General features: G+C 39.1%; 4 protein-coding genes across 8 annotated transcripts; 1 reads left to right on the forward strand and 3 right to left on the reverse strand.

Annotated features, from left to right (window-relative positions):
• The first annotated feature begins 2368 nt into the window (after positions 1-2368).
• Positions 2369-32285, forward strand: LOC104610484 (ATP-dependent 6-phosphofructokinase 6). Of its 2 annotated transcripts, XM_010277115.3 has the most exons (15): positions 2370-2629; positions 2707-2866; positions 3627-3673; positions 3749-3853; positions 4000-4062; positions 4145-4282; positions 4821-4979; positions 5065-5118; positions 5221-5289; positions 6282-6411; positions 14759-14799; positions 26790-27014; positions 28230-28278; positions 30902-31056; positions 31793-32285. In XM_010277115.3, exons 1-15 carry the CDS (start codon positions 2600-2602, stop codon positions 31955-31957), a joined length of 1590 nt encoding a protein of 529 aa, XP_010275417.1. In that variant the 5' UTR covers positions 2370-2599; the 3' UTR covers positions 31958-32285. The 2 variants fall into 2 exon arrangements, with proteins under 2 accessions (XP_010275416.1, XP_010275417.1); XM_010277114.3 differs by having other exon boundaries at positions 2369-2866; positions 3814-3853.
• Positions 32286-32737: 452 nt separating this feature from the next.
• Positions 32738-35405, reverse strand: AHG11 (Pentatricopeptide repeat (PPR-like) superfamily protein). The gene has a single exon (XM_010277116.3). The coding sequence runs from the start codon at positions 34693-34695 to the stop codon at positions 32866-32868; it is 1830 nt and encodes a 609-aa protein (XP_010275418.1). The 5' UTR covers positions 34696-35405; the 3' UTR covers positions 32738-32865.
• A 1768-nt stretch (positions 35406-37173) lies between these two features.
• On the reverse strand, positions 37174-42251 carry LOC104610486 (ranBP2-type zinc finger protein At1g67325-like). Of its 4 annotated transcripts, XM_088895857.1 has the most exons (9): positions 42105-42197; positions 41708-41753; positions 41286-41480; positions 41054-41166; positions 39788-40001; positions 39622-39668; positions 39456-39519; positions 38549-38661; positions 37174-37723 (listed from the first exon to the last, which is right to left on the reverse strand). In XM_088895857.1, exons 3-9 carry the CDS (start codon positions 41302-41304, stop codon positions 37589-37591), a joined length of 705 nt encoding a protein of 234 aa, XP_088751983.1. In that variant the 5' UTR covers positions 41305-41480; positions 41708-41753; positions 42105-42197; the 3' UTR covers positions 37174-37588. The 4 variants fall into 4 exon arrangements, with proteins under 4 accessions (XP_088751983.1, XP_010275420.1, XP_010275419.1 ...); XM_010277118.3 differs by lacking the exon at positions 41286-41480 and having other exon boundaries at positions 42105-42251; XM_010277117.3 differs by lacking the exon at positions 41286-41480 and having other exon boundaries at positions 37422-37701; positions 42105-42251.
• Positions 42252-44156: 1905 nt separating this feature from the next.
• Positions 44157-50416, reverse strand: LOC104610487 (eukaryotic translation initiation factor 3 subunit F-like). Its single transcript, XM_010277120.3, has 6 exons — positions 50019-50416; positions 49287-49366; positions 46589-46818; positions 44926-45047; positions 44730-44843; positions 44157-44535 (listed from the first exon to the last, which is right to left on the reverse strand). Exons 1-6 carry the CDS (start codon positions 50238-50240, stop codon positions 44446-44448), a joined length of 858 nt encoding a protein of 285 aa, XP_010275422.1. The 5' UTR covers positions 50241-50416; the 3' UTR covers positions 44157-44445.
• Between the last annotated feature and the right edge of the window lie 21525 nt (positions 50417-71941).

A 71941-nucleotide genomic window follows, 5' to 3' on the forward strand; every position in this document is an offset into this window, starting at 1 on the left:
GAATGGTTCAATCTAAGGTAAAGGATAGTATTGATTTAGACTAGATTGTATATATGTTCAATTGGGTGAATATGATTGGGAGTGTTGGTGAAAAGAATTAACCTACATGAAGATTATAAGCTTTACTGTTTTTTTGCAATGTCCTTGGACTAAAATACTTAGTGAACATTATTTGGAAATTCCTTTCTCTAGCTGCCGGAGTTTGTTCACATTAGAACTTTTGTGAGTTGTGAACATTGAGGAAACTAAGCTTTGTTCAGATGAACTTGTTGCAACTATGCTTGTGAATTTGGAGGAGGATTACATGGCTTATGTATGCATGACTGCCAATTCCTTCATTAGATTGATGTGATGTTTGGGTGGTTCTTCCTTTAAGTTATTAAGTTATACCTAAACTAGTTGATTCTATTTTATTTATACATTTTCTGATACTTTAATATAGTTCTTTGATATGCTCCATTTGGTTAATAATCCAAAAAAGAAAAAAGCATAGGGTTGAGAAATTTAATTTACAAGTGAACTTGTGGTGGAAAGTACAGCAAGAAATTTTATTTAAATCAATGGTCCAGATTGAAAGAAATTTGAAGATATTAAGGACCATCACCCAATGTTGGTCCCAGCCATCTAAATTATCAACTTCTGAATTGCCATTTACTGTTTTTAGACTAGTAATGGTCTATTAACATTGCATGGCCTACAACTTTGGTAAGTGTTTTATTGATAAAATTATATAAATATTATTATAATTAATTTTTGTTACTCACACACTGAAGATATTCTTTTTGTTCTATTTATTATTAAAAACAAGAACACCATTTTATTATTATTTTTATTTGAAACATTAATTACTTTTGTCAAGTGATAAATATATATTTTTTTGTGATTACATTGAGAATTTGAATATATTAATGCAAATGGTTTATTTTTCATGAATTAATTTTACCTTTATAGATCAAGAAAATCAAAATTTCTCAATTGATAACAACAATTTTATATAAAAATTGTTGCTGAAATCGTGTTGTAACAATGGTTTTTCATGATAAATTGTTGCAATAGATAACTTTTAACAACGGTTCTAAATAAAAACCATTGCTATAGATGGTTTTTAGCAACGATCATATATAAAAGGTGTTGCTGGAAGTGTGTTATAGAAACGCTTTATATGATAAATTGTTTGCTATAAATAGCTTTTAGCAACGGTTATCATATAACTATGGCCAGAAGAGTGTTGTAGCAATAGTTTTCATGGTAAACCATTGCTACAAGTATTATTTAGTAATGGCTTTCACGATGCACCGTTGCTATGGATATTATTTAACAGCAGTTTTATAAAATAACCATAACAATTTATTTATGAATTTTGTTGTTTGCACTTTTTTAGCTAGTCTTGTCGGTTGATATAGTTGTTTTAGCAACGGTCAGTCTAGTGTTCGTTGTAAGAGACTAAAGTTGTAGCAACAATCAGTCTAGTGTCCATTGCAAGAGATTAAGGTTATAGTAACAATTATGTCCGTTGCTAAAAGAAATCTGTTGCTATAGGGTGCTAGAAATCAATTTTTTTTTTTTTATAGTGAATCATCCACAAATTGAAGGATAGGAATGATATGCCCATCTCTTGAGGCTTTGAGGCTAAGACAATTATTTCCACTACCACTATCAAAACACACCAACCTTGTGAGGGCCTCACTCCACAAAGCAAAGAGGTATGGAGAGAGAGGGGGTCCCCTAGGTGAATTCCTCCAAATGGGGTAAATGGTTGAGTTGGAGTGCTATTAACAAGAATTTGATACAAAACAATGGTGAAACATTTCATACGGAGATGGATCCACCACTCTTTTTAAGACCAAATCTTTTAAGGACATTCTCTCTATGAAGATATTATTAATGATACACCTCCTTAGGACAAATGAACTGTGATATGATATAACCATCTCTATGCTATCATTTTTTGAGATCAATCCCAGAAGGTCTTGACCATTTTGTCAACATAGTCACATATAATATTCTAGTATTTTTTAAAGAATTAAAAAAATTTTAATCTTTAAAGTCAATCAATCGATTTGGGCTCTTTGAATTTTTCACCACACAAAAAGCTTATAAAGTGCTTGCCTGGGCCCCATCTCTGAAAGCCAGACGCCGTCAAGGATGCTTCGAATCAAGATTTGCTCCTTACACAGCGCATCTCACATCAACCTCACAGCCCCATTCCAAAGTCTATCGTGTTGAAATCGATCGATGATTTATTTAAAAAAAAAAAAAATTGATCAAATTGGATTGGGTTGGCCGGTTCAGATTGGATCAGATTCGAATTGTGAGGCGCCCCCGTGTGAGGAGCTCACATTAATCCTGATTTGCTCCTTACTCTCTCACAGAACAAATGGCCGAATTCAGTTCATAATTCACATACGATCGCAGTACTCCCCTGCGACCCCAATGAACACGCCAGCGATGGAAATTAATTAAAAAACAGTTTTTCCATCGCTTGGTTCCACCAATCTCGTTTGCGACTTTGCCACCATCACCATCTCATCTCCTCTTGAACTGATCAGCTCTTTTCTCTGGTTTACGGCCTCAATTCTTGTTTTCCTCCGTTTCTTATATGGAGCTTTCTGTTTCCCTATCTCTATCCGTTCCGTCTCATTCCCGTTCTCTTCCCTCGTTATTTTTCTGTAGGCGGAAGAAACATAATGCTCTTTTGATTTTCAGGAATCCGAATTCCACTTCCCGCAACTGCAATTCCTCAACAAAGCTGTTCAATTGGCTTCAAAAGAATGTTATCACAGCGTTAAATTCAATTCAGACTGGCGATGGCGGTTTCGTGCTCGAAGATGTTCCTCACTTAACAGACTTCCTCCCCGATTTGCCTGTATGTTCACGCACATACACACAGACTCTTCTTCTTTCCCTCTCATTTTCTGTTGCATTTCTTTGTTGCTGATTTTTCCTTGAACGTAATTAAGAAGTTATCCATCTTTTGATTAATTTTATATTTTGGTTTTGGATATGGAAATCATTTACCTTGTAAATTTGGTTTTTCAGATTCCAAGCTCTTGTAAGTTCCAGTAAGTGGTTTCTATGGCCTTTTTTTGGCGATTATTTTGACTAATTTAGCACTAATAATGAACTAACGCAGTAACTAACATCTTTTGTTTGCTAGTAACGGAGTGCAAGCTATGATTTACGAAACTGCAACTCTAGAGTTTATTCTATAAACAGTCTGCTATAAGGTGTTAATTCAATAAATAAGACAAGTTTATTCTATTAAGCCAAATGACAACATTCCCTTAAATAGAAAATACTCAATAATTATGTTTGGTATTGTCCTATTTTAGAGATTCAGCACGATTTTTACTTGTTTAAATGTTAACAAATCCTAACATTCTAGCTTTGTCCTTATTTATTTTTGTATTATAAAAGTAATATTTGATGCATGCACCCTAATTGTTGGAAATTACAATGCCAATTTTGTTGAGCAATGCTTTCCCTTTACCTTTTCAGTCTACTATGGTGTTCAATTTTTCGGGACGTGCTACCCTCGTCTTGTGTAGCACATTTCTGGTTTTACCCAAAAAGAAAAAAAACTTTTGGTAGTTAATGTTTCATTCTTCTTTTCTTCTTTCCTCCAGGCATACCCAAATCCTTTGCAAAAGAGTACAGCTTATGCAATTGTCAAGTAAGTCTATATTGTTCTTTGTGAACCTTGATTATAAGTTTTGGTTATGCCCATGCATGTATTTTGTTGCCTCAGATTCCTCATAGCCTGAGAACTGAATTGCTTGGATATAAGAGATGTAAATTTGTCTGTTTCACCAGGCAAAACTTCGTCAGCACAGAAGATGTTGTAGCAAAAAAAGTAGGTAACTTTGGTTTTACTTTACCAGAATCCAGTTGTGCTTGATGTCTCTGTTTTCTCAGTATGGGTTATCAGATTTTTTTTGTATCTTTTTTTTTTTTTTGGTTGTTGTTACTATTATTATTATTTTTTTTTCTGGTATTCAGATTGTTGTTCAGAAGAACAGTCCTAGAGGGGTACACTTTCGGCGTGCTGGACCTCAAGAAAAGGTATACTTTTATCAGAGAACTACTGTTCTTAAATAGATTGTAACTTTTACCTACTTTGTTTATAGATCTTTCTGGTGTTTAGGTTTACTTTGAGTCAGATGAAGTACGTGCATGCATAGTGACATGTGGTGGCTTATGCCCTGGAATTAATACTGTTATTCGAGAGATAGTATGTGGCTTGAATTATATGTATGGTGTTGAAGACATCCTCGGCATTGAGGTAAGATTAGTGAGCAATGTGCTTCTTAGGATTCTTCAATTGTAGATTAAAGGTTATGTAAATCCTGTAAACTTCCAATTTGAGAGTATCTTGCACTGCTAATAGTAGTCTTTAAAAATGTTATTAATCCTGATTAATGTTTGTTGAAAGTCTTGAAGAGTTGAGATCTTATACTATTGCACGATAATATTGTATGTTCTTTTATGCTTAAATGCTTAGGTTCTTAACGAATCCCTGTATGCCATGGATAAGCACTTTTTTTACAGCTACATCTTTACATTGGGACAAGAAGTTGCCAATGAATTTTCATTAACTGTTATTTCATATGGCATTTTTCTAATCTAGTTAGTCAACTAATATCTATAAATCTTTGTTTAATATTGTTGAAATATTTCCAGGAAGGATAATACATCAGGAATGATACCAATTCTGGATGGCATCTTACTGAATATTTTTTATATAGTATGACATTTTCATAGTCTAGTTAGTGAACTAAAATATGTTAATCCTAATTTGATATGTCTGAGATATTTTGCAGGGAGGATATAAAGGATTTTACTCTAAAAATACAACTACTTTGACTCCAAAAGTTGTCAATGACATCCATAAACGTGGTGGTACCTTTCTTCGCACATCAAGGGGAGGTCATGATACTAAGAAAATAGTTGATAGCATTCAGGACCGGGGCATTAATCAGGTGAATCCTTTTTTCTCTTTTCCAGGCTGCTTAAATCTTTGACCGTTTATGTTAACATTTTGGTCCTTTTCTTTCTGGTTTCTAGGTATACATAATTGGAGGTGATGGCACTCAGAAAGGAGCAGCTGCTATTTTTAAGGTAAATGCTTCCTAGCTTTTTTGCTGCTCCACTTGACCACCAATCAAAAAACAGTATTCCTTACAAAATGCTGCATTGATATGATTTTTTTTTTATGTCAAGGAAGTTGAAAAACGTGGTCTCAAAGTAGCAGTTGCTGGAATCCCCAAGACAATTGATAATGATATTGCAGTAAGTTTGACATTCATGTTCTGTGTTTTATTGTGATGGTTCTTATCGGTGAACTCGAAAATTGAGTTATGTAAAAGATTAATATGAGAAAATAACCTTCTTACTTAATTCATTCCAAAAGTGATCAATGACCATGTGTTTGGGTCAGTCTTAGGTAATAATCTTATTCAATTAGACACAGTGCCTATCTTGTTGAGAACATCTTCAGCCTATTTGACTCAATCTGGAAAGAAGCTTTCAATAGCCATTACTTCTTTAAGATATGGATGTTAACACCTTGCTTGGATGGAAAGAAGGAATACTCATCTGTTCTGTTGTCTTTTGTTAGAAAAATCCAAAAAATGGGTTTTATTTTTTTCCTTCCTTTTTGGTGTTACGTTGAAACATTTATCATTCTTCAAGAACAGCTGTTCCACTTCCTATTTATTGTAATTGGATGCTTCATTTTGTTTGAATTTTAAACCAAAGCCCTTTCTTCTGACCATTCTTCCAGACTTGTAGTGTCAGCCCACAGTCTGTCCCATTCAAGCCCTATTCAACTAGCCTAATTTTCAGCTATTAAGATATCTCAAGTTTATTATGTTTCAATTTCTACTTCTGCGTTCTAAAACCCAGAAAGACGCCAAGTTTTGATCGGGCTGCCTGCTACTTTTACTGTTTTTTAGTTATTTCATTTTGTTACAAACTTACAAATGGAGTTTGAGGAATTATTCTCAAAATTTGACAAAACATTTGTAACTTGTTATTTGTCTGGTTAACTGGGGTGTATGTACATTCACTAGTCCCTTAGAAACCCTTATCACATATAATTCATCCCAAGACTCGAGTTATATTATTTTTAGATGTTTTGTCTCTGTACCCAGTCATAATCAAAAGGGCTGGTGGCAACCTGATAGCTCTTCCTTCCCCCTCTCTTTGAGTGGAAATTCTGCTAATTGTTACTGAGCTACAGGGCCTTTCTTATCTGTTTTAATCTTCTTATTGGGTTTCAGGTGATAGACAAATCTTTTGGTTTTGACACTGCTGTTGAAGAAGCTCAGAGGGCTATTAATGCTGCACATGTGGAGGTTGAAAGTGTGGAGAATGGTGTTGGCATTGTGAAGCTTATGGGACGATATAGTGGTAGGGTATTCAACTGATCATTTGTCCTTATTGTCTCCACACAATGTAAGTTATGTAACTCAAGTTATGGCTTTACAATATTTAACTAGTAATTAAGCACATGCGTTGCACGTGAGAAATTTTTCTTCATATTAATTACTTGAATTTTAGATATATCATAGTTAAGATAGAAATTGAAAATTAACAAAAGTAATGATCTGATTAAAAATAAACTTAAATGCTTGTAGCAAATAACAATTAATAATAATAATATTATTATTAAATTTTGTATTCCATTTCTATCATAAATAAAAATAACTTTTATTTTAACAATTATTTTTATTTAATATGATGAATACATAACATTAGAAATGTTCTCAAATGTTTTCTACAAAATTCTATACATTTTCATTTTTTGTGTTCTATGCTTTTTTAAATAATTATTATTCAATTATGACATTATGGTTTCTTTGAAAAGTTGGATCGTTGACCCACCATCTAGATAAGAAAATAGTTTCGCTTTCGAATTAGTTTTAAATTAGGGAAAGTTATAGTCATAGTGGGTTGTACATTTAAAATTAGGCTACAGGTTGGTCTTGAAATCGACAAAACTTTGGCAACCGGCTCTACATTCAAATTATAAAAAACCCCCGCCATGTCATTGGAGGCTTATGTGGTTGTTGCCTACATGGGACTCTTAATCCATGTTGGACACTACAAAAATCTTATACTGAAATTGCCCTTTAATGCTAGGTGATTGGAAAATAAAAAAAAAAGGTTTTTAGTTTCTCTTTTGCTCTCTCTTACTCTCCCCCTCCCACTCTCTCACTCTCACAATCGTCTCTCTCTGCTCAACGACTGCATGATTTGAAAATAAATAAAAACGGTTTTTGGTTCCGGTATTTACGTTCTCTATATCAATTTCCTCTCATTCTCTCTCTACCTATCGTTCTCCCTCAATCTCTTTCATTCTCTTTCTCGGTCGATCTCTCCTTCTCCCTTAATTTTTGTTGTTCTCCCTCAGTTTCTCTCCCGCTCCCTCTCTCATTCTTTTTTTATTTTCTTACACACTTATATGGTATTAATTAGACCATATAAAAGAACATGAAACCAACTTGGTATGGTTCAAAAATCATTACACCAATTTGATGAAAATTCACAAGAAACTCTTGGCTAAGAAATTTACACCAACTTGATAGAAATTTATAACTTGATTGTACAAGTAATTGGTCCCTTTAGTTTTTTTATACTATCTGATTAATATTGTGTAAGTTTGTAAGAAAAATAAAAAAGAACGAGAGAGGGAGTGGGAGAACGATAGGGATTGAGGGAGAAGGATATATTGACTAGGAGGGAGAAGAATGAGAGAGATTGAGGGAGAATGAGAGAGAGAGAGAGAGAGAGGAGAGGGAGTGGGAGAACGATAGAGATTGAGGGATAAGGAGATATTGACTGAGAGGGAGAAGAATGAGAGAGAGAGAGAGAGAGAGAGAGAGAGATTTTGATTTGGCTACAGACCAAAGCTGAGAGAGTGGGAGAGACAGAGGGAACGGGAGATTGAGATATGACTGTGGGAGTGAGAGAGAAGGGAGGGAGATCGAGAGATAAAGGGAGAGGGAGAGAAACTAAAAACCTATTTTCGATATAGGCTTTTTGTTGGTAACAACCAGATAAGCCTTTGATGACATGGCAGGGGTTTTTATAATTTGAAATGTAGAGCCAGTTGTTTGAGTTTTTTTGGTTTTTAAACCAATTTGCAACCTAATTTTAAATGTACAATCGGCTTTAACTACAATTTTTCCTTTAAATTATATATTTCATTTACATTATATAAATAATTTTTACTTTTCACACTTAATTTTTGTTTGTCTATGATATCATTTGACCCAAACCACTAACCCACCACCCAAAAAGAAAAATAGTTTGATTTCTAGGTTGACATTAAATTTCGTATTACATTTCCATTATTGATAAAATTATTTCTTATCTATAATACTTATTTTTGTTCAATATAATGAATGCATAATACTAGAGATGCACCCAATATTTTATTTTTATAAATATATAACATTAGATATGAAAGCTAAACTACTATAGCCGAAGTAGCAGAAAAGAGAAGAAGAAGAAGAAGAAGAAGAAGAGATGCTGGAATGTCAAACTCAACTACTCAGTCGACAGTACTATTATTTATATTATGATGTAGTACAATGATACAGGAAGTTACTAGAATGCCCCGATTAGTGATGGGACACCCAGACAACTTAAAACATTAAACAGGATTAGGCCCATTAACATAGGCCAAGTACAGGACAACTTAAACTTAAGTATAGGCTAATAAGAACTCTTATCAGCCGAATACTCATACATACAAAGACTTCAATCCAACACTCCCCCTCAAGCTAAGCATGGATATCAATCATGTTTAGCTTGCCAAGCATGTCCCTAAACTTTGCTGCTGCCAACCCTTTAGTCAGTACATCTGCAATTTGCATCTCAGATGGAGTATAAGGCACACAGAGTTCACCCGAGACAATTCTTTCTCTAACAAAGTGCCGATCAATCTCCATATGTTTTGTCCTGTCATGCTGCACGGGATTGTTAGCAATGTTGATGGCAGCTTTATTGTCACAATACAGCCTGAGAGGACCTTCAGCCTTAATGCCAAGTTCATTAAGAAGAGTTTTGAGCCATAAGAGTTCAGCAACCCCGTGGACCATAGCTCGATATTCTGCTTCTGCACTTGATCTAGCCACTACATTCTACTTCTTACTGCGCCATGTGACCAGGTTTCCTCCCACAAATGTATAGTAACCCGAGGTTGACTTCCTATCTCCAACAGACCCAGCCCAATCTGCATCAGTGTAGGCTTCAATTTCAATTATATTGTTTTTCCTGAAGAGAATTCCCTTCCCTGGGCAAGTCTTCAAGTACCTGAGAATCCTTTCAACTACTTTCATATGAGGGATCTTTGGAGAGTGCATAAATTGACTGACAACATGCACAGTATAAGCAATATCTGGCCGAGTGAGGGATAAGTATATCAGCTTCCCTACCAATTTTTGGTATCTCTCTCTATCACAGTAGTCCTCCCCTATTGATTCCTGTAGGCCATGATTCTGTTCCATTGGAGTATTTGCTGGCTTGCACCCCATCATGCCTGTTTCCTCTAGGAGGTCAAGAACATACTTCCGCTGACATATGTAGATTCCCTCTCTTGACCTGGCAACTTCAATCCCAAGAAAATATCTCAAATGACCCAAGTCTTTGATCTCAAATTCAAAAGCTAGAAACTCCTTCAGTCTTTTCATCTCTTCCAAGTCATTCCCGGTAATTACCATATCATCCACATAAACAATGAGTGCAGTAAGTTTGCTATCCTGTCTCCTTGTGAACAAGGTATGGTCTGCACTACTCTGAGTGTACCTCACTTTCTTCATGGCCCCACAGAGCCTCTCAAACCATGCACGGGGAGATTGCTTCAACCCATATAATGCTTTCCTCAGTTTGCACACCTTTCTACCAAAGTCATAGCCTGGTGGAGGTTCCATAAATACCTCTTCATGAAGGTCACCATTTAAGAAGGCATTCTTCACATCCAGCTGATGAAGTTCCCATGAAAAATTTGTTGCTAGTGACAATAGAACCCGAATTGTATTGAGCTTTGCTACTGAGGCAAAGGTTTCTTTGTAGTCAATCCCTTCTTTCTGAGTAAACCCCTTTGCCACAAGTCTGGCCTTGTACCTTTCAATGGACCTGTCCTCCCTGTGCTTTACAGTAAACACCCACTTGCACCCAACAGTGGTCTTCCCCTCTGGCAGATCCACTAATTCCCAAGTTCTTGCTTTCATTAGGGCTTTCATCTCTTCATTCATAGCTTCTTTCCACCTTGGATCAGACACAGCCTCTGAGTACCTAGAAGGAACACGCATAGAGGAGAGAGCAGACACAAAGGAGTGATAGGTAGGAGATAAATGTGAGTAAGAAACAAAATCAACAATGAGGTGCCGGGTGGTGCAAGAGCGGATAGGCTTACGGAGAGCAATAGGAAGATCCAAATCAGAAGTATGAGAGTTGGAATTACCTTGGATTGTAGAGACAGATTGATCCGAGTCCAACTGGTTGTTGTCATGAGGTTTAGGGCTCCTTTTTCTTCTGTTGTAAGTATCTCTTTTTGTTGCCTATTGGAGCCTTCAGGAACATCTGCAGCATCAGGAGAGGTAACCGGCATAGTGGGAGCCTCACTAGGTTGACCTGGAATGTCACAACAAGGAGTAGGAGGAGAGGATGGAAGACCCGAGGCAGATAGGGGAACAAAAAAGAAGGGAGAATGAGAATCCTCTTCCATCCCACTAGTCTCCCCCTGAAGAGGATTCTGAAAAGACTGAAAATAGGGTTGAGACTCAAAGAAGACCACATCTCTGGTGACATACTTTCTCTTGGAGACAGGGTCATAACACTTGTAACCCTTTTGTGTAGGAGAGTACCCCAAGATTATTCCCTTTGTAGCCTTAGGATCCAGCTTGGTCTTCTTTGGATCCTTCACATGTATGAAACATATACAGCCAAAGACCCGAGGAGGAAGGGGAAAGTCTGGAAGAGTGGGGCACAAAACAGAGAAAGGGGTTTTCATACCCAACACCTTAGATGGCATCCGGTTTATCAGATATGATGCAGAAAGTACAGCTTGAGACCAGTATTGCTTGGGGACTTTGTGTTGGAATAGTAAGGCTCGAGCTATCTCCAATAGATGTCTATTCTTGCGCTCAGTAACCCCATTCTACTGAGGAGTATAAGCACAGGATGACTGATGTAGTATGCCAGCATCTTCCATAAATAATTTCAAGGATTTTTCGAAGTATTCAATAACATTGTCTGACCTGAATTGCTTAATCTTCTTATTAAACTGTGTTTCAATCATCTTGCAAAATGCCATGGTTATCCGTGGTACTTCATCCCGTCCTTTTAATAGGTAGATCCATGTACAACGAGAGTGGTGGTCAATAAAACTGATAAAGTACCGGAAGCCATCAAAGGAAACAATGGGTGAAGGGCCCCGGACATCAGAATGAACCAAATCAAAAGGAGCACAAATTTCATTGCTGGAAATTGGATACACAGTTCTACATTGTTTTGACATTTGACATACTTCATAGGTTAGACTCTGACTTGGAATGCCCTTAAACAATTTGGGAAACAACATTTCTAATGAGGAGAAAGACACATGATCTAGCCTAGCATGCCAAAGATGCAGCTTAGCTATTGACTCCACACTTTCCGGACTACTAGCAGCAGATGCTTGTAAGGCTGAGCCGATGTTTGCATCAAGGTAGTAGAGGCTTCCATACTCATGACCGCACCCAATCGTTCTCCTTGTCAATCTGTCCTGGAAAACACAATGAGTAGGAAAAAAGGTTATACTACAGTTCAAATTTTTGGTAAGTTTTGAAACAGACAAAAGATTTGAGGTAAGACTGGGAACATATAAAACTGATTTAAGAGAGAGGTTCTTGCTTAGGTCAACCATTCCCTTTCCAGAGATAGTGGAGAAAGACCCATCAGCAACTCTCATCTTATCCTAACCAGACAACAAATGATATGAAGAGAATAGGGAAGACATATGTGTCATATGGTCAGTAGCATCGGAATCAATAACCCAAGAAGTAGAGTCAATAGAGCCAGTGGCACTGAAGGCAGAGGCTGTACCTGATCTGGCAAGAGATGTAGAAGCAAAAGAGTTATTTCTTAGATGGGCTAATGCCCTGCTAAGGACCTCAACCTCACTAGCAGTGAAGCCCAAAGTACCAGTTCCAGAGGAATCAGCAACCTGTCCCATAGGAGAAGAAGACACTGTTGGTGTATTTTGTGAGTTGTCATCATTGTTGCTGGTGACAAAATTCCCACTTGCCGCAGGCCTGTTATCTCTAGAAGAAACATCTCTGGGTATTGAAGACATCTTGACTGCAGCCACTGTGTAGGTGACACTGATTAAGACTAGCCGAAGCAGTTCAGAAGGTTCTGAACCAGTTCTGGAGCAGATCTGATTAGCCGAAATGATCACAACAGGTTCTGACAGCACTCAACACAGTTTCAGACTTGTCGAGACTGTCACAGTTCTGAAACAGTTCAGTTACAACAGCAAGCAAGGAGTTCTGGGCTGGTAACCGACCTGAAGCTAAGGATTCTCAACTATTGTGCTATGCAGACTTCACTTGAACTTCGAGTACTGCAACTGTAAAGAGAGTGCCCTTCCTTGCGGCCAATACTAGGACTGCTGACATCAGTCCTCAACTAGGGTTCACAGTGCTGAACAATCTGGAGCTGGCAGCTCTCTAGGTAATCTCACAGCAGTGGTGAGGGGTTTCAGACTGATAACCACCCTGAACTTGGAGCTGTTTGCCACATTGCTATGCTGGTAGAAGTGTTCACAGTGCTGGTAGAACACTAGATAGACTTCACTTGGGCTGAACCAAAAAACTGCAACAGTTCGGGTACAGTAGCGAGTGAACAGTTCAAGGCTGCAACAGTAGCAAGTGAACAGTGACTCTGTAGAAGAAGCTAAGTCTGTGCGAGTCTTGCTGGAGCACCGAAGCTGCAACTGTAGAAGAAGCTAAGCCCCTTTCGGCTAGTGCTAGGACTGCTGAAATCAGTCCTCAACTAGGTCTGTCCTACACAGACCTCTCTTAGTAGCCAAATAGCTACTATTTGTTGGAAATAACCTAGTAGGACATCTACTTCTGGGTCTTACTTCCCTTGAGTCTTACAACCAAGAGAAACCCTAGGTTCGAACTTGCTTTACTCTCTTACACCCCTAGGTCTTCACTGCAGCAACCTAGAAAAGGAAGAGAGAAGATGAAAAGATAGCAAGAGAAGAGAGTGTGTGTCGGCTGAAACCAGGAAGAAGCTAATGCTCTGATACCATGAAAGCTAAACTACTGTAGCCGAAGTAGCAGAAAAGGGAAGAAGAAGAAGAAGAGATGCTGGAATGTCGAACTCAACTGCTCAGTCGACAGTACTATTATTTATATTATGATGTAGTACAATGATACATGAAGTTACTAGAATGCCCTTGATTAGTGATGGGACACCCAGACAACTTAAAACATTAAACAGGATTAGGCCCATTAACATAGCCCCAGTACAGGACAACTTAAACTTAAGTATAGGCTAATAAGAACTCTTATCAGTCGAATACTCATACATACAAAGACTTCAATCCAACAAGATATGTGCCCAAATTTTTCTCTATCTTTTTTGTTGTTTCTGTAATTCCTTGAATTTTCTATTTTCAAAATTTTATTATTTGACTATGACATCATTTCATTTTTAGGTAGATTTTAAATTTGGCATTCCATTTTCATCATTAATAAAAACACTTCTTACATTTTATACTTATTTATTTTAATTTTTATTATTTAATTATGGTATTATTTATTAATCCATTTGACCTCAAATGGCCGAATTGCTTGTCCACCACCGGGAGGGAAGAAAATGGTTTTGTTTTCAAATTACTTTTCAAAATATTTATTTTTATACTATTAAAATTTATATTGTGGATTTCATTACAAGAATTTAATGATGAGAAAAATATATCTTAAATAAAGGATTTAATGAGAGAGAATAGGAAAATATTTTTATTTCCAATTAAATTTTACATTCCATTTCCATCATTAATAAAAACATTTCTTATTTATCATATTTATTATTATTTAATATGTATGTTAAAAATGTTCTCAATTTTTTAATTTCTATTTTTTTCATTTTATTATTTAATCGTGACAACATGGATTGACCCAAAAATGGTTTAATTTCTTACCACCACCTAGATGAAAACACTATTTTTTCTAGGCAGATTTTAAAAGTATAAGCTTTTATGTTATTGGAATTATTAACTTATTAAGTATGGAATTAATTAATAAAACTTAATGATGAGAACTTGGGAAGAAATAAAATGACTTAAATGTATGATTCAATGAACATGAATGCAGGTTAATAACTTAAATTTGGATTTAATGAGAGGGAATTGAATGCATTGAATATCTTAAAATTACCTCTTTTTAACTCATTTAATATCAATAACCAATTACCCTATTTGCCCTCATTTTTATCAATAAATTTAAATATAGAGGGGTAAATTTTGTCCTCAAAAAAATTCCAGAAATATTCTTGAGGCCAGTTGTGCTTTTTAAAGTAGTATAGATTTCTTCTGAGTTTCTTTACTTGTTTTATTATTCATTTATTTATTTATTTATTTCTTCACATAGTGTAACTAAAGTGATGGATTTACAATATTTAACATTTTTTATTTCTTCTGAATTTCTGTAACTTGTTTTATTATCCATTTATTTAACTATTTATTTGCATCTTGCAGGCTTCATTGCTATGTTTGCTACTTTGGCAAGTCGGGATGTGGTAAGACCTTATCAAGCCCACAGAGCAAAACTTCTGCATTCGATGTCTAATATGATAGTTTATCACTTTAAATACAAAGGGGATCTTTACTAGGGATGAGGATGAGGATGGACCTTACCAAGCAGAGGCCTGGTCCAAGGCCCATATTCGGACTTTGGACTTGAGCTTGGTCTGAGCCCTACTCCAGCTAATAGTTCAGGCCTCATGCTCGGCTTGGGCCAGCATGAATTTGTAATGAAGTTTTAGAAAATCATTGAATTTTCATTTTTTTTCTTTGGTATTAATGTTCAAGAGGCTTTTAGAGAGTTCTAGAAAACCATTGAATTTTCAATTTTTTTTCTCTGGTATCTTCATTCAAGAGGATTTTAGAGCCTTTTAGAATTTAGACATATACTAGCTAAGAGGCTCAAACTCCTTAAAGATCTGCTGCAAAATGCTCAGCACCCCAACAAAAGATGCTGAAAGAGTCTCCTCTACTGTCCAAAAGCTTAAAGCCTTTCAAGATACTGAGTCCTTCAAATTATTTCAACTTTTGCGGTTCTGAGATGTCTTGACCTAGTTATATGGAACTGTAATTGGAAGTTGGAACATTGGTCCTACAGGAGATTAACTATGCCAAGTAACAATTCCAGTGCCTGAAGTAGATAATATGCATTCTCTGAAGTGGATCTAAATGACTGTAACAATAATGTACTGCCCCTCCTATTTTGCCTTGCTAAGTTGCTATCTCATTGTTGTGCATAGAAGACCATCTATAACATTAACATCTGTAAGAATAAGCAACCTATTGCAAGTTGAAGGGGCTAGAAGGGCTAGGTGCAGACCAAAAAAAGACATGGCTTGAATTAGTAAGTATTAGAATTCAATCTGCCTTTGAATTCCGTTAGAATGGTAACAGTAGAAATAAGAGAAAGAGGAGAAGAGAAAGAAGAATAAGAAGAAGAGAAGAGAATAGAGAGGGAGAAAGGTCTAGTTCGAACAAGAGAGAAAATCAGTCTCTCTCCATTCGGCCAGATTTATTTTATATTTCTATTAATTAAGAAATGACACCTTTGGCCCTACTTAAGTGGGGGACACAAATGCTAACATAACATTATACATCAACAACTTAAGCATAAGCATAAAGACAAAAATACCCCTACATAGTCAACATTAACACTCCCCCTCAAGCTGGTGAGTATATATCATATAGTCCCAGCTTGTTACATATGTAGTCCACTCTTCCCCAACTCAACCCTTTTGTAAATAAGTCTGCCCATTGGTTTTCTGTGTTAACATATGCAGTATCTATCATCCACTCAGCACCTTCTCTCTCACAAAGTGACAGTCAACCTCTATATGCTTGGTTTTCTTATGAAACATCGGATTAGAAGAGATAGGGACTGCAGCCTGATTGTCACAGTAGAGCTTCATTGGAGTGTCAACAATGTATCCCATCTCCTGTAGAAGGTTCCTCAGCTACACTAATTCACAAGTAGTATGTGCCATAGCTCTATATTCTACCTTTGCACTGCTTCTTGCCACAACTGTTTGTTTCTTACTTTTTCATGTCACCAGATTACCCCCAAGAAAAGTACAATAGCCTATAGTGGATCTCCTATCAGATATTGAACCAACCCAATCAGCATCAGTATATCCCTCTATTTCAAGTTTTCCTCCACTTCTATATCAAACCACGACTAGGAGCTCCCTTTAAATACCTCACAATCCTTAGAACTACATCCCAATGTGGAACCCGAGGTTTTTGCATGAACTGGCTTACCACACTAACCGTAAATGAAATGTTTGGCCGAGTAATGGTTAGGTAGTTCAGTTTACCTACTAGCTGCCGGTACCTACCAGGGTCTTCAAAATCTTCACCCATATCACTGTTCAAATTAGTATTTGCTTCCATAGGTGTTTCAACTAGTTTAGCACCTAACAATCCTGTTTCTTTCAACAAATCAAGAACATGTTTCCCTTGACACAAGTTAATACCATGCTTAGACCTTGCTACTTCTATTCCCAAGAAATACTTTAGTTTACCAAGGTCCTTTGTCTGAAAGTGTTCTTGTAGAAAGGTTTTCAACCTATCAATTCCCACTTTATCATTCCCGGTAATAACAATATCATCTACATATACCACCAATAGGATCTTTCCAGCCCAAGAGTCATGGCTGAAGACTAAATGGTCAACCTGGCACTGTTTCATACCAAACTTCTTTACCACCTCACTGAACCTACCAAACCATGCTCAAGGAGACTGTTTAAGTCCATAAATGGCCTTCTTTAGTCGGCACACCTTACCATCCCCCCTCCCCCCCTCCGAGCAACAAACCCCAGTGGTTGTGTGCAAGAGTGGCTATGTTCTATTGAGATGTGGTCTGGACAAACCTCTCATACTCATCACGGGGACACTCATCATCACCTTCCCGGGAACATCTGTGGATGTAGGGAGCATCTGATCAGCTGAATGGCTCTCCTGTCTGAAGTTGCTATCACTGGTCATGGCATGATTGGCCAAAGTTGAAGGTGGACTATGCAAATCATAGCAATAATTAATGGTGTTGAGCAAGAGCAAGTGAAGAGAGGAGAGGAGAAGAGAGAAGAGAGGTGAGTCGAGTGACTGAAAGCCCTCCAGAACTTAGGGGGCGAAAGAATGATTTTATTATTTATACTAGTACAGTCGAACAATATAACCAGAGGAGAAATTACAACAGTACCCTTATGGTACTAAACCTGAATACATACACAACTGTCAACACTCCCCCTCAAGTTGGAGCATAGATATCAATCATGCCCAACTTGTCACAAAGATCATGATGTCTGGAAAGGTTTAAACCCTTTGTAAAGATGTCTGCAAGCTGGCTCTCAGAAGTGACATAGGGGGTACACACTTCGCCTGTGATAACTTTCTCTCTGATAAAATGCTTGTAAACTTCGATGTGCTTTGTTCTATCATGTAGCACCGGATTGGCAGCAATGCTTATAGTTGCTTTGTTATCACAAAATAGAGTTATAGGTTTGGTCACTGGGAAACCCAACTCCCCCAACAAATTCTTTATCCACATACCTTCAGCAACCCCGTGGGCCATAGCACGATATTCAGCTTCAGCATTGGATCTAGCCACCACATTTTGCTTTTTACTCCTCCATGTAACAAGGTTCCCTCCTATAAAGGTGCAGTAGCCACTGGTAGACTTTTTGTCACTTTGGGATCCAGCCCAATCTGCATCTGTATAAACTTCAACTTTCAAATGTCCGTGCTTTTGAAATAACAAACCAGTACCTGGATACTTCTTTAGATATCGGAGGATTCTCTCTGCTGCTTCAAGATGAGAAGACCTAGGAGCATGCATGAACTGACTGAGGACACCAACAGCATATGCAATGTCTGGGCGAGTCATAGAAAGGTATAACAATCTCCCTACAAGCCTCTGAAACCGTTTCACATCCTTGAGCGATTCACCACAATTGTCACCTAATTTATGGTTGGGGTCAATGGGAGAGTCAACTGGCTTCACTCCCATTTTTCCAGTGTCCTGAAGTAAATCTAGGACATATTTCCTTTGGGAAATGAAGATACCCTTCTTTGATCGGGCAACTTCAATTCTAAGGAAGTATCTGGCAGGTCCTAGATCCTTCACTTCAAACTGAGTGGCAAGAAAAAGTTTCAATTTCTGAATTTCATCCTCCCAATCACCAGTAACAATTATGTCATCCACATATACAATTAGAGCAGCAATTTTACCTTCTCCTTTTTTCACAAACAGTGTGTGATCTGATTGACATTGCCTGTATCCTTTTTGCTGAACTGCCACATGGAATCTGCTGAACCAAGCTCTTGGTGATTGTTTCAGCCCGTATAAGGACTTCTTCAACTTGCACACTTTCTGTTCATTGCCTTGGGCTAGAAAACCAGGAGGTTGAATCATGTACACTTCCTCTTCAAGGTCACCATTCAAGAATGCATTCTTGATGTCCAACTGGTGTAAAACCCAATCCAGATTAGCCGCAAGAGAGAAAAGTACTCTAATGGAATTCATCTTGGCAACGGGGGCAAAAGTTTCTGCATAATCAACTCCATACACTTGAGTAAATCCCTTTGCCACTAAGCGAACTTTATACCTTTCCACTGTTCCATCAGCCTTATGCTGGACTGTGAACACCCATTTACATCCAACTGGAACCTTTCCCTTAGGAAGATCAACAAGTTCCCATGTGCCATTTTTGTAAAGAGCATTAATTTCTTCCCTCATGGCATTTGTCCATTCAGGAACTGAAAGAGCTTCTGCCACATTCTTAGGGATAGGGACACTGTCAATAAAGGTAAGGAAGGCACGGAATGCGGATGAAATGTTCTCATAGGAGACAAAGTTGGAAATGGGATGTTTAGTGGTGCACAATCTAACACCCTTCTTGTGAGCAATAGGACGGTCAAGATCATTAGCAGTAGAGGAATCATTTTCAATAGATTCAAGGACATCATTGGGAGCCAAAATACCTGAGTGAGTATGATCCTCCCCCGAGGAGTCTGGTGGCACTGGAGGTACAACTTCCGGATTCTCTATAGCTCTCGAATTTGGTTGGCCGTTGCGACGACGAGAAAAAACACGAAAAGGTGGAGGGTCAGGGAGAGAGGGAAGCTGAACCAGTTTTTCCTCATGCCTACACTCCCCTTGAGGAGAAACAGGATAGAAAGGCTCATCTTCAAAGAAAGAAACATCCATGGAGACATTGAATTTACGAGAAACAGGATCAAAACAACGGTATCCCTTTTGAGTGAAGGAGTAACCAAGAAATATGCAAGGGATAGCATGAGAATCCAATTTCCCACGGGTGGGAGACAGATTTTGGACAAAACACCGGCAACCAAAGACACGAGGAGGAATAGAAAGAAGGGGAGCCTTAGGAAAGAGAAGTTGATGTGGGGCTTTGTACTCTAACCGACGAGAGGGCATACGGTTTATAAGGTAAGTGGAACAAAGAACTACTTCAAGCCAAAACTGTTTGGGAACATTCATATGAAGTAGTAAACCTCGAGCCACTTCAAGGAGATGTCGGTTCTTCCGTTCGGCCACATCATTTTGTTGTGGTGTGCGGGCACAAGAGCTACGGTGAAGGGAACCATGCGAACCAAAAAATTCCGTGAGGTCACTATGAAAAAGTTCTTTTGCATTGTCTGATTGGAAAATTTGGATTTCAGTTTGAAATTGTGTGAAGACCATCCGCTGGAAATCTTGAATGATTTTTGGTACTTCTTCCCTGGTTCGCATCGGGTATACCCAAGTATATCTAGAATAATCATCAATGAGGGTAATGAAATACTTGTAGCCACTCTCAGATGGTAAAGTAGCAGGGCCCCACACATCAGAATGAACAATGTGAAACAGAGATTTAGATTTACTATTTCTTTGAAGAAAATGAGTTCTACAATGCTTACTCAACTGATACGTTTGACAAGAAAAATCAGAAACAGACATTGACTTAAACAGTTCTGGGAATACAACTTTCAAAGACTCAAAAGACAAATGACCAAGATGACAATGCCATAAATAGACTTTTTTCTTACAGGACTGACTCATAGACTCTGTAACATGAAGACCAGCCTTATTCTCCAGCATGTAAAGTCCATTAGCCATACGACCCCTACCAATCGTCCTCCCCGAGGCCAGATCCTGAATCACACAATGAGAAGGGAAAAAAGTCACTGAGCAATTCAAGGAATTAGTAACACTAATAATAGAGAACAAATTAATGGGAAAATTTGGAACATGAAGAACATCAGAAAGGGTAAGGCCAAGAGGAAGAGAGAGAGTTCCTTGACCAGCTATGGAAGAGTATGATCCATCGGCTAGTCTCACCTTGTCTCTTCTAGAAAGAGGGTGATAGGTTTGAAAGTAAGAGGACGTACCAGTCATATGTTTTGATGCTCCAGAATCAATGATTCATGGAGAGTCAGGGGTGTGAGAAGCAACATGGAAAGCAACGGCAGGGTTACCTGATGTAGATGCAAATGAGGTTGAGGGAGGAGCATCCATCTGACGAATTGCTCTACCATAGAGCTCTAAATGGTCACGGAAGGAATTCATAATGTCCTCCCTCAGGTCAGGTCCAGTGAGATGTGTCTGAATCACAGTAGAAATGGGGGGCTGATTCTCCCGAGTAGCCATGTTGGCCATGTGATGTTTCTTTGTACTTTGTTGTCCGTACTTCTTATTCACCTCTGAACCTTGCTTCTTAGTCAGATCTTGAGCCCATTTTGGTTTCCCATGAAGATCCCAACAGGTATCTTTGGTGTGTCGGGGTTTCTGGCAATGAGTGCACCACAATTTTTCCTTATCTTCTGTTTTTTTCTGGAGATCTCCTTTCCGGGAAGAAGATCCCACACCAGTAGATACACCCCCTTTTGCAACTAACACAACAGCATCCCCACCAGGGCTGTTCATCAAATTTCTCCTGCTTTCTTCAGATTGTACAAGAGCATAGACTTCCTGAACAGAAGGGAGATCCTTAGAGCTGAGAATCTGAACCCTGATAGATTCATACATAGGATTCAGACCATGTAAAACTGCAAACACCCTTTGCTGGGAGACAAGCTGTTTGTACTTCTTAGCATCCTCATCACAAATCCACACTCTGGTAGTGATCCAACTCCTTCCAGACAGATGTTAAGTCAAGAGTAATAGACCGATAAACACCTCTCCCCCTGTCTACAAGTAGAAGATGCTGCCTGCAGTTGATAAATTTTGGCATAGTGTCGCAATTCTGAATATGTAGACTTTGCTTGTTCCCAGATTTCATTCGAAGTTTCAGTCCACATGAAATTCTTCCTGATTTGAGGTTGCATGGAAACCAAGAGCCAGGACATAACAATATTGTTCTCCTGATTCCATCTATCATATTCAGCACTCCCAGAGGATGGTTCTTTTATCCTCCCATTAATATAGCCTATCTTCCCCCTTGCAGTGATGTATAATTTGATCCCTCTTGACCACTCCAAGTAGTTTAAACCATCAAGAGGGACAACAGCCATAGGAAAGGATAGGTCACCCCCATCCATTCCATTCAGCATTGAGGAAACTCCAGATGTGGCTGAATCTTCACTGCCCATGATATCTGAATAAAAAGTTGAAACAACAACCAAAAAAGTACAGCCGTACACGACTATTTCAGAGATAGGTCCTTTTGACCACTGGTTTCACTGAGAACAAAAGAAAGAGCACTGCTGTTGCAGTACAAGAACAGGTCCTTCTGACCTACAGTTTCACTGAGAACAAACAACAAACTGAACACTGCTGTTGCAGTACTGAAACAGGTCCTTCTGACCTACGGTTTCACTGAAACAAGTCTGCACACTGCTGTTGCAGTACAAGAACAAGTCTGAATGACCTACTTAGTAGGGCTGATAGCTAACCAGTCAAGGAGATCAATAGGGTAGCCGAACAGTCAATTAATAAGATTAATATTGAGCAGACAATTAGTCGGCTAAAACAGACCATCAACAGTCCACAATACCAACAAAAAAAAAGTTTGAATACAGTTATTGTGTTAAGGAATACAGTCACTTAACAGTAGGGCAGCCGAACAGTCATCAAACAGTTCAGCAAACAATAGGCATCCGAACAGACAAGGATGATAGTACCTCTTTTAGTTTTAGATGATAGTCTCCCTTATGGTAAACCAGAACTCCTTGACTGTAAACCAGAGCTCCTTCTACGAATCCTCAAATAATAGGCAGCTGAACAGAAGATGAGCAATATTTCTTTTAGTTTCAGATGATAGTCTTTCTGAAGACAGAACACCCTCTACGAACTGCAAGCAATAGTCTCTCTATAGTCGAGTAGATGGATGCAACAGTAGTTCGATTGGAGACAAAAAACTCTGATGCAACAGTAGTTTCTGGGCTGGAATACAAAAAGACTCTGTAACTTCTGGATCAAACTGATTTCACCAGATTAGGAGTTCGATTGGAGACAGCACTGGATGCAACAGTAGTTATCTTGACACCACCCTTCAGGCCTGGATGACTTGCTCTGATACCATGTTGAGCAAGAGCAAGTGAAGAGAGGAGAGGAGAAGAGAGAAGAGAGGTGAGTCGAGTGACTGAAAGCCCTCCAGAACTTAGGGGGCGAAAGAATGATTTTATTATTTACTAGTACAGTCGAACAATATAAACAGAGGAGTAATTACAACAGTACCCTTATGGTACTAAACCTGAATACATACACAACTGTCAACAAATGGTATGTCCATCCATACCATAGCGTGTACATCTTCTCGGACCTGAACTACATCCTCTACCGCGGTCCCCCTGAATCTCGACCACCAATATGACCACCACCACGGTTATACATAGGTTCATCACCACCACTATGACCATATACCGGTCCACTACTACCACTACGACCAGATTGAGCTCCCCAAGCTCCACTTCTAACACCACGGCCCCTTGGTACCTACAAAGGCCGATCTATCAGAAACACTAGAGTTCTCGGTAGATCCAATAGAAATCCTCCTAAGTTGAGCAAACACCTCTTCTAAGGAAGGGAGAGTTGATACTTCTAGTATCTGTGCCCGCAGTGGTTCATATTCAGACTTCAGCCCCACCAAAAATCAGGTCACATCTAGTTGTTCTCTCTGCTGTTGCTGAATTTTAACATCAGAGGTGAGGGGGTGATACACATTCAACTCATTACGAATGTTTCTCATACTAGCATAGTATTCCTCAAGACTCTGATTACCCTGTTGCAAATTAAAATATTCCTAATACAGCTGATATACTCTAGTTGTGTTGTCTTGACCTGAATACAACTTCTTAACATGGTCTCACACTTATCAAGAAACATGAAATTCATACTAATCTTGGGTTCCATACTATTCCATAACCATGTGATAATCTGTGCATCTTCTTGTTCCCAGTCATCATACTCATGAGAGTCTGTAGAGGGTTTTGCCTCCCTTATGTGTTTCACTTTCTTCTTTGCCTTAAGAAAGACTTCTACAGATTTTCCCAAGGTACATAATTTTCTCCATTCAACTTAATAGAGGTCATCTGAACATTCAGGTAGTCAGTAGGGACCATCACACTAGTTTTACTGTCACTGTTGTCTCCCATTGCTGAATTCTGTTATTGCTGAATTCTGCAAACTGCACACTAAACCACACTGTTCTCAGCACCTGTTATTGCTGAATATTGCACTCTCTACACCACACGACTACCTGAAAATTCACCACACTATTCGAGGATCACTCCCCCTTCAAATCACACTGAAATTTGCATAAACCCTAACACACTACAACCTGAATTCCCACCATACGATCTGAAACATACTCGTCATTTGATTCACAATAAAAACTGCATAAAAACCTCTTACCTAATCACTAGAAAATCAGACTATACTCAACACCCACTGCATCACTCGAATCAACCCTCTTCTCTTCACCAATTAGGGGAGGGCTTCCTACAAACCACAGAAACCAGCCACGAACTGCACGAATGGAGGCATAGAAACCTCCAAGGGAAGAGGGCGATCACTCCTTTTCAGCCCCTTCCCTTATCTCCAACTGATGGCAAAGAATACAAGAGAAAACCCTAGACTGGGTGTGTGAAGAACAGAATTCTGGGCAGATTCGATTTGCTCAGTTTGGCTCTGATACCATATTAGAATCCAATATGCCTTTGAATTCTGTTAGAATGGTAACAGTAGAAATAAGAGAAAGAGGAGAAGAGAAAGAAGAAGAAGAAGAGAAGAGAATAGAGAGGGAGAAAGGTCTGGTTCGAACAAGAGAGAAAATCAGTCTCTCTCCATTCGCCAGATCTATTTTATATTTCTATTAATTAAGAAAGGACACCTTTGCCCCTATTTAAGTGAGGGACACAAGTGCTAACATAACTTTACACATCAGTAACTTAAACATAAGCATAAAGACAAAAATACCCCTACACAGTCGACATTAACAGTAAGAAATGATTTAAGTGCTCATAAATTAACAATGGATATGACACCAAATAAAGCGGCTCATGTGATTGCCCAAAATGTTGAAGTAGTTGGGTCCCATTGGAGGAATTGTCCAAGACATGTATGCTGGAGCAAGGCTTTCAATCTTTTGTGCTCAATCATATCAGAAGAGGGGACAACAAAGCAGCTCATGTGGTTGCCTTGAAGTTGAAGGATTATGCGTCTGCAAGTGTTTTTACCTCTGCTTCTGTGTTGCCAGTTTGGCTTGAAGAGGCCCTGGTGGATGATTGCCCTAATTTTGTATTCTCCTGGATTTTTTATTGAAATTTAAGCAGTTACAAAAAAAAAAAAAAAAGGATATGGCACTAAATAGGATGGAATGGTGAAACAGGATTCATGTAGCTGGTCCCATATAGTTGGGATAAGGCTTAGATATGATGATGATGATCATTATTTGAATAAATGGGCTGGCAGATCTTCTAGCTAAACAAGGAGTACATAGGAGTCAGCTCTTTTGGGCTCAATTGTAAGCTTTATGATGTAGTTTGGAGGCTGCACCTCGTGCCTCTTTGTGGGGAATTGTATGATGAATACTTAGTTCTTTATTTAATAAAATTTTCATTATCATTACCTATCAAAAAAAAGATGATCATTATTTGAATAAATCAGATGGTTACAAAATTCATGAGTTATCTCATAAATGGTGCCCTTCAGATATTGGTCCAGAAACACTTGCATGGACACCTCGTCTACCCACTTCCATTTCAGAGGCCACCATTGGGATCTATTTTTTGTCTTGGATTTCCTAATACAAAAAAAGTGGTATCTATGAAATGCTAGGCTATTTATGAAAGTAGGATAAACAACCTAAACTGTGTCTAATATTCAAGTCAAGGTGATTTTCTTATTTATTTATTTATTTTGGAGGCTTAAGGGTGTTGTAGATAATGGGCATAAGAGCACATTGGTCTCTTTCATTAATTGGCCACTATAATGAATTTACCATTACTAGAACACCCTTCCTGATTATCTGTCATTACAAAGATCTAAGATCTTACTCTAGAAGTGATGATGTTGGGTGTATATTTAATGGAATGGCTGGACTTTTGGTGATTTGATTCAGAAGAACTGTGGAAAGCTTTACTGCCAGGTTACTAGACAGGTTTGGAACTTCTTCCTGAATCCTGTTGGGTTGAGAGGAAAAGAAGAACTTCTTCCTTTCTTCGTAAACTCTGAAAGCGAATCTTTGAGAACAAGAGCAGAATTGCCCAAGACTTGATTGCTCATATCTTCTTTTACTGCAACTTGCGGAATGTGACTGCTGAAATCTTTAAAGAAACTTCCTTAAATGACTTATAGAGGAATGTAGCCAATTTTCTCCACTCTTCTCCTTGCACTTTGACAGTCCTGTTGGTTTTCTCCACTTGAGAGGGATTTGATGCTAAACTTTGATGGTTGTGCTTTAGGCTCAGTTTGGGAAGAGTGCAAATGCAAATATATTCAGTGCAAAACCTTGTATGCGGTATTTCTAATCCTTGTATTTGTACTGTACATATTTATATTTGCACTATTCCAAAACTGAGCTTTAGGAAACCCAGGGATGACTGACACTGGTGGTGTGATCAGGGAGATGGATGGTAACATCCTCTGGGCCTTCAGTGGTCCAATAGGGATAGCAAATTCTACAAAGGCTGAAGTCCTGGCCGATTGTGTGGCTGAGGCCAGAGATCTTTTGGTTGGTATGGACACACTCATATGGATTCCAAGAGAGCGGAATTCACTTGCAAAAAACCTTGCAAAATCGGGGAGCATTAGAGATTCTCTTTATAGTGACTCTACTCTTCCTGTGTAACTGAGTGTGTTTTCCTTTTCTTTTTTCTGTACATCTCCTCGTGTACCTTTTCTGAATTAATGAATATAGCTATCTTTTCTCAAAAAAGAAAGGCTGTACTTTTGGTTTCTATAATATTATTGGCTATTTACTTTTTTGTTGGGATGCCATAAACAATGATAGTATATTTGACATATTCTTCTGCACTCCTGTAACAGGACTGCTGCTTGATTCCTGAGTCTCCATTTTATCTTGAAGGTCAGGATGGGCTTTTTGAATTTATAGAGAAGAGGCTTAAAGAAAATGGGCATATCGTCATTGTGCTGGCAGAGGGTGCTGGACAGGAGCATGTTGCTCGGATCATGCATGCTGTTGGTGAAAAAGATGCATCAGGGAATAGATTGCTTCTAGATGTTGGGTTATGGCTATCTCAAGAAATCAAGGTTTGGTACATTAATCTACCTTGTGTTAACATCTGATAAAGAATAGCCATCTGAAAAGAATTCGTTATCCCTTAAGTATGACAGAAAAGGATATCTCCCATTATTTGGTATAATTGTAAAATCCCGGGTTGACAAACATGATAACGTGGATTCGAGTCTGAGGATGGCCACTTTATGTGAAAAAAATGCCAAAGATTAGGACCTTACCTAGCCTACCCCTCCCTCCCAAGACCCCAGATAGCTGGGACCAACATTGGGTAATGACCTTTTTAATCTTTTATCTCCCATGATTATGGAAAACTTGATTATTCTTAGTCCATATTGCTTTTCTTCAATGTCATGGTAACTTTGGTCAATTTGCATAACTGAACATTTCAATGATCGGCAATCAGCATGTAGACAACATGATAAGCTTCATATTACTGGTCCAATAAGATGGAAATCATCTTCAAAAACCCAGTGAGAGTAATACTGACAAGAAAAACAGAGACACTGGAGAGCATTTTTCTTGAGGGTATTTCCATCAACTTTTGAAGTCAGTAATGTTTTAGTCTTTCTGTCAGATAGCATGAAACTTTCTTATCTCATACTTCGATTTTTTTTTTCTTCTTCTGTTTTTACTTTTCCGTTTGATAACAAGTGATGAGTAATAAAAAAAGTATTTCATCACTTATTAGACATAAGAATGTATAAGAGAGGGTCTTTAGACCCCAAAAAGTCTTCACTCTTCCACCTTCTACACCCAAAACATTGTTCCAATTAGATACCAAAATCCCTCTTATGAAGGGATGGACCTAACTAATCTCTGCTGTCTTTGTGGGTTTTTTCAAGTAAATGGAAAATCCTTCGGAGCTTTCTGTCATTTTCCATAGCTTGGTCTTTCTTGAAACAAAGGAATAGCTGGGGTTTTGAAGCTAAGGCCTTGCCTGTTGAGCAAGATTGAGTGGACCCTCATGAGATGGTCAAGGGTGTTAAAAGAAACTTGTGGTGATCTTTTTGTGAGGGTGTCTCACCATCCTTTCAGCAATACAATACCATTTGTGTCTTTGAGAGTCATTGCATAATATGAGTGGACTATAATATTTTCAATCTCCTATCATCTTATTATAAATATTGCACTTCCTGCATCTGCATGAAGTAGTGAATAATTTTGTTTAAACTTACTCCTGTTTTATAGTTTCACATGTATACAAGACCTTACTTTTGTTTTGCCAGGATCATTTCACAAAGGAACGGAAAATGGCAATAAATCTCAAGTACATAGGTAATTCTTAAGATAATAATACGTCTTACTTATTCTCTATGACATAGCCTTCTTATGGGAAATTCATATTCTAAACTTTTACTACTTGTACATGTTATATCTTTCAATATCCTTTTCTCCCCCCCCCCCCCTCCCCCCCCTTCATACAGTAACAAGAACTCTTTCTACTAGTCTCCTTATTTTGGAAGGATCTTTGTATTTCACTCGTGATAACACTATAATTTCCTTTGAAAGTAGAAAATTTTCCTTAGTGTCTTGAAATTTCCTATCAAAATCAACAGATTTCTGTGCAACTGTCACCACAAGTTGTCTTTTTTTTTTTATTTTCTGAAAGAAATCATGAAATACTTGTCTTCAGATGATCTGAATGTCATTGTGCATAAAATGAAAATACTCTTATGTATTAAATTTTTGCTAAATTCCTGATAAGACTTTGGGACTCTATTTTATATGAATCCTTTACTCTTTTGTCCTGTTGTAAATCCATTATGAAGATTCTTTTTGGTTAAGAAATGCCTTGTCTTTTTTCTGTTCATAAATGTTTTCCTTCTAGACTTTTTATCAGTAACTGTCTTTTTTCAATAATTAAAAGAAGAAAAACCTTACTTTCCAATCAACTTGGAAGAGTAGGATATCAAATACCAAACATCCAGTGGCTGACAATGCCCACACAATGGAGTACACAACAGTTATAAGTGTCCACCAGGCTCTGGCATTGCCCATTCTAACTCACTGTTGTTGACTCTCATCCTTTCTAGATCATCTATTAAACTGTTTTCATATCCAGGAATACAGCTGAACAAGCAGTCCAGGTCAGAAGCTAAAGCCAATGCTTTCTCTAAGCAGATAACTAAGATAGCAAGGTACCTGAGCTTTTGATTGCATGCAACCTACTGACAGTCTCCCTCAACACAAATCCCACTCCATCCAATGATCTTTGCAAGTTGCATTCCTTGAACCAGTGCCAAAAATTCAGCCTTCAAAGACAACCAACATAGCTGAGCCTTAAAAATCATCAAGATGTGTCATGGCACCTTGCAACTTCCCTTTCCAGACTTTCTCACCTGTTCATGCGAAATTTGATCATATTTAAAATTAGAAATCATCATTTTGAACCTGGAAGAACAAAATGTTAAATTCATCTTTTGACGGGATATGTGTGATAGGTTCTCAAGAGGCCCGAGCTGCAGAGTAGAAAGTTGGAGTGCTTTGGTCTTGAGTGTCGGGGTTCAATGGTGGTTCTAAACTCTGGAAAGTTGACAATGAGCCCAATGCTGTTCAGTTGGTTGTCATTAGAGTAATCTTAATGCTATTTTTCCCTCAGGAAGAATGGTAAGCTCATATTGAACATTAAATGTTCATCTTGAACCTTTTAATCAATCATACTTAATACTTGAAGCCTGCTAACTACATTGGCTAGGTATAGTCTGAAGTGTGCAGATCTGATCACTAGGCCCCAAAAGGTTGCTACCATAGATCTAGGTTGTAATCCAGCCCCCTGGGTCATCCCTATAGAAGTTTCTGGCTTTAGGGGTGCAAATGGATCAGGTTTAATCCGATTTGAATTTGAATCTGATTCGCTTAAGTTGGATTTGGATATTCGTTTAGCCATAATTGGATTTGAAAATATTATCCACTTAATAATCAAATCTAATTCGGATATTGCTTGATCTGATCTGTTAAGATTGAATCTGATTCAATTATATGTATGCATATGCAAAATATTATTTTTTTTAGTATTAAAATTCTTTAGAATTAAGTAGGAATTAGGGTTAGATATATTTTTTCCTGTTAATAATATATCATTTGTTTTATTTAAAAGTATAGCTTTATACTAATTTTATATAAATTTACTAATATTTTAATCAAATCAGATATCCAAATATGTAAAAGGGTCCAATTTGAATGTGTGCTTTACATATCCGTTGGATATTGGGTTGGATTCGGATCTCTTGGATTCTTCTACACCCCAATCTGAATTTGATCTAATCCATTTGCAGCATTATCATGGTTGAATGAATGTTAATACAATTGAAAATAATGCTTTGAAGATGGGACTCGGAAAATGCAGTAGATGGTTGAGAGGACTATGTAGCAGATTGCCAAAAAGAAAATGATACAATTCAGTTGTTTCAGCAGTGTTTAATTTTTTTGATCTTGCTGTTTTCATAGTTTTCATGCTCATAAGGAGGTCAAAACTCTTGCTGATGGCTTTGCCAACTTATTAGACTGGAGAGGTCCCACCTTTTATAGCTTTTCTTCCTTTTTCCTTGTAAACGGTGAAGTATGCTTTTCTTCTTTTTTAGGTGTGATGTTGCACTTAGTAATGCCAATTTGTTTACCAACATTGGTTAGGCAACTCAATTAGACTTTGACTTTCTATGTCTTCAGCCGTTAGCTTCATTTTCTTGCTTTTACCTTTTCTATGTAATTTTCCTTTCTTAGGAGTGATGTACATTTCTGATATTGTTCTATTAGTAGATATTGATTATGCAGCTCTAAATATAAACAGTAATTAAACATTGTACTTCTATTTCTTTAGCTGTTGGCGTCATTTTCATATTTTTTATGTAATATATTTTTAGTATGCTGGTTGTACAAATAGCTAAACTTAGTTTTGCAGATCCAACATACATGATCCGAGCCATTCCAAGTAATGCATCAGACAATATCTATTGTACACTTCTTGCACATAGTGCTGTTCATGGAGCCATGGCAGGGTACACAGGCTTCACAGTTGGACCTGTAAACAGCAGACATGCTTATATTCCAATTGCTGTAAGAACCTATTTCCTTCTCAATGAATAATTACTATTTTATGTCCACAAATATCTTTAATTAAGCATGTAATTTTAATTTGCTAAACTAGATTTAGAATTTCAGCTTGTATAGTTTAGGCAAAATGGTTTTTGAATGTTCCTCATGTATTTTTTTTTCAACTAGCAAGTTCTGTTTTGCCATTATTTTCCCTTCTGGCAATATTGTAGCCTGAAATTTGGCAATTTCAGAAGCAATGCTTGGTGATGCTTTTTTTTAAAGGTGAGGATAATTATATTATAGAAAAGAAAATTGGGGGGGGGGATGATTCCTACCTAAATTATACCATTACAAAATTCAGAGAATTTGAGGCCCTTGTATTTCTCCAAAATAGAAGCCCATTAAACCAACAATGCTTGGTGATGTTATTAAGAGAACATGTATTGTTGAAACCGCTTGCCTTTCCAAGCATTGGATGACTTGATTAATTTAATAACATGCATGTTCTTGTTAGATGATGTATATAGGCAATGAGATTCAAAAAAGGTTAAGGGAAAAAAACATTGGGACTAGAGTCTACAAAAAACCATGTTACACCCCTCTGCCAATAGAGACAATGAGACATTCAATGTAGGGCCCAATAAACTCAGGCCTGTCAAGATATTAAGAAAAAAAAAGAAAAAAAAAAAAAGAAAAGGAAAGGAAAGAGAATAAAAGAAAAATAGCCTAATGTTCATGGTGTAATGTGGTTTTGCAGCGTGTGACAGAGACGCAGAACACTGTCAAGCTGACGGACAGGATGTGGGCTAGACTTCTTGCCTCGACAAATCAACCAAGCTTCTTAAACTACAATAAAGTGATGCAAGAAAAGGCCGAAAAAGAAACCACTAATTTGATTGACAGCACAAGGACTTCTGTGTAATTTATACGAAGCTGTGGTTGGAATTGCCAAATTCAAATTGGATCAACAGCTAAACGCCATCTCCCATTGTTTTGACAGCTTCACGAAATCTTTATTTTATTCTTCTCCAGAAAGTGATACAAAGTTGGTTCTTGTTAAGTAGAGATTTAGTGATTAGGTCTTTTCAGTCTCAACTTCAATATGCTGACTACATTTTCAGTTTGTTTAATGTAATCAGAAATAGTAGGACAAGGCTTTTTCAAGTATTGAGTACTCAGAAGAAGCTTGGCTGAGTTGAACCAACACTTCATCAGTAAATGTTTGTGCAGTAAGATTTCTTAGTAGTTCATGTACTTTGCTCCACCATTTGTGGGTAGCATAATGAGATGAACCCAAGGTTGGCAAGTATCCCTCCCTTTTATTTAAACATCAAGCAAGCACAAGCTGCTAACTGCAGTAGCGTGGCAAAAGAATCTCCCTTGCCTATTCAGTTATTCAGACGGTGTCTCCACATGAGGTTAGATGCTACAAAAATACTGGAGCGTCACAAGACAAAAATGCATCCATTTGACTGCCCATCAATGGTGAATATAGCCATTTGAATCCACATAACAAGTAAAAATAATCGGATTTCTGAATGACCCAACTGATGCTTACAGAATACTTCTGGAAGAAAGAGAAACCTTGTGGTTGAAAATCTTAAACAAAAATCAGGTTTTCTAAAGCATTACCAACCCTTCCTTTCTGTAAGCAGGCAACAACTTGCCAATTTCCCATATGATCATCATATGTTCATGTAGAAGACATCCTTCAAAAAAATAAAAAATAAATAAAAAAAAACAATTCTTTGAATTTCGTTTTTGTATTCAATTAAAGGATTCTGTTGATAAGTTAGTAAATATGAGGCAGGGGTTCACTACAATCCAGTATTAGTCAAAGCAAAATGTTATTAAGTCAGTCGCCTTACAATTAGCTTCCCCACTCATATGCGCCCATAACTGTCCCAACATCCATTCTATCACCTCCCAATGTGGGTGCACTACATCCCCTGCCACAAACTCCCATACCTTACAATCAATCTCAATTACGCTACAACCTGCCTCTTTCTTGGCCCTATTCCTCTTCATCAATGCTTTCACCTCTTCCACATCCTTCCACCTTTTTGCCCCAGCATAAAGGTTCCTCAACATAACATAGTTCCCATCATTCCAAGGCTCCATTTCCAACGTCTTCCATTTTATTCTCTCAGCCCTTGTAACATCCCCACGGCATCCACAAGCAAAAAGAAAAGAACTCAAGATTATCCCATTTACCTCATAAGGCATTTTCTGAATCAATTGCTCAGCTTCTTCTAAGAACCCTGCCCTCCCCAAGAGATCAATCATACACCCATAGTGCTCTATTCTAGGGGTAAGCCCATATCCCTTCATCATGTTGAACCAATTCCTCCCTTCCTCCACCAAACCACCATGATTACAAGCAGACAAGACCCCCAGCATAGTTACCTCATTCGGCTTAATTCCTTCGCTTCGCATCTCAGAGAAAACCTCTAATGCTTCGTTGGCACATCCATTGACAGCTAACCCATTGATCATAGCATTCCAAGAAGCTGTTTCCCTTTCCTCCATCTCGTCAAAAACTTGTTTTGCTTTTAGAATTTCACCACATTTAGCATACATATCCACCAATGCTGTGCAGATATTGACCTCCCTGTCAAGTTTCATTCTCCTGACATATTGATGAACCCAACCGCCCAAATCCAGAGCGCCCACATCTGCAATGGCTGGGAGAATGCTCACAATAGTCACTTTGTCTGGTCGAAAGGAGTATGATTGCATCTTCCTAAACAGCTCCAATGCTTCATTTGGTCGCTTATTCTGGCAATACCCACCAATCATGGCATTCCAAGAGACAAGACTTTGCTCAGGCATTGTATCAAAGAGTAATCTTGCAGTAGCAAGATCACCATTCTTGCAGTACCCGGAAATCAAAGTGGTCCAAGATACAATATTCCTTTCTGGCATCTCTTCAAACAATTCCCGTGCAGAGTCCATGTTCCCCGATTTGACATATGCATTAACCATTGCGTTAAATGCCGCAGGGTCCTTCTCAGGCATCCTACAGAACAATTCCCTTGCAGTAACGACGTCCCCGCATCTTGCATATCCAACAACCAAAGCTGTCCAAGATACCTGATTTTTGAGAGGCATTTCATCAAACAACTTTCTGGCCAATATCATCTCTCCAAACTTTGCGTACATATCTACAATTGCAGTCGATATAAACAAGTTAAAGCAGTAACCCATCTTGATCACCTCACTATGGAATTGCTGCCCTTCTTTAACGGCCAAATTGGATCCACAGGACTTCACCAAGGCTGGGAACGTGTAGTTATCAGGTGTGAATAGCGTCTCATTCCTGAGGCGTTTGTAGAGAGTCATGGCCTCCCTAAACTGCTGCTTATCGACGTGAGCTTTGATCATGGAATTACATAGGAATACGTCGTCCCTATGATGCCGATGATCGAATACACATCGAGCATGACGGATTCCAGCAAGTGGGTCAGAAGTTCCAACAACAGCAACAGAAGCACAGGCAATGATGAACTTAGTGAGCAGATTAACGTTGGTTTCAAGGGCGTTTCTCAGCATGAAACCATGAATTTGGAGGATAGAGTTTTTGGTGTTGGGCCGCTGCAGGAGAGAAAGGCATCTTCTCTCTCTCGGGCTCCAAAGCGGTTTTGCCTCCTCTTCAGTCATGGCTATGATTTCGATCTTGAACGGTTTGATCCGATGATACCACAAGAAGGAGAACGGAAGAAGAGTAGAAAGGAGGAGCGCTTTCTCTCCTTAAACTTCATTTTCTGAAGAGGAGGGGTCTTGGTCTTGGTTGCAGGGTCGCTTTATCAAACATGCTTCTTAGGCTCTTAGCCAGTACTCAGTGGTCAGTAGGGGGCCGTTCGGGGTCGGAGCTTCTGAACTCTCGAACTTTGAAGGGCGGTTATGGCAGTTAAATAGCTTCCAGAAATGAAATGGGGTGCAAAAAGAATACCAGAGGTCGACTATTTCATATGGCTTTATCCCGTTTTACAGGTGATAAAGCATGCTAATAAATTCAATCATGAAAACCATGAATGTTGTTCATTTTCCAAACGAAGGGCTGCAACTGACACTGAATCGAAGTGAAGGTTTCTCATACAATAATTGAGGGCAAAATGCCATACAGAGCAAGTCAATATGTCATAATGTTGATTGATGGCATTGATGAAACCTCTGAGGGCTACATTGAAATGTTTCTGGAAAGAAAAACCAGCAGGTGTGACCATCAGACTCCATCAATTTCTGAGAAGATTTGAGTTTCTGAGAAGTAGAGGTTTGCAACTCCTGACTGTGCATCTAAACTAAAGAGCAGCACAGTTGTCAATGATGATATCTTGACAAAATATATTCCTCTTGAATTGATTCTTCCCAGTGCTTGTAATTCATAGATCATTAGATTATTTGAGGTTTGCCAAGAATCAGGGAAAAAGAACATGGACAAATGGAACCAACAAATAAAACTTGCTAGAAATTTGTATAATTGGTATAAAGAGGGAATTAAAGGCAGAGTGTAGTGGTAATATCATTAACAACAGTGAGGAGAACCATAAAAGGAGGGAATCCAAATTCCTAGGAATGCCAAGCGGCTGGTTGTAGCGGAGACTTGGGATAGAATTAAGGGTGTTCATGAAAAACCGAACTGAACCGAGAAAATCGAACCAGAAAATATGGTTAATTGAATTAATCTGATTGGTTCAGTTATGGCTTAGTATTTTTAAAAAACCTAAGGATAGGTTCAGTTTGTGATTAACTTTAAAAAAATGAGGGTTAATCAAATCGACCAATATATATATATATATATATAATTTACAAATATTGCCCATGGTTCAGTTAACCGAACCGTGAACACCCCCAGATAGAATCCTGCCCACACCTGGGTTGGGGGATGGTTTGAAAAATAAAATAAAATTAACCATTCTTATATAATTCAGAGCCCATTTGGGAGAGCTTGTATGTTAAAGCCAATATAGTGGTGATCAACTCGTATTCCAGAGAAACTATTTGGAATAACTTTGTATTTCAGCTGAATTTCTTATAAGTGGAACATGAATCAACTTTCCCGATTTTTATCCAATATAGCTTCTGGCATTCCTGTATGGGGCTTAGCTCAGAATGCCAGAAATTGCGTTTGATAAGGGCAAATTTCTTAAACTATCTTTGTGGTTTAGCTAATTGACTAAAGTGGCGTTTGATAAATCTAAAATTTGAAATCTGAAAAATACTAATTAAAAGAAACAAAATATCAAATTTACTGGTGTTCTGAAATCATCCCACTGTTTCCTCTCGATGACAATACGCATCAGAAATTCTGGTGTACCACAATGCCACCAAGTACCTCGTCCAAACCGTATACTTCTACGGGGTGTCAATGGTAAAGACTCAGTGCTGGTTTTTTATCAGATTATCGGGACATTCTGGAATGTTGAGAATACGACGGAGGATTACGCAAGGAATTTGTCACCGCCGCTTTGTTCTTCATCTCAAGGTTGAAGATGATGAACAGTTCACATGAAGGGTATTTTAGAAAATTAAAAAAAAAAAATTCAGTTACGTAATATCATATGTGAATGGAGTGTGACAGAATTTTAATGTTAAGAAAGGTTTTAGACAATTAATCAATTAGCTGAAACATAAAAGTAGTTTAAAAAATTTGTCCTTAAAATAATAACATTTAAAAAAATGAAATTTGGAAATCAAGTTCAGACGTTCAGTTCGAAGGAAAACAAGGTAGAAATCAACTAATCATCATCAGTTAGAAATTGGAAAAACGTTTTCCAGACTAGAATTTAAAATTAATCCCAATTCCATGAGTGACGATGTAAGGAAGTATGGTAGTTGACGCCTTGAGGGTGTCAATTTGGTGAAATATACCATGGATGTTTATGATGAGAGAGAGAGAGAGAGGAAGATGTTAATTAAGCCCCAATAACATTAACAAGTGAATGGCCTGGAAAATCATCAATTTGGTGGGACCCTGAAGAGGATACTCCGTCTGGGCCATCCGAGTTTTAGCTATTGATGGCAAGAATACAAACTTGGGCCAACGTCATATTGTTGCTTCAAAGCTGATCCATTCAGAGATTAGTACAGGAAAGCCCTAGCACAAGGCTTTTGAGTTTTGACAATGAGCTTAGAGAATTATTCTAAAGGCTCATCCTGAAATAATTCAGCATTCACATCGTATGGAAATTTACAGGTTCCAACAGTAAACAAGAGGCCATGGTTGCTGTTAACTGAGGCCTAGAAAGCATTCATCAGAACAAGGAAACATTTTGTCTTGGGAATTTAACACAAAATCGGGTGATGCCAACTTAAGTATTTTTCGGCATTCAAGACCCAGACTCAATGTGCTATCAAATATATATGCAGTATGAACACCTCTTCACTTTAACACACACACAAACAAAACAAAACAAAAAAAAGGCAATTCATGTAGATGACAAAAAGAATGTACTCCCATGTGATTTCCAAATCCTCTCCGATTTTAAAGGCTAAGACGCTCCTAAACAGAATTTACTCAATTTAGTGCTTGCCATATGACTGAAGGATTTTACTACTTCCCAGGAGCTGGCTTCTCATTCCCACACCCCTTCCGGTTGCATACCATTCGGAAAGGGTAGTTGAGGTTTTCACATCTGCTACATCTCCAACTGCCTTCTGGGATACCTGAAACAGAGTGGTTTGTACCCTAAAAAAAGAATTCCTTTAAAAAATTAGTACACTATACAAGCTCAATGCATATATCATAAACAAATATGCAGAGATAAAATAATAACGCATACGTGATATAGTTGCAGCTTGCAAGCAAACACATGAGGACCATTCTTGAGAGTCTTGGGACAAGTGTATACCACTATCTTGCCCAAGTTTGTGCATCCATTTGATAAGCATGTTAATGGATGCATAAAGCAAACGAGTGATACATATCCAAATTCAAGGTAGGCTAATAAGCATTTCTTTCTGAAACATCTTTCTAATTTCATCATTTCTTTGTTAAGGGAGCACGATAACCGTCATACAAACTCACATTAAAGGTGGGGATAACTCATAACTCATAAATTGAAAAGATGAGACAAATCATGGTGGATGCCCATAGTTGAATCCCACTCAACATTATGATCTCATTGCAAACCACCACAAACAGGGAAAAAATGCAAGATCTCTTTGCATTGGACAGAAGACCAGGGCCTGAGTCTCATCATCAAAAACCACCAACTTATAACCAGACAACCAGTTTTGTTCATAACTTCTACAATAGTCAACCTGAAATAACATTTGGATTAATGGCTCGCATTATCGATAGCTTTCCGAAAGGACAAGTAACTAGTTTCAACATCAATAGGTAGCACATCTGAAATGATTGATCCTCCCCTTCCTCTCCCCATAAAAGTAATTGAATGATCTATTTCCATCATTCACCCCCAGTGAGCTTTTACCATTTTCACCTAAAGGTGCCACTAAAGTATTGCAACCATAACTTGAATACACATCAAATCAGGCAAGAATGACTTACAGAAGAGGGTCTTGGAGTTCCACATTTCTTCATGTTGCATGTTGTTCTAAAGGCAAAGTTTACATTATCACACTTGGGACAAACCCAATCACCTTCAGACAAACCATCTGGTCCTGCAAACATCCAGATCAGTTTGATAAGACCAAGTAACAGTAAATCCAGATGAAGTGGGGATCTCCTAACTTCTCAGATGGAAAAAAAAATCAAATAGTTGCAGCAAGAATTGGAGGGGGGGATTGGTCAAAGTTCTTCTGGTATCGTGTCTTTTTGGCATCATTGATTTACCCTTGCAAGATAAGAATCAACCTAAAGGGCCAATTGATAACAGCTGAAGTGCCTGAACTGAAAAGCTTATTGCTTTGTCTTCAAGTGAATAAGATTTTAAGGAGGTTGGGGGGCTCCTTAATGGCTGAATCTGAAGTTGGGTACCTTACTATAATCTAGAATACTTTATTTATTTAATTATTTTTCCACTAAAAGACAAAACAATAAATCATTCCGTTTAGCAACGTCAGTTGTTATCAAATGGCCTCTAAATGAAGTTTATCTTATCACCATTAACCACATCTGCCATTAACCATCAATGCAAATTGAAATTGGAAAAAACCATGGTAGCATGTCAAAATAATTAAGGAAAACAAACCATAAACATGATAACGAGATTGACTAATTTATCAAGGAGAAAAAGGAAATTACTATAAAAAAAAGAATCTAGCCCAATCAAAGTATTAACAGGGTAGTACCAATAACCCAATAAAGAAAACTACAATAATGAAGTGGAAAACTGGTCATAGCAGTAATATTGATGTGCCTTAGCCTGCATCTGCTTATGAAAGGATGCAACTTTGCAATCTTTACCAAAAAATAGAAGAAATAGAAAAACATTCACAATATAGAAAAAAATCACCTCCACGACGCTTCCGAGAAGCACTGTTATCAGATATAGCTCCTACAGACCATGGACCTGGCATCTTGAATATTAAGAAAAGCATCAAATTAACTAAAGAGAAAAGATGAAAGGAAAACAGAAAAGAAAACATATCAATATCTTAGTAACATTGGAAAAAACATACTGGCAAAGGAGATCCACCGTAACCAAATCCTGGACCATAACCCATTCCTGATTCAACCAAAAGAAACCAGTTAAGGATAGCATACCATGTGCATCATATTTGTTTGTTTGTTTGGAATTAATCAATTATAAAATTGGCATGCATGTGCATGAGAGAGAGAGAGAACCTCCAAAAGGACCAGGTGGAAATGCAGAAAGAAGACCATAATGTCCTGTTGCACTTCCAGGAACTCCACCATAATCATATCTCATTGCAGACGGTGAGAATGGGGGTCCGTAGCTGTTGGGCATTCCAAGAGGCAAGGGTGGAGAAGCCCCAACACCTCCAAGATAAAAGGGAGTGTGGTTAAAAGGGCTAGGAACAGGGGAATATCCTATTCTCTGCAATGTCAAAAAATATATATGTATATATAAATAGAGAAACTTTTGATCAATAACAGGACTAAGAAATAAATGAGTAGTTTCCAAGCTTTCAGTGTGAATGAAATCATTAGAAGCTCGTTATGTGATGCTTCAACATCAAGAAGAAGGGCACCCGGGATAATGAGCTGGGCTCCCCCCTTTCAAACCAAATAAAATTCAATTTTGATGACTGTAGGCTGTAGCATGGAAAATGCAGGTAGATTGGGGATTGAAAGAGTTTCTACAAATCACTAAGGGCATAAAATGGCTATAAAAAATAATAAAATTTCTATATATATTCTGAACCAGCAGGTCAAAGATATTCAACCAGAGTGGAATAATTAGCTGTTCTACAAGGATTGAAAATGGAAAAACAGCCAACTTACAGAAATATCACAGTTGAAGGAGACTCAAAAGTGATCCCCAGTTGGCTTTGTAATGATAAACAAGGAAAATAGTAGCATGAGAATTCAATGGAGGTAAGGAGTCTAATTAGGGAGCTGGGAGCATCATTTTCCTGGATTCCTAATCAGCAAATAGTTTAGCAGATTCTTTTAGCTAGACATGGTGCAAATCGCAATCAATTGTATTGGGGGATCACAAAACAGGAAATGTAATTAGAAATACAAATGATGAAATGATATATATGATATGTATGGGAAGGGATGGGCAGCTCTAAATATTTGGGGATGTTCTCTACATCCACCTTGTAATATTTTTTTTTTTTTACTTTTTTTCAAATCATTAATGAAATGTGTTTATATTGGTGTTCACTTGATATTAGATATGCATATGGCATATGCAAAATTACAGGACTCCAGCTGCAAAGGAGCTTATAAGATTCAGAATAACATAGCAACAAATCAAATAAACCTGCTGAATGGAATTGCAATATTAAGATGCAAGATTGATTAATCCGAAAAAGCCTGTCAGAATTGAAATATGTCTTTACCCAGTAAGGTCCTAAGCACTGACCCAATGCTTATTGGGAAGAAAAAATAAATTGATTAAAAGGAACCAAACTAGCATACCGGAGTAGTGATTGGCCGGGCTGCACCACATTTTCCACGATTGCAAACAGTTCTGAATGCAAAGTTCAGATTACCACATTGAGGACAGGTCCAATCTCCATCATTGCGTGAAACTGGAACGAGTAAATTTCCTTCTTAGGGTAAACTAAACTTAATTGTAGATGAAATACATTGAAGGATTGGACAAAGTGTGTCATCCCTGATGTTAACCATCAGAAACAAATCAATTCACCTTTTTTAAACTTGAACATGGATAGTTCACAAAATTCTCGAGGAGCTTATCTATATTTCCCCGGTTCAGAGTGCTTTTGGTTGAATGAATGAATGAAAGCTTTTCATCATATGCTATAAAAAACAGGCATCATTTGGTCTTGCACCTATAGGCTCTATCCACCTAGCATTTTGAAAGAGCCGCAAACGACAATTCCTATTTTTGTTGACATGGGGTGTTAGAACTTATAAGCATAGATTATAGATAGACAAAACGGTGCACCAGGATCTATGATGAAAAATTGTTTAGGTATACCATCCCATGCAAATTGATGTTTAGTCCATGAATGCTTCTAACCGCCAAAAAAGTTACAGACACAGTTAACTGCAATAAAATGTTAAGACTCAAAGAATCTACAAAAACAAAACGACTCCTAAACTCACCATCATTACGAGACCTTTTTGATCCAAATGAGGCCCGATTATCAACCTGAACAATAAAGACACACCAATAACCACTCAGACAAATCGAGTTCCTGCTAAAGCCATATAAGAAGGAAAATAAAAAATAAACAAGTATACAAAGAAAAGAAAATCAAAACGAACGGCATAAAAGATGGCATACTGAATCACTGACGACAAAAGTTATAAGATAGCCATGAAAATACGAAATATACGATTTCAAATAATGAATTCCGCGGTAGTTATTACAACCCTAGTTCCAACAGCTTAAGGCGATGACCATGATGTTTGTAATCTTCAGTTGATAAGGTTAACTTAGTTATCGAAGAAGTGCAACGAAAAAGAAGCGAACAGAGAGAGAGAGAGAGAAAGCACTGACCTTGGCGGAAGCCATTAACAGAACTCTCTGCAACGCCGGAGAGAATTTTTCTTTTTCAAAAGGAGGCTACTTTTAAGTACACTTATAGAGCAGATTGTAGCGTATTAGACGCTTCGGTGTTAAGAGAGAGAACAACGATTCGCGTGTGGCATTTGATGATTTGAAGCGCCAGTGATATTTTTGTTGTTATTGGGCCTTAACAAAGAGCTTGAGTCATGGGCTGTTCGACCCATAAAAGTTAAAACGATCCGCTGTTGTCTAATTTTCGGAACATACTTCGGGAGTCGGGACCTACCTTTCCTATTCGGCTGTCCCACCACAGATTTGGGCGGTGGAAAGATTTATCAATAAGTCAGATTTTCTTCTTCTTCGCAATCCATGATTGATTTCAAGTTGAAACCCCCCAATCCTGGTACGAAATGTATATATATCTCAATCTCATCTCATCTCATCATGTTGATTTTTTTGATCAAGCCCACCCTGTTTAGTGGAACCCATCCAGTGGTATTCCTTTTTCATGGAAAGTTATGGGGCTCTCAGCTTTTCATTTTATTTATTATATTCCTCCGCTTTATCTTTTGCCATCTCGGACAGACAAGTAACTAGCAATGGATTCAGCCCCTGGGCCCAGAACGACCTGGATTAATTCTCGCCAATGTTTTGCATGTTCAAGTTTCAAATAATAGTGTCAATGGTTTCACTTTTTTTTTGGGTAATAAATAAGAGGAATTACACAAGACGGCGGTAAAGATACAACTTTATTTGCTAATCAATTTATCGCTTGATTTTCTTCAGACCTCTGAAGGAATGGGCATATCATACTCCACCATCCAGCTTATCTGCTAATCTCCACGGTCAAGCACGTAATAACTAGGAGAGTCGGAAAATTCCTAAAGTTCTGGGCCATATTGTGGGTTTCCCATGCAGCCAAGCTTCAACAACATTGATTGTTAGGGGTGACACTATTCGGTTTAATCGAACCAAAAATTTCGGTTTTTGGTTTCAGTTTTTAGAATTAGAATTTCGATTTAACCGAATTAACCAAAATTTTTTATTATTATATGTAATATATAATATATCATATATTTATATTAATATATACTATAATAAAATTTGATTTCATAATACATATTATATATTATATGTTATAATAGAGTATATATTATTAAAATTTGGTTTTAACCGAAAAACCACTTGATTTTTCTAAACTTCGGTTTTGGTTTCAGTTTGTATTTTTTTAATTCGATTTTTAAAATTTTGATTTATTCAATTCGATTCTTAATCGAATAAACCAAATACTCACCCCTATTGATTGTAGTATAACCCACCAAGTATGCTTTAATATTTAAAACTTCCCCACAAAAATTCTTCACAATGCAAGCAATAGAGCAAAATCCATCATTTTTCTTCGAAGCATCGAAATTATCTTAATCATTCCCTCTTTTGGCCCTTTCCATGTAACTGTTTTCCAAATTCTAGTATTATTCTCTTTGGTATCAAAGGAAGAACCTAGATGAAATTCCCTGAAAGATTGTTGAGCTTTTCTTTTTTATAATAGCTAAGGGGAAAAGGATCTATTATTAAACATTTTTTCGTTTCTATTTTCCATAAAAGAATAAGAGGTTAACTCTTCCCAGAAAGCCTGAATCTTGGGATCTGGGATCACAGGATCTATAATGGTGACCTGGACCCTCGAGAATTTGCCACCTCCCCTTTTCAAACATCACCATGCACAGTGACAAACCCTCTATTAAATTGGACAATGTGAGCATCTCTCCAAGTTGGTTTTTAGCATAGCCTTTGAACATGATGAAGCAGAAGGCTACTCAGGTGGATGCAGGTCACCCAATTGAGTTCTTTAGCCCAAAGAATTAAGCCTCAAATGGGGGATATAGACACGAGTCTAGACCGGCTGATATAGACCAACCAAGGTCCAGCAAACCAAGAAAATGTATAACATTTCCCATAGAATCCATTGCTTGATAAAATCACAGTTCTCACTTCTCAGGCTGACAAGCATATGAACAGGGAACCACTGAAGAAGTTTCAGTCTTAATGTCAATTTCAAGTCATAGATAGATAAATTTGTCTCGCAAAGTTGGATGCTTCCGTTTGCAACTCAGCTTCAGCTACATGCCTCAACTAAACTCAATGGTCAATACTGCTACTTCCCACCGGAATCAAGCAAAATATTTGCCGAATGAACAAAGAAAAAGCAAAATTTACAACCACTGTCGCGAAAGAAATAACAATATTGACACTCGTCCAAGAGGATAAATAAGTATCATTTGACTAACAAATACAACCCCGTCAACAACAGCAACAGCAACCGGGGTCTGACCTACAGGATCTGAGCAGCTGTGTTCAACTTCTCTGCAAGGCTCAGTTGCGTCCTTGTAAGACTCGACAAATAGAGCAATAGCAGATGGTCCTAACAGGAACAGAACAAACAATACCAAGCAAAGCAAAAATGAGATACCACAAATAAGAGAGGATGATATGAGAGAATAATGATGTGAAGCTATTCAGTAAATACGGTAAAATCCAATTCCCAGAACAAAAAAAAAAAAGAGCACTCCCCCTTCGTAAGAAAAATAAAAAATAAAAAACCCATCTTTATCTTACCTGTAGACTATCATTTACAAGCTTATCAAAAGCTGCAGGTGATATTTTCGGTATGGAGTTTACAGTATCAGATATGAATCTTCCAATTTTATTGTCTGGAGCAACACGCCTCTCCTGAGAAAGAAAATCGTTACGGAATTACAAACACAAGCTGCAGCAAATGAAACCAAGCAGGGCACACAGTCACGTCTCTTACCACAACATTGTCAACGTATTTGTAGACGTCATCAATCAGTGCGAGAAGCCTCTCCATCGAAGCTTCCATTCCTTCCAAATCATTGGGTACTTTGTCTACCATTGTTGTCTTTAGGATATCAACTGCAACGATGCAAAATGTTTCAAGGAACATTCTACAAACTGATTTTGCATATTTTACATTAGAAAATTAGATAAATATCAGTCAGTCAAACCGATGTAGACTTCGGTATAACATGAATAAAGATATGATCCTCAGCCAATTTAAGTATACTCCCAATTCTCTCTACTATTAGCCAATGTAGGAACAAATAACAGGATAATACAAAATGAGTTTGGATACCTAACTCCTTTGGTTATGTTAGAAGTTTGCAGGCTTTTTCTATGCAGAAGCCAATGCACACAGAAAGAGCTTGAATTGCTTTCCACATAAAGTTAGAAGTAGGTCCCTTCTAACTTGTGTTCCTGTAGAGTTGCCAAAACTTGTGTATTGTTGAAGATTATGCCAAACCTTGATGATTGCTACTCAAACGATCAAACCTATAGTAGGGACTACAACAATGTAGCAGGTGGGTTGGTGATCTAGATCTACACACTACAGATCAAACAAATGCCAGGCAAGGAAATGGGTTCCAGTGAGAGGAGTTCTTTTATAGTCCAGTAACGGTGACTGTTTAACAAAATCCAAGACAATGTAGCAGGTGGGTTGGTGATCTAGATCTACACACTACAGATCAAACAAATGCCAGGCAAGGAAATGGGTTCCAGTGAGAGGACTTCTTTTATAGTCCAGTAACGGTGACTGTTTAACAAAATCCAAGACTTTTGCATGTATGCACCCACTCATGGGCTGATTACTAAGGGGATAAGTGGTAGTGCTGATGAAAAACAATAGTAGTGGAAAGTTGGATGTTACGAGGGAAGAATTGTGAAGAGGAAATAAAATGGTGGCTAAAAACAGCTAGTAAAGTACTCGTAATAAAAAGGCTAGTAAAGTAACTGGACTAACAGAAAATTTATGTAAACTTGCAATCCCAAACAAGCAGTAAATTTGTGTATATATGTATATATATGTGTGTGTGTATATAAACATATATTTTAGCAATAAATAATGTATAAACATGTTTTAGATATATTATATGTATTATTTTAAATTTAATTTATGTTTTTTAATTCAGTTTGTAATTTTTTTATTTATAAAAAATATTAAGAATTGCAATTTGAGGCAAAAAAAAGGGTTTTTTTCGTGAAAATGGCGGGGCAAGGCACCTAAGGATCCTTGGGACACATAGGTCTCAAAAAGTTATCCGAAATAAAAAAAAAAAAACACCCCAATCAGACATCAGAGTGCAAAGTTATGGCCTCCGAAAGTTTGCATGCATTGAGTGTGCAACCCGCAACCCGGTCACCAGGTCGAACGGGTCAGCGGTCAGACGGCTCTTGACCGTCTGGCGGGTCTTGACTGAACCAGACCCAGAATACTGGCCGGGTGATGGTTCAAATGGTTTGACCAACCAGGTCAACGGCGGCTTCAAAACATTGACTTAAACAACATCAAAGAATAGAGTACATTATTTATGCACAAACACACCAAAAAATAGATCAAAATGAGTTGGCTCAGTAAGCAAGTAGTAAAAGCAGGCATCGGGGTCAAAAGTACATACATCCAACTCGCTCAGCTTCAATCATCCGGAGATCCAGAGGAATTTCTTGAAATTGTGCAGCAATCTGCCGATCTCCAAGAGACAAGTTGACAGAAACAAAAGCTTTGATGGAAGCCTCCCCATTTCTGAATCCCGTATCTACAGTTAAATGAACTGGGTTTGCTACTTCTCTTGAATAGAAATCATGGATTAGTGCACTGCCCCCAGAGACTCCAAAGCCTGTTGAATACCTGTACACAATCACACATAAGAAAAACCACATTGTGTACAACTGCACCAATAAATATTATTGAGTTTTTGGCATGTGAAAATGGGTTTCAAAAAGTTAAAACACAGGCACATGATACAAATAAATGCACCTCCAAAGCTCTACAAATTTAACAAGGTAGCATCTTCAGAATTAATCGGTAGGAAAAAAATAGCAGTACTAGCTGAAAGCCCTTGTATGTCCAAACAGAAATATCAGGCTCAAAAAAATCTAGTATGATTTTATGCATACATACACGTGTAGACGGTAAGCTTTAAAAACTAAAAGTTAAAGAATGGTACAAAAACATTGCATGTGCTACTGCATACGTACACATGAATGAAAAATTTTCATTATTTTATGGTCCTCATTTCATCTGGCACCTGTTAGTGACATAATAGCCTAAAATGTGCATTTACACTTCTTTTGTCCATTAACAAAAAGTAGTGTAAAAGAAAAGGATAGTGTATCAGTGGATTACTCAGAGAAAGAATACAACATAAAAGTATAGCCCGTGTACAAATACATGCTATTTTGGATTCTATTCCCAGGATAGAACTATGACAAATGTTATCTATAGCTTATAGAGTATATACACGTTATCAAAATCAAGAGAGAGAGAGAAAAGAAAAGAAAAGGAGTAGTTATCTTAACTCCTTTGCAATCATGATCCACAAGAATAGCATGCCAATCACCTTTCTTAAGATTAGTTTAGAGTAGAGAGTTGATTTTTAAAAATATAGTCCTTTTTCTCCCCTATACTGTCAAGAAAATTGCAAAAAGGAGGCATCACTATAGTGTTCATACTTCTCCCCTTATGATCAGGCCTTTCCAGTGTAAACAAGAAAATAGTTCCAAATTTATGCTACCTGGATACAGAAAGGAAACAGCTGGATATGGTATCAGATATGAAATTTATACTAAAAATTTTAAGTATCCCAGACAGCACCCTTGTCAGGTATCCCAATATCATAGCTCCAAAGTTGAGAGGGGAACATTGTAGAGCTTTAAATATTTCCAAGAAATAACCCCAAAGGTAATTGCTGAATTTGCAATCTAGGAAGAAGTGGCTCCCTATATCTTAAGAGGTTAGAGAGGTTTATCCCCCACCCTGCATGCTGGTCAGATATCAAACATTTATCAGTTTCTCTAGAGGCTGTCTGCATGCTACACCAAAAAGACAACCTTACGTCAAACTTGGGAACCAAAAAAAAAAATCCAAGCTCAAGTTTCAGACTTATTTATTTATTAGAAGGGGTAAAGTATCAATTCATTAAAATGGAAAAATAAAAGACCAATGTAGAACACGAGGCTGTATAATGGGAGTGCCTGATTTAGCCTAGGGGGCTGGTATTTAAATTCAGCAACAGAAAAAGCAGCAAAACTTCACCCAATAATTGAAGTTACCTCTGAACCCTCAAATCCATGCAGTTTCTTAATGATTTGCTTCCTAGCAGCCATGAATTAGGACCTTTACCTATGTCCCATTGCGTACCCTGTACTTTATACCCATTATAATGAATTCAGAGAGGAAACTTTCAGTGCCTTTCAAAGGTGTACAACCATAAAATAAGTTCTTACTAAAAAAAGAGAAACATAAAATAAGTTAACTAGAACCACCATTTCTTATGCCACAGTTTACACTAATTACTTCTCTCTAAAGTGCTTCAGGTCCTTCATCAAACTAGCACCACCATTTACTTAGTGCCAATGTATTGACAGCTCTCAAATGTCCAATGATTTAAATCCATGTTTTGAGTAGTGACTTCAAAAAGGATTAGAATTTTCAGGAAAAAAAAAGTATATTTGAAAGTAGAGTTTTAGGTATCATGATTCTTAATTATGTTTTCCCTATTTTTCAGCATGACTTCATAATGGATCAGAATTTTCAGGAAGAGTATATTTAAAAGTAGAGTTTTAGGTATCATGATTCTTAATAATGTTTCCCCTATTATTATATTATCCCTTTCTTAATGCTAGTTTATCCAACCATGTAACTTATCTCTTAAATTTTCTCTATTATGGTCCAAAATAAGAGATCTCTCTTTTTTATTGGTAAGTTAGAGATCTCTACCATCCTCCACCCATTTTAAACCTTGTAAATGACATGACTTCAAATCCCCAAAGAAAAAAGTAAGCAAGCCTTTTTTTCAGTCAACAAGATGGCAAATAAATTCATCCTTCCAACCTTTTTTCTAAGAAATGAGAATCCCTTTCTAATTTCTCATTCTTTCAGCTAAACTAACAATGGCAGGGAAAAATCAAATTTTTTTTTGAAAAAAGAAAAAACAATTTAGACAGCATTTACATTAGACCAAGTATAAAGCTAGCAAGATCTGTATGCATGTAAAAGAACATTTTCATTTTCATGCAAGTGGTCTTTTCAATTTATACATATAACATAATAAACAAGTAGAAAAAAGTCACTAACAATAAGAGTAGAGAAATTACCATCCAACAATGACTTCCTTTGGATTCACCTTTTGGTGAGATGTCAACATGTTGTGATGGTAATCAATGTCCAATGCCACCTGTAATAGGGTCAAAATCCCAGGTGACAAGAAGATGAGACATACTATTAAAAAATATTTACCTATCGATAACAAAAAATCAAAAACTATATATTAATAGCACCAGTTATAAACAAAAAAAAAGAAAAAAATGCATAATCAACTTGATAATGATTGCAATGCATAAACAAAATTTTGAAAACAAGAGGGAGAATTGCAATGATAGGTATCAACAGTTCATTCATTGTTGGGATCACGTTAAAGATTTGTCAATATACCTCACCATAGATATTTTGGACCAAGTACATTTTCTGTATAGCTGAACCAATAGGCCTCTGCTGAGAGTCTGCGACAATTGCAGACTCCTCAGGCTCTACCATGTATAGATTTTCACTGTACATAACACTTGTGCTTGTTCTGATAGTTGGAAGTTTATTACAATTGATTACCCATTGTCAAAAGACAACAACAAGAAGAAAGAGTGCAGACACCCCAAGATCAAGAGTATCGTCCTGAAACCTAACGAACCCTTTCCCAAACTTTCATCTCATCTAAACCCAAACCAGTCGTACAAAAAATACGATTCCAGTCACAGAAGGATACTTAGAAACACCTAGAAAAAATAAGAAGAGGAGAGGTGAATGAAACAATTTAGCAAGTAAAAGGGGCAGACCTGATCAGAGGACTCGTTGTGAGGAACTGCATAGGAGTTGCGAATCTCAACTGTTCCGTCGGGAGAGATCGATCCAAGTAGAGTTCCAATGACTCGTTCTGCTTGATCTGGGCGTCTGACGTAGCAATCACAGATGTTGAATATCACCACCGGATGAACCTTCGCAGACAAGCTCGTCGATGATGGGAAAAATTGCAGTACGGTTGGTTCTCTCGATGCCATCGTTACTCCCTCGGTTTCTGATTGGAGCCAAGGGAGAGCTGCAACTGCCACACGAAAACGAGAGACGGAGAGACGGAAAAAGGGAGAGAGAGGAAGAGAGGGAAAAACACAGCAAGATGGTGCAAGAGTTTAGGGTTTGGGAACCGGGAATTGGGGGAAGTGGGTTTGTCTTTCCTGGGGCGCTCGGGATTCCTAGTGCTATAAACCCGGAACAGGCCGTCCGGTCCAACCGATTTCCGAATTGTTCGAATATGGTTATCTGATGATTTATGAACGTCGAATGGGTCAGGTAATCGGGTAAAACCGTGAAATCACGGCCCTTGATGTATTATCGTGAGTTTGTGACTCCACCTTCACTTCATCCGATTCATAGTGAAGCCACGTGGATATACAGTCTGCCGAAACGCCCTATGAAATAAAACACATAAATACGGAGATATTCTCGATGTAAGGCTGTAAAACTGTTGAAACCGACGTTGCACTGCCTGAAATCAATTGCCGAAACATGCGTAGAGATATGCTACTAACAAAAATGTTCCCAATACTATCCCAACGGACCACTGTAGTCGCACATTGGGAACATCTCACTTGTTCATGGGTATTCCCGATGTACTGTTGCAATGAATGATTGAAATGTTGTTGCTGCCATGTATTCGTAGCTGATCTGAACTCCCGAAATGGGATTGGGAAGAAGGCGAGATCGGCTTCAGTCAGAGCAAGGCCCCTTTGGTGTTCCAACAGCTTTTAGAGCCTTGCATTGGAAATATTTCCATGCTTTTGTGGTTTATTTCATGGAGAGATATTCTCAACGCAAGGATAAAATGGCTGTTTGGATGGACTTTGCTTTGATTGAATCTGGTCAGGCGAGGTCGGCTTCAGTCAGTGCAAAATTCGTTGGAATACTGTTTGAACAGCCTTGTATCGGGAACATCTCCATATTTCTATACTTTATTTCATGGGAAGATATTCCCAATACAAGGCTATGATGGTTGTTTGAACTGGCTTTGCAATACCTACTGTTGCTCTTTGTTAAATGTCAAGCTCAGAGGCCCATGTAAGCTTTTGGGTGCCCAAGCTAGCAATTTACCCTGCTTCGAATTCGAACATAGGCCATCGGGCCAGGCCCAATCCAAGCCCGCCAAAATTGCATCCCAACGCTTCAGTTCAGCTTTCATCCTCATTACTCCAGTTATTTTGAGATCAAATCAGCCCCCCACTAGATAGCCCCCCACAACGTCTTACAATACATCTCTATCGTGTATTGGAAACATCTCCCGATGATGACATCATCATTTTTCAATACACGACGAAAATGTGTTATGGGACGTTGTGGGGGCAGTCTTGTGGGAGACTGATTTGAACTCGGTTATTTCATCCACTAGAAGACTAAGTGATAAGCCATTCGGTTCAAACCGTTCTGTCACTTCGAAGTTCAAATGGCACCCAGCTCAACTAAATAGTAATATAACTAATAAGGTATTTGTGGTAAAGGTAATCGACCAAACATGCCATTTAGCCATTAAAAAGCTCACAACATAGTTAAGTATTAAAGAAAAAAAGCAATAAATCATTCAGTTCCCTCGTTTCAGCCGTTACCAACTTCAGATCTCCTGCCCACGTCTACCCACAACACACTACCCCCGTGAATTGGGAACATCTCCCCCTGAATAATACATAAATACTATATGTAGGAGGATGAGATATTCTCCATGTGTGACTGCAATGTTATGTGGGTAGACGTGAACAGAGTTTGTGTGGACAGGAAATCCAGATTCTTACAAATGACCTATAGTCTCAGTTAGACCTGTTCACCGGCTGGGCTTCAACTTAGCTTATGAACATTTTATACTACTTCAGGCTTAATCTTTGGGTCGGGCCCATTCAGATTTTTCTAAAAGTTCGGCCCTACCCGATCCATCAACAGGTCTAGTCTCAGTCCAAATTTGATTGGGCTTGGGTGTCAAATTTCCAAGTTTTCTTCAACGAATGTTAATCGTGGGCTTGTATTGGAAGTCCTAATTGTTTGGGCGTAAAATGAATCTCACAAAGTTGAGCCTGCAGTTACATGGGTTTGATCCCTTGCACTTCCATAATTGCAGGGATGTATGTCAATTACCATTTAGATATTGGTCATTAGCTTGTAATCTTGTTTAAGAGAAAGAAAAGTAAAACAATCTATGGTTATGAAAAGATTAAAAGAAGCAAAGCGATGTGAACTGATTAGTTGAATGCTTTAACTGTGTATTAGGAATTCAAATGAGCCCCCACAACACATTCCCTCTGTGTATTGAGAATATCTTCCAATGATGATATCATTATTTTTGGTATTACCATCGGGAGATGTTTTTCATACACGACAGAGATGTATTGTGGGACATTATGGGGGGCAATCTTGTCGGGGGCTGATTTGATCTCGTGTATTAGGCTGTGGAACCAATAAAAGTGTCCCATGGGATGAAAAATATATGGAGCCCACACTGAAAGATTGAATGTTTAATGGACCCTATGTATTCTATAACTGGTGTGGAGTAGCATGAAACAACGTAAGGGTATCAATGGACCAGATTCGGACTGGACCTTGTCCAATTCAAATTCCATTTGGACAGATTGGACGATCGAATAAAACATATGGGGATGGACCAATCCAGAATCAAATGTCCAATGTGTATTTGAGATTAGAGTGGATATAATGACTCTGGATCTCCTGCCCATGAGGACTCTGCCCACATCTACCCACAACACACTACCCCCCTGGTGAATTGGGAACATCTCTCCCTGCATAATACTATGCAGAGGTTGAGATATTCTCCCTATATGACTGCAATAAATGTGGGTAGAGTTTGGGTGGGCAAAAGATCCAGACTCGGATATAACTCATATGCCCAATGGTCTGTCCAAATCCCATTTGTTCATGCATAATTGAACCTTACTTTTCCTGGATTCTCCCCCCTCCGATTTTGTCTCCATCTCTCTCTCAATACCAACTTCATTACTTCATTTAATTAAACATAAAGTTAATAAATAGAGAACATTCAAATGTGAGACTAAACCCATCCACTTGATTAAGCTTGTAAACGGTATTTGAAAATTTGAATTTAAATTCAAGATTCAGTATAATATAAATATATAATCTGATCGAATTTGGATATGTATCGATTCAATCCGATATATATTTGAACTGATTATATATATAGAGAGAGAGTAATTTATTTAAATAAAGGGGCTAAAAAGGTAAAAAGGAAAGGCCGATTATGACTCTCACTTCACCCCTTTCACTCTTAGATAGGAAAGTGGATGAAAGCAAAGAACATTCAAATTGGAGTGATTTAAAATCAGAGTTGAGCTATCAACTATAGGTTGGAAATTCGAGTCATGCATGATTCGAGTTGATGCATCATGCATGTTGAGATGCAATGCAGTCTTGGTGTCAGGTGTAAGCCTGTAATCGGTTAAATTCGAATCAAATCGAATATTCAACCTAATAACTGAAGTCAAATTCGAATATGAGTTTTTGATATTTGTCAGATATTGAATCAAATTTGAATATGATGAATCATAAATGGTTTCAAATTTGAATCTAGCTTGATTCTATTTGAATTCGATCTGATTACAGGCCTACATCTGACATTAGGACTGCATTGCATCTCAACAAGCATGATGCATCAACTCGAATTTCCAACCTACAGTCGACAACTCAAAACTGATTTTGAATCACTCTAATTTAAACGTTCTTTGTTTTCATCTGCTTTCCTCTCTCTCTCTCCTAGTGTCAATTGGATTGGATTTTGTTCATTCCAATTCAATCCAATATGAATCATTTTGGACCATTTTGGATTGGTTCAATTCAATATTGACTGTTCAATTTGTTCAAATTGATTTTAGTTTAGATCAGTTCTGACCCAAACTTAGTTCATTGACACATGTATTCTTTTCTTTTATCAATGGACTGGATATTGGTTCAAACTGGCCCAATTCAAAATAAATCCATTACAGGTGGGCTGGGTCCAACCCAATCCAATAAATACTTTGGACCATTAAGTTTGGAATGGTCCAATTCAATATACCATATTGGTTTGTCAAATTTATCCAAATTGATTTTGATTTCGATAGGCAAACCCAAAACCGATCCATTGGCACCCCTATTGTCAGTGGTTTTTATTTTATTTTATTGTATTTTTAGTTTTGGATTGTATGTTATGGTATTTTTATAAAGTTTCTACTATATTTCTATAGTATTTTAATAGATGTTTTATGTTTTATTTAATTTGGATTGGATTGGACCCCATCTGGTCCATTTGTATTTTAATCGGATCAGTTTGGACTTGGTTCGTATGGACTTGGACTGATTGGATCCAATCCATTTGTAAATGGACCCATGTTGGACCAAATTCAATCCAATTGACACCCCTAAGTGAATACACTAGTGAGCCACATATACCTACACCACATGTGGGTCTTGTGTCAACGTGTTCACTTGTGATTGGTCAATATACAAATCTATGTTCAAAGTAGATCATGACACCAATAAAATATGGATACAATACTTTTGTTTTTAAACTAAAAAAAAAACATATAATTAACAGCTTTTTTGGTTAGATTGCTAGTATATCCATATTTTATTGGAGTTCGGATATATGCCTCACATCATCCTCACAGTTAGACCTGTTCATGGGCCGGGCACGGGTTTGGATTTTGCCAAATTTTGAATGGGGCCCAGCCTGAAGCCTGAGTTCGACACAAACCCGCCCTGTGAACAGGTCTACTCACAGTGCATTGTAACCGTGTGTTGGGAACATCTTCTCATGAATGATAACATTATGTATGGGAGATGTTTTCAAGGATGGCTGCGATGTGCTGTGAGGTTGGTGTGAGGCACGCTCTACGAGGAGCAAATTCGATCTCATTTTATTGGATCTTGCAAGAAAATGCCGCAACTATGATTGCTGTAAATGTGAAATCTCTCTCTAAAATTCTAGTCTGATTTGTAGGGCTGTCAACGATCAGGTCTAGGTTGGGATAGAGTATAATTAATTGGAATGGACTTCACAAAAAATGAAAAAATATAAAGGAACTGGAACCAAACCACACAGGGTCTGTAATTTTAGACCTAAAATCAAATCAATCAGTTCTCAAGACAATTGAATCTGACCCGATGGCCCCAATCACAACAAACCTGTTAAATATATGGCTTGGGTTGGGTCTGAATCAGTTTGGGGCCGAGTAGAACCAGTTTTGAACCAATAATAATCGGTACGGATCCTTAAATCAGAACTGGCCTCAGGTCCACGGGGCCAGACCCAGCCCACTCTCTTAGTGACAAGGTGCACAATGGCACACAACATAGATTCCGCAATTTAAATCCTCACCTTCTCAGTATGACAGATAGCTTGCCCTTGTGACCAATTCGATTTCAAATGAATCGACAAATGTAAATTTGTGGAGGTATAGCTTGTAATACATTTATGCTCCAAAACAATCATGAAGTCTAAGTTTTGTGCAGACCAAAACTAACAAACCTGAACTAAAAAGAACAGACTTATTGAAATTATATATTTCAAAGATTCAAACCCATGAAATGATTAGACGTTTCTTGGGATCATGTTACCGGTATATTGATATGGATCCCATATGGAGACAAATTTCATTTAAAGGGGTGTTCTTTTCTTTTGGATTTTGAAAAAGAGGAAAATTGGTTAATAGGATTTTGATTTTTATTGACCAAGAATTTTATATTCGTTTTTCAGATTTATGTGGGGATCAGGAAAAATTTATTTTCATGGGCTATCTTCTAGGTGCATAAATAACTTTCCCACATAGGGAGAAAGTTACAATACAATACTTGAATGAAACAAGAATGTCCATTTTAATAATAAATTTTTATGGCTAAAATAGTCATTACCTTATTTACTTGGAAAATAAAAAAACATAAATATACACTAAACTGTATAAGTATTTTCTAGATAATTACATTTACCTGAATAAATAACTTACTGAAAAACGAACGAGACCTAAAATTTCATCTAAAATTTGTGTTCAAAGCATATTCTCTCTCTTGTTAAGCGGTGGTGCTCGAGGGATGAAGGAAGACGTCTTCCCTCCTTCGCGAAGATGTCGGCATCATATATCCTTTCTAAAAAGTTTAGGGTTTTCTCGCCTTGCATCAAATGAATAATAAATAAAAAAAAATAAAAAGAAAACTCCACTCATGTCATATGGGTATGTGTCATACCTTCATTATTTATAAATTATAAATTTTGGTATGACTTCCGGTGACACGTAACAAGATAATCTCCAATTCTCCATCAACAATATTAATATTATTTAAAAAAATCAACAAATATTAAATTATTAATATATAATTGTCAAAGTTGTGACAAATTTTGCTTTTTAGATTTTGATTCTGCCCCCGTTCACATCAGCTTCTAACCTCCTCACATCCTAATTTCTTTAACAAAATTCCTTCGTTGTTATTCTTTGATTTAATGGGGGAATCTCATTAAGTGCAAAGATGGCTCACCTTCTCAAATCTTTGGTTCATAGTTCCATGTTTTTTAAAGAAAAGCATTCATTACTAATAGAAAAGATTTGTGTAGAACTAGAGGCTGTACATAGGGGATTAAAGTGGATACAGATTAGCCATTAGTTATCATGGACTGCACACATCTTGAGCTGCTTGTTCCTCATTTTTCGTCAATCTTCTGGGCTTGGGCTTTTGCAATCTTTATGAGGATATGCTTTCCATTAATGAGGAATTAGAAATATTCAGCAGAGATTGAACTGGGTCATAATTTCATACAGTGGGATATGCAAGGTGTATAAAAATTCGAAATGCAAAGGACAAAGATATATAACAGAGGGTCCACGGAGCATGAAAAAGGGAGACAAATCCTTAAATTCTTCTTTTTCTTCTTCTATTATTATTATTATTATTATTATTATTATTAAATGTTATTTTGACCTGCAACCATCTATTTTGGATTACTCCACCGTTCTGGTGGTTAAAAAAATACTGCTTTGAGTTATACTCTTAAGGCTGCATATGGTTGAATGTAAAAAAAAAAAAAAAAAAAAAATTGTAAATAGGGTTGCAAGTCGGATTGCCCGACTTAAACGTCGATCTTGGATTAGGAATTGGGTCCGTTAAAAATTTAACAAATTCCCAACCCAATCTGACCCAAGTTGCACAGCTAAGGGTCCTTGTTGTAAAACGATTATAGTAGGAAAAATGTATTTTTCTAGTAGGGCTGTAAACAGGTTGGATTCATATCGAATCTACTTAAATTTGAACCAATCTTATTGATATTAGAACTCAAATTGGATTTTATCTTATCACGTTTCGATTGAACTTGGACCTGGATTTGGATATTATATATGCCATATTAACAAAATAAACTGAAAAAACAAAAATATTTATTAATTTTATTAATAAAGTAAGTCAGAAAATGACTTAGATGTTATATGTTATTAATAAAAATAATTTCTAATACCCGAACTTATGGCCATTAATGAAAATATGATATTTAAACCAGATTTATCAATAAATATATGTTAATTTTATGTAGATATATAGATGTACATATTAATATTATAGAACTCGGATCTTCATTGGATTAAATTTGGGATGGATTCAGATAAAATCCAATTATTAATGGATCTGACTGTTTAGATCCAAATCTGATATAATAATCAAAATTTTGAATTGGAATAAATAAGACAACAGGGTAATGAATCGGCAGCCCTATTTTTTAGGTTATGTTTGGGAATGATGCAAATGGAGTGCAAATCCCGGTTCAGGGTAAATTTACACCCTGGTTCACTTTTGCCTGTGTTTGGCAACATTATATTTATACATTGATAAATGACAGATCAATGCATATTTATATTGATAATAAGATGTAAAAGTACATAAATAAAAAAAATAAGTAAATTTGCATTCAAATAGGCTTTTGATAAAAAAAAAATGATATGCTTTATTGAAATTCATGTTTGCATCCATTATAACTAAAAGTATGTTTGGTAAGAAGGTATATTTGTCAGTACAAAACTAACCCAATTTTGCAATTTATATGAACCGTTTTACACTCTACAATGCTTCCTTGGGAGTAAAATATTGAGGAAAACAAAATATCTACAATTATAGTAATAGCTATAATTAATTGCCTCTTTTACAAGTTAAGTCATCTTATCTACAGTCTTGGAAAGGAGCCCAATAGGATAGGATAGCTGTCTCCATAAATCACAAGATTTAATGAAATCCTATTCCACAAAAAAAACCCTCAAAATCTCTTGTTCAACCCATGATTTCCTTAAGCAAAATAAAATAAAATAAAACCCATGACTCCACTTTCTAGATTTATTTCAAAGCTGCAATCAAACATTAAAAAAATTGATAAAAATGATATTTTATAAATAATTTCCCTTAATTTTTTTTTTGCAAGCAAAAATATTTATTGTGGATCCAAAACAGCCTGAATAGTTGTTCATTTAACCCTTTTACCTGTCTAGATGTGCACTCTTAAAGGGAGCTTATCATATTGTCATTCATATCTAAGTGTATGTTGGCCAGATTCAACTATCATCCCTTATCCATCAGGGCATCTATCTAGTCTCATTAAATGTTGGTTGAAAGAAAACCTAGGCTTCATTGACAATTAAGTTTAGTTTGGAAGGAGTACAAATACAAATGTGTACAATGCAAATACATATAAAATAATACAAAATACAAGGTTTTGCACTCTACGAATTTGCATTTGTACTCCTTCCAAACTGAGCCTTAGAGTCTAAATGCTTGCCTTGACTGCTAAAAGATGATGACAGCCTAAAAGAAGAAAAGATCTGATTAAGTGGACTCTCTCTCTCTCTTCAAGATCAAGTTAAAATCTCAAACAACATGACAATAAGCAATGTATATGGGTGTCAAGGAATTAGGTCTTGGACTTCGGGCTAGTTCTATACATACCAAGATCCAAACCCAAACCCTATTATATGCAGCCATTTTGGGCTTTGACTGGTTTGGGCCCCCGGGTATGGCATAGGTGGTTCCTTATCTGGACCCACCAAATGATAAGGGCTAATCAGGCATGTGAGAAGAGAAATTCCTTCTCTTCATATATTTGCAGGCATACAATCAACATGTTAAAAGAAAAAAAAAGAGAAATTCCTTCTCTTCATAAATCTCTCTTCCCCTTAAACAATTGTATTTGAGAGAGAAAAAAAAAGAATTTAAATTTTAAGGGCTAGTCAACGAGGATTTGATTTACAAGAATGGTAAGACTTTGACTGATATTGGAATTTTATTCATCGAGAGGCCTCGCATGATTAACCACAGGATGGATGATGATTTGGGCACATCCCAAATTTGATAAATTGGACCCTTGCCAGTTAGCACTGTTGATGTGGAAAAGAAACAGAGAAATATGCTCAAATGACTACTATTTACATTAAATAAGTTAATTGAGTCCGGATCTCTTGCCCACGAAAATCTTATAAATGTGCTCAAATGACTACTATTTACATTAAATGAATTAATTGAATTCGGATCTCCTGTCCACGAAAATCTTATCCATGTCTATTACAGTTACATAGAAAATATTTCATCATCGGAGATATTCCCAATTCACGGGGATAATGCATTGTGAGTAGGCGTGGGCTGGATTCTCGTAGACAGGAGATCCATTATTGAATTAATGAACGTATGTGGACTGTTTGACTTATAAATTACAAGGCCCACACTATTGTTTGACTTCTAAATTACAAGGCCCACATTCAAGGAAGGCCCATCAAAAAGTCCACATCAACTCATTTAAGGAGTGGGCCCAACTTGTCTCAATGTTAAATGGGCTAGGTACGGCATTACAGGTTTACAGCTTATATTTTGTTGTCCATTAGTCTAAGTATAAATTGGCTAGGTGGATTGCGGCATTATTTGTCGTCGATTTATTAATGCATGAGCATCCATCAATCTCTTTCACCCACCCAAGCTTTAGCAGATTTTGGAATCCTGCCGAAGGAAACTATCAATGGATTTTGTCTACATACATTCCCCCAACAGCTCAAAAGAAGCTGAAAATAAAAATCTGATTGGTGGGATTAAATTTAGAGAATGGGTTGGTCTGAACTCGTAGCTTCTGCAAGTGCATCAGACGCTACACATCAGGAATATTTATGGGGCCCAATGTGCTGTTAATATTATTTTAACCCATTTGGACCCATGCAAATGCAAACATGCAATGTTCAGATGGTAAAATAAGAAAATTTTCATTTTTACTCTGAAACCAGGCCCATTTCAATCCAAATCAATAAGTGGTGCGAATAATTTACCGGCTCCAATTGGAAAACCCTAAATGAAACCAAAATTCATTAAATTTTATCATTTCCTTCATTTTCCTATTTTTTCTTTCAAATCATACACAATTTAAAAGTTGAAGGAACTAGGAATAACACTCAGAGTGAAGATTTATTTTGGGACCTCTTTTGTTTTTCAATAATTTATTTATCTAGTTAATTATATTTATTCGGACAAGTATTTTTTGAAAAATACTTATTCAGATAATTCGGATAAGTGCACTTACTAGTGTTCTTTAATTTCCTAACAAAATTATATAATGACCATTTTATCCATAAAATAGTGACAATGTTGTTCCTTCATACTCTTTAACAATTTTTTCGTGTGAACAAGAAAGTTATTTACCCAAGTGGAGGGTATTACCTACCAAGGTAAATAAGTGGCTTGGGAGTCGTTCATTTTTGTGGGACCTATAATACTGAAACATGATTGTGGGATTCTTTCTTTTCCATAGGACCCACCAATTTACCTGCCCCTTTTACTGGAAAACAAACACCCTCTTAAGGTAAGTTACATATATGTACCCTGCATTTCAGGGGGCGGTGACACTTAGGCCTTGTTCACTTTTTGGTAAATTACTTATCCGGATAAGTCTTTTCTGGGAAACACTTATCTGGGTAAGTGCATTTACCCATGTTCTTTTATTTCCCATGCAAACAAGACAATGACCATTTTAACCATAATAATCCATTATTACAAGGGCACTTTTGTCCCATTCAAGTGTTGGCAACTTTCCCCCAAGGTGGGAAAGTTATTTACTCACCTAGGAGATGGGTATCAGGAAAATAAACTTTTCCCGGTTCCCACATAAATCTGAAAAAAGAAACATAGGATTTTTGGTCAATGGAAATCAAAATCCCATTCACCAACTTTCCCCCTTCTCAAAATCCAAAAAAAAGGCCCCCTTATAGTAAATTACTTATAGGTACCCACCAATTTACATGCCCCCTTTTAATAGAAAATAAACGTCCTCTTAGGGTAAATTCTATAGAGGTAATCTGCACATTGGGGGCGGTGGCACAGGGTAAATTACATATAAGTACCCACCAATTTACATGCCCCCTTTTCAAAATATACACTTAAGTCTAATTTCATCAGTTATCTTGCACTAAACATTTTAAAATCCCAAAATTTTCCTTCATTTTCTCATTTTCATTCTCAGATTTGAATGAACTATTTGTTGAAGCAACACAATGGTATATCCGTCTATGCATCAATCTTCATTTACTTTCTTAGTGTTGAACAAATTGGGTATAATGGTTGTGTAGTTCTGCCCCCTTTTTTTCTAGAAATAAACAATGAACTCATGTCTCTCTCTTTCACTATATCTCTATTTCTATAAAGAGTAGTGAGAGAAATAGGGGAGCTTGCCCGGTAGAAACACTCCGATGCTTGAGTTAAAACTCGGTAAAAAGCTTAGAGAGTAATGACGAGCTAAGAGTGGAGATGCGCACTACTCGGTTACAAAAAATTCAATTACCTTTTTCCTTGGGGGTTGGAGCCCTTATATATTAATGCGCTGCCAAATCGGGTGTAACCACCTCTGATTCTCTGCTACAGCTGCTATTCGTCAGGCTGATTTGATTGGTTCAGGTATCCATCGCAGGGTACGGTCCTGTCACTTGAGAGACGTTATGCAGAGCTGGCGTGCACGATGCCGCCTAACGTGAGACGTGGGCACAGTCCTTTAGACTGGCAGGTGCTGCGCCGCCCAGACAAGAGACATGGGAGCAGACTGACAAGCACGGTTCTATCGGATAAGAAGTTTCCCGAAGACTCCGGGTTACTCAATAGTGAGCTCCAATAGCGAGCTGCCTTGCAGTGAGCCATTCTGTAGCGGGCTATAGCGAACTGTCTTGTGGCGAGCTGTTCTGCTGGGGTTTCAGCGAGCTCATTAAGCCGAGTTGTGGCGAGCTGTTCTGCTGGGGTTTCCCTCCCTTTTCTTTTCTCTCTCCCCCTTACTTCGGCTTTCTATTGGCAGCTGAACTCCGCCATCCACGCCATGGCCTATCAGACTGCTATTCACTCCCAAGACGTTGTCAATAAGAGGTTGAACGTGTGGAGCCTCCAACGCGAGCTCGACCAGGCCCGGGATGTATTTCTCCAGGCTTAGAAGGGGAACGAGGCCCAGGAGCTGCTCGTTAGGGACCAGGAAGCACGGATCTCCCGACTGTCTGAGGAGAGCGCCTGTTACAGGGAGGAGTCTTCGAGGGTGGCGGCGGAGAGGGAGCTTCTTCGTCAGCAGGTCCAGAGCTTGGAGTCCACGCTCCATGAGCGGACCCGAAACTTCGATGCCGTGGTGGAGGCAGAGCGGGCTAAGGCGGTGGAGGACTTTAAAGAGTCCCAACAGTTCCACGACCTCCAAGTCGAATACGGCTCGAAGTCCTACCGCTCGGGGTTCAAGCTTTGCCGGTGGCTGGTCTAGAAGAAGTTCTCCGACCTTAACCTTGAGGGCGTAACAACGAGAGACCTGGCCCTAGAGACGGCGGGCACTGCGGATGAGGAGGAGCCTGACTCCCTGGAGGAGAGTGACGAGGATGCAGAGGAGGTGGGGCCTTGAGGCTGGTTGCTCTCTTTTTTTCTTCTTCTAAAAAATGACTTTTGAACGGTTGCTCCCGGGCGGCTGAGCCCGGTTCTCTTTCTTTTCTTTCTGCTTTACTGATGTACTCCCCTGGGTTGTTAGGCCCAATTTCGTTTTTAGAACTAGTAATGAAATGTTCCTTTTTTCTGCTAAGTGTTATGCGATTCTCTCTTTTTCCGAAGTGACAATTTCACCCAAACTGCTAGAGCTAAGCACCCGGAGTGGGGTTTCTCGACTATCGTCATCCCGAGCTATCTCCCCGTACTTAGTAGGGGTGGTTTTATAATGTACACCGAGGTGATCGGCACAGTGAGCATATGCCCAACCTATATGCACTTGGGTTACTTAAGTTGAAGTTGGTTGTCCATAGAGGGTCCAACTTGTATATCGAGGTGGGCTATGCATCATAGGATTCACACCCGAGCTGCCTGTGCCTTTGGTATTAATACTTAGCCTATGCCGATGAAGTGGTTAGGTCTTATACGGTGCCGAGGTCTTCGTTAGCTCGGCGTTTTAGCCCTTAGGCTGGGGGAGTGACTTATGGTCCACTCTCCTAGAGTTCACCCATGCCATAGACGTGACTGAGTCTTATAGTGTCGATGTCTTTGTTAGATCGGCGTATTGGCCCTTAGGCTATGGGAGCGACTACAGTCCACTCGGCTCGATGATTACAGGTAATATTGCCTTAAGTTGACAATATTCCATGCCCGAGGTACTTGTTTCCCTTCTAGGGTTTCGAGCTCATACATTCCTTCCCCGAGAATCCACTTTACTTGGTAGGGTCCTTCCCAATTTGGCCCAAGCTTACCAACACCGGGCTCATGCACCATAACTTTATGAAGGACCAGGTCTCCGACGCGGAGGTTCTGCTTCTTGACCCTAGCGTTATGGTACCGAGCTACTCTCTACTAGTAGGCTGCGGTCCTAATGTATGCGAGGTCTTGTACCTCGTCGAGTAGGTTGAGGTTGGTGCATAGCTCATCTTCATTTTCCATGTCACCATACATTTCTAGACGTAATGTGGGAACTTTGATCTCGACTAGGATTACTGCTTTAGTGCCATAAGTGAGGTTGAAGGGAGTCTCGCCTATTGCGGTCTTTACCGTGGTCCGATAAGCCCATAGTACACTGGGTAGCTCGTCTACCCATTGCCCCTTGGCTCGATCAAGGCGTGCTTTCAGTCCACGGATAATGGCTCTGTTCGTGACCTCCGCTTGACCATTTGCTTGAGGGTGTGCTACCGAGGTGAAATTTTGTTGAATCCCCATATCTTTGCACCAGTTCTGGAATTTAATATCCTCGAACTGCTTACCGTTGTTAGAGATTAGTACTCGGGGTAGTCCAAAACGGCACACTATACTCTTCCAGAAGAAGTTTTGCACATTCCGCGTTGTGATCGTCGTGAGAGGTTCGGCTTCTACCCACTTGGTAAAATAATCAACTGCCACCACTAAGAACCTCCTCTGCCTTGTCGCTGGCGGGAATGGTCTGAGTATATCGATCCCCCACTGTGCGAAAGGCCACAGGCTGGTGAGATACTTCAGGTCGGCGGCAAGCTGGTGGTGGATGTTGGCGTGCTTCTGACACTTGTCACATCTTCTGACGAGCTCGATCGCATCTGCCTTCATTGTTGGCCAATAGTATCCCTGTCGTAGCTTTTTCTGGGCAAAAGCCCTACCCCCCAAGTGTCCACCGCATAGGCCCTCATGAGTGTCGCGGAGCACGAGCTCGGCTTTGGAAGGAAGCAAGCAACGCAGATAGGGGAGCATGTAAGATCTTCGGAACAACCATTCGTCTATTATGGCGTATTTGGTCGCCTGACGTTCCACCCTTCTGGCGAAATTGCGATCTGCAGGGAGGGTCCCGTGTAGCAGGAAGCTTGCGAGCAGATCAATCCAGCTTGGCTCTGCTTGAACGACAGGACCGACCTCCTCTGCCCCCCGAGAATGCTAGGCCGATGCAAGTTCTCTATGTACACGATTCTCATGGTATTATCACTAGTGCTGGCTAACCGGGACAAGGCGTCAACCTCAGCGTTCTCTGATCTCGGGATTTGCTTGATGAAGTGTGACTGGAAGTTGAGCAGAGCCTCTCTTACTTTGGCTAAGTAGGCGATCATGGTTGGCTCACGGGCTTCATATTCACCTGTAACTTGGTTGACCATGAGCTGAGAATCACTGTAGACGACGACGTGTTTGGCTTTCACTTCATTTGCTAAAGCCAGCCCGGCTAGAAACGCCTCGTACTCCACTTCATTGTTGGATGCCGTGAACTCAAAGCGTAACGCATACTCCAGTTTCACCCCGCTTGGCCCATACAGAACGATTCCAGCTCCGCTGCCCTACTGGTTGGACGAGCCATCCACGTAAAGGATCCAAGGCTCCTCATTCCAGCTCGGGTTCGATCTAACTAGGAGAGAAGCCACACTAGTTGCTACCCCACGGTGCTCGACCTCAACCGGCCTGGGAACCTCGGACCGATCCGACCTGGGGGCCTCAGGCTCGACCAGCCTGGGGACTTCAGTGCTAAAAGTGCATTCCGCGACAAAGTCAGCTAAGGCTTGAGCCTTAATAGCAGTTCGCGGCTTGTACTGGTCATCTTACCAGAGACCTCGGGCTTGAGCAAGACTTGCCTCAGAGGCTTGTTGGTGAGGACGACGACGGTATGAGCTTGGAAGTACGAATGGAGCTTCCGTGCTACAATGACTAGCGCATACGTCCACTTTTCAATCTTTGGATATCTCGTCTCTGCTCCCTGCAACATTTTGCTAACAAAGTAGATAGGTCATTGGACCCTATCTACCTCTCTTATCAGTACCGAGCTGACCACCTCGTCACTTGCAGAGAGGTACAACTCCAAAACATCACCCTCCTCGGGTCAGGTTAAGACCGGGATACTGGCGAGGTACTTTTTGAGCTCGTCGAACGCGAGTTGGCATTCCTTGGCCCATTCAAAGCCTTTGCTTTTAATCGCCTTAAAGAAAGGCAGACAGCGATCTGCCAACTTGGACATGAAGCGGCTCAAGGCGGCTATTCGGCCATTCAGCCTCTGAACCTCCTTCAATTTCCGGGGTGGTCTCATATCTAGGATAGCCTTTATTTTATCCGGGTTGGCCTCAATGCCACACTGGTTGACGATGTACCCTAGGAATTTACCCAAGGTGACACCGAAGATACACTTGTTTGGATTTAGTTTTATATTAAATTTGCGCAAAACCTCAAAAAGAGAATGCAAGTCTTGTATTAAATCATTTGAAAACTGAGTCTTGACGACCATGTCGTCTACATAACATTCTACTTTTCTGCCAATTAATGGCTCAAATAATTTATTTACAAGTCTTTGAAAGGTAGCCCCGACATTTTTTAATCCAAAGGGCATGACCTTGTAACAGTAAAAGCCTAGCTCGGTTATGAAGGCTGTTTTTTCCTCATCGGCAGGGTCCATTCTGATCTAGTTGTAGCCCGAATAGGCGTCCAAGAAGCTCAGCCACTCATGCCCTGAGGTCGCGTCCACAAAACTGTCAATCCTGGGGAGTGGGAAGCAGTCCTTCGGGCAGGCCCGGTTCAGGTCGGTATAATCGACGCACATGCACCATTTACCGTTAGCCTTTTTTACTAGAACAGGGTTGGCCACCCAACTCGGGTAATGGACTTCCCTGATAAAGTCGGCCGCGAGGAGCTTCCCTACCTCCTCGTCAACTACCCTCCAGCGCTCCGGGGCTAAGTTGTGTTTCTTCTGTCTAACGGGCCTAACTATAGGATCAGTATTTAGCCTGTGAGTAATGATGCTTGGGTCTATGCCGGGCATCTCTGTTGTGGACCATGCAAAAATATCTAAATTTTCAAGTAAAAAACTTACCAGTTGGGATCGCAAAGGCTCCTCGATTGAAGCGCCGATTTGGAGTGTCCGAGCTGGGTCCTCTGTCGAAGTTGGGACGGAGACAATCTCTTCTGTAGGTGCAGCTCGCACTTCGCATTGCTCCGTAAGTTGCTCCAGCTCGAGGTCGACGACCACTTTGGTTTTCCTTTTGAGGGCGGCGACGTAGCATTTGCGAGACCCGAGTTGATCGCCTCGCGTTACCCCAACTCTGAAGTCCGTGGGGAACTTCATCGCCCAATAATAGGTGGAGACCACCACACGAAGAGCATGGGTGATGGGCCGACCTATTATGGCGTTGTACGGGGAGGGAGTTGTGACCACCAAGAAGTCGTGGTTGAGCCGCACTATGTTAGGCCAGGTGCTGACTTCCACAGGTACTGTGATTCTCCCCAGGGGCCTGACTTCCTCTCTGCTGAAGCCTACCAAGGGAGTACTTGCGGGCTTGAGATCGCTCTCTTGGAGCTAAAGCTCGTCGAATGCTGCCTTGAAAATAATGTCTGCCGAGCTGCCGAGCTGCCGAAATTGACGAGGATACGCTTGACTTCGAAGTCATTGATCCTTATCTTTACGATGAGCGTGTCATCGTGGGGGTAGTGGACCCCGTGTGCGTCATCCTCGGTGAAGAAGATCAGGTCTTCTATCCTTGGCCGCTTCGGGGGGTTCTGCTCCTCCCTTCCGACCTCCCGAGCTAATGTCCAAGCTGCAGTTGAGGTGCAGCCCGCGACGATCGAACCTCCGACGATCACGTGTATGGTGCCCCGAACTAGTCTCTATTCGGGGGGCTGCCTCTGTGGCTGCTCTGCTTTCCTGCTGCTGGATTCTGGAGTATCTCTACCATGCTCCCCCTGCCGACCTGCTTTATTATTATTCTGTACAAAATTTCTTATGTATCCACGACGAATGATCTCCTTTATCTCATCACAGAGGTTTTTACAACTCTCGGTACTATGACCGTGATCTTTATGGAAGCTACAATACAAACTCTTATTCCTTACATTAGGGTCCCCTCTCAGCCAGGGTGGCCACTTCACGTACGAGGCGTCCTTGATCGCCATAAGGATCTCGGCCCGCTCTGCATTCAGGGGCGTGTAGTCTGTTCTCTCTGCTGGTGGAGCTCGGAAAGGCTGACCTGGCCTTGCCCCCCGAGCTAGGTCTTTCTTCTTCTTACTGTCCCCGTGGGTTGAGGACTCAGCTTCTATTTTCCTTTTCTCAGGCACGCTCTCATTCTTCTGGCTGATCTCCTCCTCCGTCCCTATGAACTGGTCCGCGAGCTTGAGAAACTCGGTTATAGTCTTGGGCTGATTGACCACCACGTGCCACTTAAATTCTTTGTGCGTGATGCCTCTCTTGGCCGCTGTAAGCCGAACTGCGGGGTCCAGGTCGGGTATCTATAAACAAGCATCATTGAACCGCTTGATGTAACTTCGGATAGATTCTCCCGCCCTTTGGACTATGCTAAGGAGGCTCTCCTGGGTTCTCGGGCATCGCTTGCTAGTGACGAAGTGAGAAGTGAAAACTTGCATGAATTGCGCCCAGTTTCTTATTGATCTGGGTGTGAGGTTCTTGTACCATGTGCGGATCACTCCTTTGAAAGTGGTGGAGAAAGCCATGCACATGCAGGACTCACTGACCCTTGCTAAGTCCATCTGCGACTGAAAGACGTCTACGTGATCATTTGGGTCGAACGATCCGTCATATTTATCTAGGGGAGGTAGTTTGAAGTCCTTGGGCATTGGGACGGCCAAGAGTTCAGGAGACAGGGGGGATGGTATAGAGAGGAGCAGAGTGGCTTTAATTTCACCCGAGCTTACCTCTTCCTTACCCTTGAGCTCGGGCAGGTTATGCATTGCAGTTCGGCGAGCTCGGTGACATTTCCGCTGCTTTTTTGCGGTCTCCGCATTAGTGATGTTGGCCTCGGTATTGTCGGGCACAGTTTTCGTAGGGAGGGGGATGGACTGCTGGTGATGGTTGCAGATAGAGGGATCTTGCCTGGAGTCTGCAGCCAAGACCTCAAACCGGTTCTTCACAAGCGGGGCCACGAACTCGAAAAGCTGAGGCGATGTGGGCCTGGTAGGCTGGGACCCTCCCGACCTGACTGCGCGCGGCGAGGCAGGGGTGACTGGTCTTTCCTTCCTCCCGTGGGATGAGACTTGACTCTTGAGAGGATTCTGGGTCTGAGAGGTTTCTCCCCGGCGAGAAGGACGCTCGTTCTGACGATGAGGCCGGACTTGTTGTGCGGCCGGATGTCGAGGAGGAAGTGACTGCTGGGTCTGAGGCAGCGAAGGAAACTGCTATTGATAGTGATGTTGAGAAACTTGGTGCAGCACTTGCTGCTGATATAGTTGGAATTGCTGAACCTGTTGCATTTGAGCTTGCATAGCTCGCATGCATTGCACCAGGTCTTCAAGCTGGTTTTGGGCGGTCACGGGAGGAACAAGGGAGGGTTCGGTGAAGGTTGTACTAACCGTGAAAGGGAGTGGAGCGTTCACGGGTGCCATTGTCTGAGGCACGTTCAGAATGGGAACTCCATCCGCAGAGAGGGGGACGGTGAACTGTCCAATACACACCGCTGGGACTTGGAGTTGCTCCTCGGCGGTGTTCATTTCTGCACTACGTTCTGCGTTGTTGGAGGAAGCCATGAGAACTGAAGTTTGCAAAGTTTTGGTGGAAGGCTTTTTTGAAGCATTTCCCACAGACGACAGGGGCCTCACTCCTAGTTGGCAGGGGCCTCGCTCCTAGCTGACAACGAACAACACCTGAGAAGGAGAAGATGAAGGGTTCTCGGGGAGCTCGCCCGGTGGGAACACTCCGACTTAAGTTAGAACTCGGTGAAAAGCTTACAGAGTAATGACAAGCTAAGAGTGGAGATGCGCACTACTCGGTTACCAAAAATTCAATTACCTTTTTCCTTGGGGGTCGGAGCCCTTATATATTAATGCGTTGCCAAATCGGGTGTAACCGCCTTTGATTCACTGCTATAGCCGTCATTCGTCAGGCTGATTTGATTGGCGCAGGTATCCGCCGCAGGGTACGGTCCTGTCACTTGAGAGACGTTATGTAGAGCTGGCGTGTACGACGCCGCCTGACGCGAGACGTGGGCGCAGTCCTCTGGACTGGTAGGTGCTGCGCCGCCGGACAAGAGACGTGGGAGCAGACTGACAAGCACGGTCCTGTCGAATAAAAAGTTTCCAGAAGACTCCGGGTTACTCAATAGCGAGCTCCTTTGTAGCGAAATCCAATAGTGAGCTGTAGCGGGCTGTAGCGAGCTGTAGTGAGCTGTCTTGTGGCGAGCTATTCTGCTGGGGTTTTAGCGAACTCATTACGCCGATTTGTGGCCAAGATGTCATGCTGAGTTGTCACTTACGTCGAGTGATATCCACGTGTCCCTTAATTAAGAGGTCGGGTCAAATCACCCTCCACCAGAACTTAACCTAAATTAAAAATAAACAAACAAATAATGAATCTAACCTCCACTCCAAAGTTCAGAGTTTTAAGAGATTGTTAAATTTTAGAACTGTGCTTCTGATCTTAGAAACAATTACTACACCCTCCTAAATTGTCTCTCTAATCTGTTTAATTAACGTCTGTTAATGGTGCTGGATTTGGGTGTATATTTCAAAAAGTTTAAAAAGATACTAAACTGTTACATTCAAAAGTTCAAGCCCTTTAAGAATCATTACTCCCAAAGAAGAGGGTACCTATGTATAATTTCCCAAAATGAACGATGGGATGACTGCATGATCAAAAAATCATTAGGATAATATTCTCAAGAAACATTTGGGCCCATGGGATAAATAATGGTAATGTCAGACACGGTCTAGATGAAAGATCAAAAAACTTGCTGAGTCACGATTTTACCTGTTAATCATTAAGGGGGTGTTTGGCAATATGGTTGGTTTTGCTGATATAACTGGCAGTTGTTTTTGACGCCGGAATTGCCAAATAATCAATCAGAGTTTAAAATATTGTAATGTATTGATGCGTATTGATCACCTGAGGGCGGCCACAACCTACGGTGTCCGGCGACGACACACAACGACCGACGGCGATTCCGAAGACCAGCGATAGCGGTGAGTTTCATCTATGGCGGCCAGCGTTGATTTTGCAACCGATCCAGCCGTAACAGTTGTGGGTTGTGGCAGTAGCAAGAACAACGGTGATTTTGCAACCTTACGTGTAGTTACGGTGATTCCTACCCACTATTCTCCCATTCTTGCGAGAATAAGTTTATTGTTCTATCTACAACTTTTGGGAACCACCCGACTTCAATCCTTCGAGCTTGAAGGTATAAAATTAAAAGAAAAATATATAAAACTTTTGGGTTCTCAAATTGGTGGTTCCCAATTGAATGTTAAACTCGAAATTGGTGGATCCAAAGTTTACCTTGGGAACTGATGTGGCGTAATCCGGCTGCTCTTTGCTGGAGACAATCTGGCTGCCAACAATGACAGGAACTGGGTAACCTGTAAGAGATGAGTCAGAGATCCCGGGGTGGTTTACCCGACGGGGATACTCCGATGGCTAAGTTAGCACTCAGTAATAGTAGAGAGCTTGAAGATGATATCAATGAGTTTGAGAGCTAGAGAGCGGAGATTACGCATACACACATACATAAAAACATACCTTCGCCCCTGGGGGGTGAAACCCTTATATAGTGGAGTCCTCGTGGGTTGGTGGAGCAGTTCCTGGATCCTCATTGTGATGGGATCCATTTGCATGTTAGGTGGGTGAAATGCCGTCAACCGGTAAGATTTGCCCGCTCCCGTTTGAATCGGGGAGTAGGTGAGCTAATATAGCCGTTATAAGTCATAATCCCGTAAAATGCGGAGTACGGTGGTGAGCTCCTCGGGGTTGTAACGCGGAAGTCGGCCTGAATGGGAGGCGAGCTGCCTGTAA

This window comes from Nelumbo nucifera, chromosome 1 (genome assembly GCF_055504915.1).
Source record: "Nelumbo nucifera cultivar China Antique chromosome 1, China Antique-T2T, whole genome shotgun sequence".
Lineage (NCBI taxonomy): Eukaryota > Viridiplantae > Streptophyta > Magnoliopsida > Proteales > Nelumbonaceae > Nelumbo > Nelumbo nucifera.

What these genes read in the sequence shown, in the direction of transcription:
- LOC104610484 (XM_010277114.3), top strand. Translation starts at nt 2,600, where the DNA reads ATGGAGCTTTCTGTTTCCCTATCTCTATCCGTTCCGTCTCATTCCCGT. An exon ending in ACAGCTTATGCAATTGTCAA is followed by an intron (nt 3,674 to 3,813) that starts GTAAGTCTATAT and finishes CTGTTTCACCAG; the next exon opens with GCAAAACTTCGTCAGCACAG. An exon ending in AGGACCGGGGCATTAATCAG is followed by an intron (nt 4,980 to 5,064) that starts GTGAATCCTTTT and finishes TCTGGTTTCTAG; the next exon opens with GTATACATAATTGGAGGTGA.
- AHG11 (XM_010277116.3), bottom strand. Translation starts at nt 34,695, where the DNA reads ATGACTGAAGAGGAGGCAAAACCGCTTTGGAGCCCGAGAGAGAGAAGA.
- LOC104610486 (XM_010277117.3), bottom strand. An exon ending in AAAAAGGTCTCGTAATGATG is followed by an intron (nt 41,167 to 41,707) that starts GTGAGTTTAGGA and finishes TACTCGTTCCAG; the next exon opens with TTTCACGCAATGATGGAGAT. An exon ending in TCCACCTGGTCCTTTTGGAG is followed by an intron (nt 39,669 to 39,787) that starts GTTCTCTCTCTC and finishes TGGTTGAATCAG; the next exon opens with GAATGGGTTATGGTCCAGGA.
- LOC104610487 (XM_010277120.3), bottom strand. Translation starts at nt 50,240, where the DNA reads ATGGCATCGAGAGAACCAACCGTACTGCAATTTTTCCCATCATCGACG. An exon ending in ACAACGAGTCCTCTGATCAG is followed by an intron (nt 49,367 to 50,018) that starts GTCTGCCCCTTT and finishes ACCCTATTACAG; the next exon opens with GTGGCATTGGACATTGATTA. An exon ending in TGAAGCTGAGCGAGTTGGAT is followed by an intron (nt 45,048 to 46,588) that starts GTATGTACTTTT and finishes GCATCGTTGCAG; the next exon opens with TTGATATCCTAAAGACAACA.